Raw genomic sequence first — 72,089 nt, 5'->3', positions numbered from 1 at the left:
AGAAGCTCAATGTTAGGGGTGACTCGCAGCTTGTCGTCAGGAAGATCAAAAAAGATTATCAGAGCCCGTTGATGGAAGCTTACGTAGATGAAGTGAGGAGACTGGAGGAGCGCTTTGACGGTATATAGGCAGAGCATGTCCCCCAGATGGAGAACGACATCGCCGACTACCTATCAAAGCATGCTGCCCTCAAGCTACCTGTGGAACCAGGTACTTTTGTGCTTCGGTTAACTCAACCATCTGTCGAATCATCAACAGAACAGAACAAGCGGAGGAAGCTAGGCCCCGGCAAGTACTTCCCCGCCGAGCTCCATGGAGCCGCCGGAAAAGGAGTTGCCATGGACGTCGAGCCTGCCGTGGGACAACCGACTCCGGCTGGGCACCAGACCCTCGCCGCGGAGGCGACCGTTCCTATGACAGAAGAAATGACTTTGGTCCTTGCCGTCGAGCCACAAGCTCTAGCATGGGCGCATCACACCATACGATTCCTCCAAATTGGGGAGCTTCCTGAGGAGCAGGAAGAAGCGGAGAGAGTAGCCCGCCAGTCTGCTCTGTACCAATTCGTTGACAACGTCTTGTACAGAAAAAGACCGAATGGGGCGAAATTGAAGTGCATCTCCTGGAAGGAAGGACTGGAGCTGTTGGCGGAGATACATGGAGGCACATGCAACTCCCACATAGGGTCAAGGGCCCTTGCTGGCAAGGCTTTCTGTCAAGGTTTCTTCTGGCCCATCGCCCTCCAGGATGTGACGGCACTAGTAACGAAGTGTGAAGTGTGCCAGTTCCATTCAAAGAAACTTCATCGGCTAGCTCAAGCCTTGCAGACGATCCCTCTCTCCTGGCCACTCCCGGTCTGGGGGTCGACATATTGGGCCCTTTTCCCCGCACCGTCGGGGGCTTTGAGTACTTGTATGTTGCCATCGACAAGTTCACAAAGTGGCCGGAGGTGGAAGCAGTGAGGAAGGTGACCGCACAGTCGGCCGTCAAATTCTTCAAGGGACTAGTTTGCCGCTTTGGTGTGCCGAACAGAATCATCACCGACAATGGCATGCAGTTCACAAGCCACACCTTCATGCATTATATCGAGGACCTCGACAGCAAGGTCTGTTTTGCTTCCGCGGCGCTCCCACGGAGCAACGGCCAAGCGGAGAGGGCGAATGCGGAAGTTCTACGTGGCCTGAGGACGAAGACTTTTGACAGGTTGCACAAGAGCGGAAGGCGCTGGATTGATGAGTTGCCGATGGTTCTTTGGTCGATCAGAACAACGCGAAATCAAGCTACCAGCCAGACACCCTTTGCCCTGGTTTATGGGGCAGAAGCAGTTCTCCCCATGGAACTCATATACGGGTCACCTCGAGTGCTCGCTTATGATGAGCTTGAGCAAGAGCGATTGCGTCAAGGTGACGCAACGTTCCTCGAGGAAGAAAATTTTCGGGCGGCTGTGAGAGTGGCAGGCTACCAGCAAGACTTGCGCCGCTACCATAGCCGCAAGGTTCATGCCCGGAGCTTTGAGGAAGGCGACCTTGTTCTTCGGCGCGTTCAGTCGGCCAAGAATTCCAACAAGTTGACGCCAAAGTGGGAAGGCCCTTATCGGGTAACACGAGTCACCAGGCCTGGCGCAGTCCGCCTGGAGACCGAAGATGCCATTCCAGTGAGCAACTCTTGGAACATCGAGCATCTTCGCAAGTTTTACCCATAAGGCGCGGTTGCCGGGCCCCCTGGCAAGCCACCTTTTGTACAAGCCTTGCCGGCAAGGCATGTAACCCTCTGTACAAAGCCAGGCGCAGACCCTGAGCATAAATAAACGAAGCGCTAGCGCCCTAAGTTATAGCATGCATGCTAGATTAAGTCTCTCCCTCGGTTAGGGTTGATAGTGCTTAGCGGCGACTAACCCCTAGCATAGAGGTTGAGTTTGCATCCCTTCGTTCCTATCCTGCCTCTTTGGTTCGCAGGGTACATAAATGTTTCCGCCAAGCCGAGTGGAAGGAAGAGAACAAGCTGGTGCCCCAGACCCAGCAAGCCAAGCATGCGGGGGGCTGAAGACATGAAGATCCACCCACGACAAGCTAGGGTTGTCGGGGGCTCCAAATCCAGATAAGTTTTTCCATCCCCTGCTATTCATTTTCGTATGAAGCTTGGAACATATAGAACCTCGTTTTGTTCCAAGGCTGCCATGCTCCCCTCGTTCCTATCACCCAAGAACTTCTTGGTTTGGAATATGGTTGTAGCCGCGGCGGCAGGGAAGCAAGCGTGGGGCCCACCCCTACTTCATCCCTGCCTCCACCAAAGGCGTGAGTATGGACCAACGGAGTGGGGGAACGGCAAGGCCTGCTGCCAGGCAATGGTGTTTATATTGAAAATAACAAGGATTTGTTCCTTGGTATGGGCTTTGCTCACACACACACAAGACCCGGCAAGCACCCTTTTTCCATTAATATGTTCCATACAGGTAGAGTTCGTACGGAGTGTAAACATGAACAGGGAAGTTAAAAGTTTTAAATCTAACTAAGGCCCGTAGGCTTATGAACTAAAAAAAAGATAAGGTGCCCGTAATCCCTTTCTTGTCCCTCTCCTCAGGAAATGAAACAAGAAGGCAAAAGGGCAGAAGGAGCGCCTAGGCGAGTTACGAGCAGCAGAAGGTGCCAAGAGAACATGTCGGCGGTCGCCAAGGAGTGGGCTGGCGGTGGTGGCGCCGGAGGAAGACCTGGAAGATGAGGGAGCGGTCCGTCAATACGCTACGAAGGCGTTGGTGCCATCGTAATCCGATTTGACTGCCCGCCACCCGCCTTCTTCGCCTTCTCTGGCCTCCCAACGCCAGCCGCCCAAGGAGGCGACCGCGAGAAATTCAAGGAGCCGACGACATGGATGATGGGGTCGCCCGTGTCACCCAGGAGCGGCACACCTGACACCTAGTCAGACCCGTCATCCTACCACCCGCTACCCTTGTCGTCGCTGCCGCTGTCCTCCTCACCACTCCCGCTCGAGGAAGAATCTTCGTCATCAGAGGAGCTCTCCACGCAGCACCTTACGCGAGTACCGAAGTGCCCAAAGACATTGACGGAGAGGAGGCCACTCTCCTTTAATTTGAAACGGAGAGTGAGCCCCTCCGTCAGGCTGTGGATGCGAGCGAAGGTATTCCACCCATGGCGAAGTACATGACATGAGGGCCTGGGAACTCAACGTCGGCCCATGTGCTGCTGTTCCCACAGCCCCTCATGTGCAGCCTCAGCGCCTGCGGCGGGTCCAACTCCATCTCCCGAGCGAATGGGGTCGGGAGACAAAGACGACAGTGCGCCGGCCGGCACAGCCTGATAAACAACTCATAGGGGTTGTCCCCGACATGGCCCTCCACCGGGGGAGGGTCCGCTGGTGGAGGCGAGGTCGACGTGCCGCCCTGTCCTCCTCTTCCCCGAGCACCACGATGACCTCGACCTCGCCCCCTCCCCCTTCCTCTAACGGCTTGCTCTGCCGCCATGAGCTCTTGGGGAGGAGCGACACGTTGTATAGCAGAGACCCTCGCTGCCACCGAAGAAGCGTCACCATGCCCTCTCACCATGGCAGATTGGAGGAAGGAGCAGGGATGGGGAGAGGCGGATAACGAAGCACTAAGAGGCGTCGTTCCTCCCGCTCCCCTCCTTATAAAGGATGAGGTCGGGGATCGGCCGCCCCTTTCAGCCAATCCGGCTCATTAAGGTGACATGGGGCGAGGCTGTCGACCGCCCTCCCCACCCAATTGAAGGCGCCCGGGAATCGACCCACGCGCGCATGACTTCCCGTATCCCGCGCGCCGTCATTCGCTCTGCGTTGTGCATGCGGCGTATGTGGTGCGAGAAACGGGAATAATGGGACGCATGGAGCGACGGTTCCCATGTAAGGACAGTAAATGAGCGGCAGCTGGCGGTGTTCTGGGAACGGGGGTCCCCAGACTTGCCTGCCTGCGGCCTGCGGCGTGGCTCAAGTGGTGGCCCAGTATGGCCCATCTTCATCAACCAAAGCTCAAGACCCTCGCGAGGGGCCAAGCCTCGCGGGGCAGACGATGCAAGGCTTCCTCAGGAGCGGCCTCACTAGGCAGGCTCACGAGGAGGCGGAGAGATCAAGGCAGGGGTACCTGGCAAGGTGCTCATGACGCAAGCCATGATGATCGAGACCAGCCGGGCGCTGTCCTGTGCAGTGTCCTAGTTTCCTCTTTGGTGCAAAGGGGGCAAGCACAGGCACGGAGTACCAAGGCATCAGGCAAAGGTTACCATTTTGGTGCAACGATACCAAGACCAGCAGAGCGGCAGGATGGAGGTCACCATGGAGCCCAAGGCGGCGTCATCACCAGTGCCTTTGGCAGTGGAAGACCAACTTTAGTCAGGATAACTTGTACTAGATATTCCCCTTCAAAATGGCCGTTGTTGGCGCCCTTCCCACTCAATATTTGGTAAGAGGACCAGGGCCCCTATATATAGGGATAGCCACCAAAGAGAGGGATCATCTAACCCAGAGCCATCGAGAGCGGATCGAATCCTTCTCAGGCAAACCACCACCACAAGTACACCTTTCGCAAGGCTATTCTTTCCTTATACTGTTCATCATCAGCCTCTGAGGCAATCCACCACACCACACACTGGAGTAGGGTATTACACCACAACGGTGGCCCAAACCAGTATAAATCTTGTGTCACTTGTGTTGTTCATCGTTTAGCTTAGATTCTCACCGAGGCGTTGGGAAGTGGATCGGTATGGGGAAGATCTTCGCGCACACCCCAGTGTTCGAACCTTAAGGGTTTTGCCGGAACCCGATATCTGACATTTGGCGCGCCAGGTAGGGGTGCGCCGGAATCTTTCTTCCGATGTTCCTCGTTAGATCGTTCGTCGCATCCATGTCTGACGCTCGCCGAGCTCGCGCCGAGCGTCAGGCTGCTCTTGCCACCCACGTCGCCCAGACGGCTCCCGTTGGTGGGCCTCCCCGTCGTTCCCCGTCGCCTGCAGCCCATGCCGCCATTGGCCCGGCGGGGAACGAGCAGCAGGCGTCATCACTGCATCCCTCGGTGCGGCGGGAAGGCCGCACCGCCACCCCGTCCCTGACTCCAGCTGGTTTGTCGTCGCACGCCCGTCACGCTCCCACGGACGCGCACGCCGCGTTGCTCCTGGCACGTGAGCTCCTGCATTACCGTCCTGTCGATGACCTCTATGAGGAGTGGCTTGCTCACATCACCGAGCTCGTCAGCGCCGCAGGGGGCTCCCCTGCGCCGTCCCTCTCACTGCCTCGCCCTCCGTCCTGTGTGGGTGATGCAGCTCAGGAGGTGCCTCTGCCACCTCCTGCCCAAGAAGGCGCCCTGGCTCCAAGGCACACGGTCCCTGGACAAGACCCACCGCATCCAGCACCCGCGCGACAAGAAAGGAGTTGCAAATAAATCCCTCGTCCCCAAGAAGGTGCTCGTGTGCTTCCTGCACCAGCACGTCACGACCGCATCCCTGCGCCAGCACGTCAAGACCCCGCGTTGCCCCTCGCGGCGGCATGCGGGAATCCCCAGGAGCAAGCCCCGCGTCAGCAAAGAGCTACGTAGTGTCGCCTGGCCCGGCAAGTTCAAGCCGGATATGCCTCCTTGCTACAACGGCACTGCCGACCCCACGGAGTTCCTGCACCTCTATGAGCTAGGCATCGAAGTGGCCAACGGAGACGAAAAGGTCATGGCGAATTGGTTTCCCATTGCGCTCAAAGACGATGCCCGCACCTGGCTCCTGAACTTGCCTCCCGGCACGATCTCCTCCTGGGACGAGATGCGCACCCACTTCATTGCCAAGTTCCAGGGCACTCGTGACCGTCCTACGGTCATGGGTGACCTGCGTCGCATCAAGCAGCAGCCTGGAGAGACCCTGCAAAAGTACATCCAATGCTTCAAAAGCGCTCGCCTCAAGATTCCCAAGGTAACAGAGGAGGCCATCATCTCAGTGTTCTCTAATGGCGTCCGTGAAGTCAACATGAAGGAGGAACTGGAGATCCACGAAGATCTGTGCACGTCTTGGGAGCTGTTCAACCTGGCGACCAAGTGTGCAAGGGCTGAGGAGGGACGCCTCTCCCTTCTCGAGCTCCCAGCTGCTGACCCAGAAGAGAAGAAAGCCAAGGCCAAGGATGTGAAGCGCAAAGGAGCAGCTGTGCTCGCAGAAGAGCCAGATACGTAGCATGGCAGGGACCAGCCGGAGTCGTCCAAGGGCAGCCGGTACTGCGTGTACCACGACCTCCACACCCACAACACCAACGAATGCCAAGAGCTCAGGGCCGTGCGAGAAGGACGTGTCGGTCGACGCCCCAAGCGCAATGATCGGGGCTATGGCCGAGGCGGAGGAAAAGGTGGAGGACGATGGGACGACCGTGGCCCTCGCCAAGGGTGGCATGACCGGCCTCGCGAGGACCGCTGGCAGGACCAGCCTCTCGAGGGGGCTTGGAGGGATCAACCTTGTGAGGATAGCCCGCAAGGCAACGCATGCCTTCCTCCTCTGCCACAACCACCAAGAAGGACTGACGACCATCATCAAGATGAAGGGGCTGGGGGCTTCCAAGAGCCGCGTGCTATCGCTTGCAGCTTGGGCGGTGCCCGAGACCCAGCCTCTCAGCGCATCTTCAAGCAGTTTGCTCGCGAGCTGAATGCAGTCCTCCCCAAGCTCGAGGACACGCGCCCTCTCAGGTGGTCCATGTGTGCCATCACGTTCAGCTCAGCGGATCAGCTCAAGTGTGCAGCAACAGCCGGTGTCCTCCCAATGCTCTATTCCCCAGTCATCAGCAATGTTAAAGTTACCAGGACCCTCATTGATGGCGGCGCAGGACTCAACGTTCTGTCCGTCGATGTTCAACAATCTCCAAGTGCCGTATGACCAGCTTCAGGCGACCAAGCCTTTCTCAGGAGTCACAGATGGTTCCACCAGTCCGATAGGGCAGGTCTGCCTCCCTGTCACCTTTGGACAGTGCAAGAACTACCGTACCGAGCTCATCGACTTCGACGTTACCCACATTTACCTACCGTACAATGCCATCCTCGGGTATCCAGCCCTGGCCGAGTTCATGGCAGTGACTCACCATGGCTACAATGTCCTCAAGATGCTGGGAAGCGGCGGAGTGATCACAGTCCCCTGTGAAGAGAAGGATGCGGTGTGCTCTCTCGAGCGTGCCTTCCAAGCCGCATCAATCAAGGACCCGGACAGCAAGAGCGGGAACCTTCCTGAGGAAGCTCCCAAGAAGAAGAAGACATCACCCAAGTCAAGGCCTCAGGAGGCAGGCACCTCCGGAGGCACCGTGCGAGGGTCCGCGCCCGACCAAGGGACGCCACCCTCCGTCGCATAGGGAGGCGCGCCCGGTGCCCTCCTCGGGTGAGGCTCGGGGGCTCTCTCCTGGAGGGCCACTAACCTTGCCAAGATCACGAGGGAGGCGCTCGGGCACCACTTGGAGGCATGCTTCATGGCATGTTTCCCTCAGGAAGGCATGAGGCAAGGAGGGCCCAGCCCTTAGGAGTTCATCACCAATGTCACTCAGGAGCTACAGGAAACAAGAGTCATGCGCGATCATCGCTGCCTACCCGACGTAGCTCCCCATCCAGGCGAGGATGGCGGGCTGCGCGTTTGCATCAACTACCCAGGGCTCAATCGAGTCACGTCTCAGGAGAGCTTCTGGCCTTCACGCATCGGACGTTGGGAGGGTCCACCTCACAACTATGTTCGCATGCCTTTCGGCCTGCCGAACGCGGCTGCTGCTCACCAGCGCCTGATGAGGAGCATTCTGGAGGCTAAGGTGGCCAGGCACCACGAGTTCCTGGAGGAGATGGATATGGACCTTGCCGAGCCGCCCGGACCTCCAGAGCCTCCCGAGGCTCAGGGCTCCGAAGGCTCGTGAGGATTGGCTTCTTCACCACGCGTCGCCAGCTACTCCAACACTCGCTCTGCAACGATATGAGGTGACATCTTTCGAGTTTCATTTCAGCTGGGAGCGCCCACAGGGCTGCATCATTGCCAGGTTGCGTGGGTCTGACCCCACGGCATGTATCAGTTTTGCTTATGTCTTTAGCTTACCTTGTTGGGGGCGCCCCTCATGCTGCATCATCCCCAAGCCACTCAGGCCTGACCCAGTGGAATGTGTCTTCCCTGCATCTATCTAACTTGGTTTGCTTTTTCATGCTTAACCTGCCTGTGATAATCGCCTGCTCGATTGACACCTACCTTTGGAGCCGCTCACTCTGGCACGGCGCTTGTGCATGGGTCTGTCCCTACAACATCGACAAATCTGAGTGGTCGAGCTCTGGCCGCGACAGCCCCGCAAGGCGCTACCTCACCAGGCCTTTAGTGACCTCATCACTCCCTCGGAGCAACCATTGGTTGGCGGCAATCGTAATGGTTGTCCCTGTTTTCCTTGTGTTGGTTTATAGGGTCCCTCTAAGGAATAACGTGGGGGGAGGCCTTCGCGAGATCTCTCTCTCTCTCTCTCACCCGTGTGAACCGCTTGCATGTTAAAACGGGGGTGCCTGAGCATCACGATTCAGGGGCTCTTACTGACTCTCCAGCCCTCACCCCCTGGCCTTGTCCACGGTATCGCGACCTGGCATACCGGTGGCGGCTGAGCTTGCTCAAGGGCCGGGACCTGAGGACATAGAGCACGAAGGAGAGTGTAGAGAAGAGAAGAGAAGCTCACGAGGGCCTGACCCAGCAACATCCCAGCTGCCGACACGCAGGTCCGGCACCTCGCTAAGGAATGGCTCCAAGCTCTCGAGATAAGTCACGCTCCTGGAACAGCTAGTCGACGCAACACCAAAACCTCTCTTAATGCGGCTCTGTGATGGTGACGTTGCCTTCCTTTCTTGCCCAGTGGCGGCTGCTTGAGCGCTAAAGGGAACCTCCTAAGCATCGCGCCTCAGGGGCTCTTACTGGACCTAGGGCCGCTCACCTCCTGGCCTTGACCACGGCATCGCGATCTGGCATACCAGCGACAGCTGAAGCCTGCCTGGGGACCAGGACCTGTCAGTGTAGAGCACCAGGCCATCGTGAGGTTAGAAAGGGGGAACCGGGCCGAGACAGGACAAGCACCTTGCACCACTCCATTATAAGGATGATATTAACAAAGGACATCGCAGATGCTTTACATGCCCCCACGGGGTATTTCCTTGATTCCTCGTAGGGAACAAAAGGTGCAAATCCTAAGGAGCCCTAACTACAGGTGCCTCTGCAGACAACGCCATCATCAAAAGTGGGCCACGAGGGGCTGGCGCCAACCCCATCCAGATCAGCTGCACCGGCGACCTGATGCAGGAACTTTGCTCCGGGTGTGACGCGAGCTCGGAGGCTCATAGCTGTCGTCACTTGTCTCCGGAGTCACGAGAAGCTCGGGAGAGTCGCTGGACCCTCCGGCATCTCCACTGCTACCAGAGGAGCTGCTGAGGAAGCGGGTGGCAGGCCTAGCCCTTGCCACTTCGATGCCCCGGCCGCCTTCCCTGGGGAAGCACTCCAGCCGGCATCCTTCCGCGTCGAAGACCTTGAAGAGCATCAAGGAGGCGCCACCGTATTCGAAATGAATCACAAAGGCGCCCCCTGTTCGGCAGACCCGGGCGATCTCGCCCCAGCCTCGGGTCATGTAGACTTTTCCCTGAGCGACAACCTCAACCTCCACTCCGGTCGCAGGGGTACCGCAGTCGGCGTGCTGCAGCCAGAGCTCAAGAGGCCCCCTCGGTGGCATCTCGAATGAAAGAAAAGGAGGAAGGCGAATCCAGGAGCTTGGAGGCATGGCGGCATGAAGCACGAGCTCGCGAGAGGAGTCCGCGGCATGGACTCCAAGGGCGACGACGCGCACCGTCGTGATTCGTCGGCGTCGCCGGCGGCGCGGGCGGTGCCGCTCGGCGTCTTCTTCCCTAGGGCCCTCAGCCCAGGCGTCAAGGGCATCAGAAACCCAGGTGGTGGCCGCACGTACCAAGGCCTCCACGTCTCCTGCCGAGCGACCTCGTCACGGCAGCCGAGGACCGGCCGCTTCTTCGGCGGGAGCGGGTCGGGCCCCCCTCGGGGGGCCTTTCCTTTCTCCTTGGCTGAGAACTGGCGGGTCGGTGCCATTGGCGTCAAGATGGAGGAGGAGCGAGGAAGAAGGAGGGGAGCAGGAAGAGATGGACTGCGAGGGCTCACGCCATTCCATACTTATAGTCTAGAGGAGGCCAACCGTCGACCTCCACGATCCCAGGTAATCATGACTCATTTTTGCATGTAGGGACTTGTCAAGTCGGGCGGTTGCCAAGGCAGTGTGGGGAAGAGGAGACGCCCACGTCCAATCAACCACCATGCGGCGCCCAAGGCCGCAGGCTGTTGGGGCCCGCGGCGCTCCACACCTGCCCTTTCGCTTCTCTGCTAAGACAAGTCCGAGCGCGCCTCGGGCCCAGGGGCTACTGTTGGTGTTCTGGGAATGGGGGTCCCCAGACTTGCCTGCCTGCGGCCTGCGGCGTGGCTCAAGTGGTGGCAGTATGGCCCATCTTCATCAACCCAAGCTCAAGACCCTCGCGAGGGGCCAAGCCTCGTGGGGCGGACGGTGCAAGGCTTCCTCAGGAGCAGCCTCACCAGGCTGGCTCGCAAGGAGGCGGAGATATCAAGGTAGGGGTACCTCGCGAGGTGCTCGTGACGCAAGCTGTGACGATCGAGACTAGGGGGGCGCCAGGCGGGCGCCGGCCTGCGCAGTGTCCTTGTTTCCTCTTTGGTGCAAAGGGGGCAAGCACAGGCACGGAGTACCGAAGCATCAGGCAAATGTTACTATTTCGGTGCAACGAGACTAAGACTAGCAGAGCGGCAGGACGGAGGTCACCGTGGAGCCCAAGTCAGGAGTCATCACCAGTGCCTTTGGCAGCGGAAGACCAACTTTAGTCAGGATAATTTGTACTAGATGTTGCCCTTCAAAATGGCCGTTGTTGGCGCCCTTCCCGCTCAGTATTTGGGAAGAGGACCAGGGCCCCTATATATAAGGATAGCCACCAGAGAGAGGGATCATCTCACCCAGAGCCATCGAGAGCGGATCGAATCCTTCTCAGGCAAATCACCACTACAAGAACACCTCTCGCGAGGCTGTTCTTTCCTTGTACTGTTCATCATCAGCCCCTGAGGCAATCCACCACACCACACACTGGAGTAGGGTATTACACCACAACGGTGGCCCAAACCAGTAAAAATCTTGTGTCCCTTGTGTTGTTCATCGTTTAGCTTAGATTCTCAGCGAGGCGTTGGGACGTGGATCGGTAGGGGGAAGATCTTCGCACGCACCCCACTGTTCGAACCTTAAGGGTTTTGCTAGAACCGGATATCTGACAGCGGCCCTACGGTCTCAAAGGGACACGCAAGCTGCCTCTTTACTTTTCACCGCAAGATGACTGATACGTCTCCAATGTATCTACTTTTCTGAACACTTTTGCCCTTGTTTTGGACTCTAACTTGCATGATTTGAATGAAACTAACCCGAACTGACGCCGTTTTCAGCAGAACTGCCATGATGTTGTTTTATGTGTAGGAAAGAAAAGTTCTCGGAAGGTCCTGAAAATCCACGGAGGCACTTTTTGGAAAATATAAAAAATATTGGCGAAAGAATCAAGACCAGGGGGCCCACACCCTGTCCACGAGACAGGGGGGCGCGCCCCTCCCCCTGGGCGCGCCCCCCTATCTCATCGGCTCCCTGGACCTCCACCGACCTCAACTCCAACTCCATATATTCACGTTCGGGGAGAAAAAATCAGAGAGAAAGTTCCATAGCATTTTACGACACGAAGCCGCCGCCAAGCCCTAATCTCTCTCGGGAGGGCTGATCTGGAGTCCCTTCGGGGCTCCGGAGAGAGGGATTCGTCGCCGTCGTCATCATCAACCATCCTTCATTACCAATTTCATGATGCTCACTGCCGTGCGTGAGTAATTCCATTGTAGGCTTGCTGGATGGTGATGGGTTGGATGAGACTTACCGTGTAATCAAGTTAGTTTTCTTAGGGTTTGATCCCTAGTATGTTGCTATGAGTTTGCTATGCTTAGTGCTTGTCACTAGGGCCCGAGTGCCATGATTTCAGATCTAAACCTATTATGTTTTCATGAATATATTTGTGTTCTTGATCCTATCTTGCAAGTCTATATTCACCTATTATGTGTTATGATCCGACAACCCCGAAGTGACAATAATCGCGATACTTCTCAGTGATGACCGTAGTTTGACGAGTTCATGTATTCCCTATGTGCTAATGCTTTGTTCTGGTTCTCTATTAAAATGAGACCTTAATATCCCTTAGTCTCTGTTAGGACCCCGCTGCCACGGGAGGGTAGGACAAAAGATGTCATGCAAGTTCTTTTCCATAGGCACGTATGACTATTTACGGAATACATGCCTACATTACATTGATGAACTGGAGCCAGTTCTGTGTCACCCTATGTTATAGCTATTACATGAGGAATCGCATCCGGCATAATTATCCATCACTGATCCATTGCCTAAGAGCTTTTCACATATTGTTCTTCGCTTATTTACTTTTCCGTTGCTAATGTTACAACTACTACAAAAACCCAAAAACTATTATCTTTATTTTTTCCACCGTTACCTTTATTATCATACCACTTTTGCTACTAAATACTTTGCTGCAGATACTAAGTTATCCAGGTGTGGTTGAATTGACAACTCAACTGCTAATACTCAAGAATATTCTTTGGCTCCCCTTGTGTCGAATCAATAAATTTGGGTTGAATACTTTACCCTCGAAAGCTGTTGTGATCCCCTACACTTGTGGGTTATCAAGACTAATTTCTGGCGCCGTTGCCAGGGAGTATAGCTCTATTCTCTGAGTCACTTGGGATTTATATCTGTTCATCACTATGAAGAACTTGAAAGACGACAGAACCAAGATTTTTCCCTCAACTACGAGGGGAGGTAAGGAACTGCCATCTAGCTCTGCACTAGATTCTCCTTCTGTTTTGAGTAAGCTTGCGACACCTAAACCTGCTGTTGCTATGAATTCTCATATGTCTCATGTTATTGATGATGCCACTTCTGCTATGCATGATACTTATGATGAAACTACTTCTGTGCGGGATACTACTTTGCCATTAGGTGAATTTCTTGATGAACAACTTGCTAGAGTTAGGGGGAATGAAATTATTGAAGATGCTATTATTGATGATAGTGATGATGAAAATTCTCCCAATGATTATGAATTGCCTGTTCTTCCTGAGGGTTATGTTATGAATGAAGAAGCTGCTAGAGCTATCTTTGCTTGCAATGATAGATATGATCTCAAGAAATTATTAGCTAAATGGAAGCAGCAGTCTCTTAATGCTAGAATGAAACCTGACCCTGCTTTTGCTACTTCACCTATCTATGTTACTGATAAGGATTATGAATTCTCTATTGATTCTGAGATTATTACTTTAGTTGAATCTAATCCTATTTATGGCCTTGAATCTGAAACTATTGTGGCACATCTTACCAAGTTGAATGATATAGCCACCCTATTTACTCATGATGATAAATCTCGCTATTATTATATCCTTAAGATATTTCCGTTCTCGCTAAAGGGTGATGCTAAGACTTGGTATAATTCTCTTGCTCCTGGTTGTGTGCGTAGTCCCTAGGATATGATATATTACTTCTCTGCTAAATATTTCCCTGCTCATAAGAAACAAGCTGCCTTGCGGGAAATATATAATTTTGTGCAAATCGAAGAAGAGAGTCTCCCACAAGCTTGGCGGAGGCTTCTCTGGTTACTTAATGCTTTGCCTGATCATCCGCCCAAGAAAAATGAAATACTTGGTATCTTTTATAATGGACTAACCGATGCTTCCAAGGACTACTTGGATAGTTGTGCTGATTGTGTTTTCAGGGAAAGAACAGTTGACGAAGCTGAATTACTATTGAATAATATGTTGACTAATGAAAATAATTGGACTCTTCCTGAGCCAATTCCTGAGGCAATTCCTGAGGCAATTCCTAAACCAATTGAGCCAACTCCTGAGCCTATTCCTAAACCCACTCCTAAGAAGAGAGGTGTTTTATTTCTCAGTCCTGAAGATATGCAAGAGGCAAAGAAATCAATGAAAGGAAAAGGTATTAAAGCTGGAGATGTTAAGAATTTACCACCTATTGAAGAAATACATGGTCTTAATATACCGCCTGTTGAAGAACCACATTGTCTTGATAACCCGACACAGGTAGTAAAGGTAAATTCTCTCTATAGATATGATAAAGTTAAAATCCCCTCTACTAAATTTCATAGCCCGTGCTTAGATGAATTTGATGACTTTATGGCTAGACAAGAAAGTTTTAATGCTTATGTTGGTAGAGAGTTAAAGACTAATGCTTTCGAGATAGGACGCGTGAGCGATAATATGGCTAGAGTTAAAGGTGAACTCAAACTCATTAGCAAATATGCTTCTGTGGTTGCTACTCAAGCTAAGCAAGTACTTAAAGCTCAAAATGATTTTCTTGATGAATTAAATAATAAAAATGACGTTAGAGTGGCTACTAGAACTGGTAGAATGACTAAGGAACCTTTGTATCCTGAAGGCCACCCTAAGAGAATCGAGCAAGATTCTCAGAGAAACAATTTAGAGGGACCTAGTTGTTCTAAAAAGAAGAAAAAGAAAAATGATAGGACTTTGCATGCTTCTAGTGAACCTACTGTAGACACACCTGAGAATCCCAATGATATTTCTATTTCTGATGATGAAACACAATCAGGTGATGAACATGAACCTAGTGATAATGTTAATGATAATGTTCATGTTGATGCTCAATCTAGCAAAAACAATGAACTAGAGATTCAACCCGCTGTTGATATTGATAACCCACAATCAAAGAATCAACGTTATGATAAGAGAGATTTTGTTACTAGGAAGCACGGTAGAGAAAGAGAACCATGGGTTCAGAAACCCATGCCCTTTCCTCCTAAACCATCCAAGACAAAGGATGATGAAGATTTTGAGAGTTTTGCTGAAATGATTGGACCTATTTCCTTACGTATGCTCTTAACTGATATGTTCAAAGTAAATCCTTATGCTAAGTATATGAAGGATATCATTACAATTAAAAGAAAGATACCGGAAGCTGAAATTTCCACCATGCTTGCTAATTACACTTTTAAGGGTGGAATACCAAAGAAACTTGGAGATCCGGGGGTACCAACTATACCATGCTCCATTAAAAGAAATTATGTTAGAACTGCTTTATGTGATCTTGGAGCCGGTGTTAGTGTTATGCCTCTCTCTTTATATCGTAGACTTTAATTGAATAAGTTGACACCTACTGAGATATATTTGCAAATGGCTGATAAATCAACTGCTATACCTGTTGGTATTTGTGAGGATGTGCCTATTGTGGTTGCAAATGTCACTATCTTAACAGACTTTGTTATTCTTGATATTCCCGAGGACGATAGTATGTCGATTACCCTTGGTAGACCTTTTCTGAATACTGCAGGGGCTGTTATTGATTGCAACAAAGCAATGTCACTTTTCATGTTAATAGTAATGAGCATACGGTACACTTTCCGAGGAAACAATCTCAAGTTCATAGCATCAATTCTATTGGAAAAGTTCCAACTATCATTATTGGAGGCTTTGAATTTCCTCTCCCTACTGTCAAGAAAAAGTATGATATTCTTATTGTTGGGGATTTTCATATCCCCGTTGAGGTAACTTCGTGTTATTCGAAATTTCTCTGGTTCCGTGTTATTCGGAATGAGTTTGTTAACAAGACTTGATCAACCTTGTTAGTGGATTCATTTTGATGATCATGAGATGGATGAAACTAGAAGGAACAACCTTCTATACCCACTTTTTACTTTCTGTTATTTAGAATAAATAAAGCAAAAATAGTATAATCTGTCTGTTTTCTGAATTATCCGTGCATTACAAAAGTATCCCGAAAATAAAAGTGCTCCAATTGCCCTGCAAATTTAGTATGATTTTTCATGGAATATTTGAGGATTTTAGGCACTGAAAACACTGCACTACAGGCAAGCACCAGGCCACGAGAGTGGAGGGCGCGCCCACCCCACCTGGGCGCGCCCCCTATCTCGTGGGCCCCTGGTGGCCCCCTCCACTTATGAAAGCACCCACACACTTCATCTTCTACCCAAAAAAATCCCCATCCAGCTCAAGCACGAGTTCTAGCTCATTTTGCTGCGATTTTCGATCTCCTTGCTCAGAGCTCCATTCATAAAACTACTTTGGGAGATTGTTGCTTGGTATGTGACTCCTCCATTGGTCCAATTAGCTTTTGTTCTAGTGCTTTATTCATTGCAAATTTTTGCTGCATAGATGACCATGTTCTTGAGCTTGCATGTTCAATTTATGAGGTCCCAAGCAATTCTAATGCATGATATAGGCTCTAGGCACTTGTAGGTGTAGTTGCTACCAATCTTGTTTAGTTTTATTCACTTTTATTTTGAAGTTACTAAAATTTCAGAAATTTTCAGAAAATGGTAAGGAAATTTTTGAGGGGCTCTTCTAGCCAAGGCTCTCAGGAAAAACAAGCTAAAGAGAAGGAAAAAAGCCATGTATAATCTTCCTCGCTTAGCGGAAGTGCGGTCGTGTGAATGGCCATGTGAAGATTTCTTGAAAGAAGCTAGAATTCATGAAGATTTTTATTCTTTGATCGAGAATGCAGGCCTTACCGGTTTCATCAACGACCGGATCGATCAGTATCTCTTACTCACTAATACTTTTGTGCAAGAAATTTATTATTATCCAAAGAAGTCACCGCCTGCAGTATCATTTCATTTATATGATGAATTCAGAGAAATGTCTGTACGTAATTTTTGCGCGGTGTGTAGGATACCTTACGAGGGAGAATTAGAGGAACCCCATCGTAAAGATGTGGATGGCTTCATTAATACTATCGTTGTAGAGGAGCCAATGAAAGGCTCCGAGGCAAAAATCTGTAGCATACACTTTCCTGTTTTATGTTACTTTGCCATATTTGCTAGTAGAGGCTTGATTGGTCGTGCAAATAGTGGAAACTTTAGTGTTCCTGATATTATCATTCTTCAACATGCCTTGCTTGGAGACAATACTTTTAGTTTGGGTGTCGTTGTTGCTAAACGGCTAGCCCTGAATCGTACAAGAGGCCCCATATTTGGAGGTATCTATGCTGCACGTCTTGCTAGACATTTTCAGATACCCATTAGGCGCCATGAGAAAGAGGAGACAAAATTGCCTCCTCACATTTTAGATTACAAGAGCATGGTAGTGCTACGTCTTGAGCTTGCGTTGGTTTTCCTCGAAGAGGAGAGGGTGATGCAGTAAAGTGTAGCGTAAGTATTTCCCTCAGTTTTGAGAACCAAGGTATCAATCCAGTAGGAGGCTCCTCAAAAGTCCCACGCACCTGCACAAACAAACTGAGAGCTCGCAACCAACGCAATAAAGGGGTTGTCAATCCCTTCACGGCCAATTGCGAAAGTCAGATCTAATAACGATAGTATGATAAGATAAATATATCTTTGGTATTTTTAATATAGATGCAAAAAGTAAAGATGCAAATAAAGGTAGATTGAAAGCAAAATATGATAAGAGATAGACCCGGGGGCCATAGGTTTCACTAGTGGCTTCTCTCGAGATAGCATAAGTATTACGGTGGGTGAACAAATTACTGTCGAGCAATTGATAGAAAAGCACATAGTTATGAGATTATCTAGGCATGATCATGTATATAGGCATTACGTCCATAACAAGTAGACCGACTCCTGCCTGCATCTACTACTATTACTCCACACATCGACCGACTCCTGCCTGCATCTAGAGTATTAAGTTCATAAGAACAGAGTAACGCATTAAGTAAGATGACATGATGTAGAGGGATAAACACATGCAATATGATATAAACCCCATCTTGTTATCCTTGATGGCAACAATACAATATGTTCCTTGCAACCCTTTCTGTCACTGGGTAAGGACACCGCAAGATTGAACCCAAAGCTAAGCACTTCCCCCATGGCAAGAAAGACCAATCTAGTAGGTCAAACCAAACTGATAATTCGAAGAGACTTGCAAAGATAACTCAATCATACATAAAAGAATTCAGAGAAGATTCAAATATTATTCATAGATAAACTTGATCATAAACCCACAATTCATCGGGTCTTGACAAACACACCGCAAAAAGAGTTCACATCGAATAGATCTCCACAATAGAGGGGGGGAACATTGTATTGAGATCCTAAAAGAGAGAAGAAGCCATCTAGATAATAACTATGGACCCGTACGTCTGTGGTAAACTACTCACAACTCATCGGAGGGGCAAGGATGTTGATGTAGAGGCCCTCCAAGGTTGATTCCCCCTCCGGCAGAGTGCCGACGAAGGCTCCAAGATGGGATATCGCGGATACAGAAGGTTACGGCGGTGGAAATTGTGTTTCGTGGTGCTCCTGGATGTTTTCGGGGTACGTAGGTATATATAGGAGGAAGAAGTATGTCGGTGGCCGCCCGAGGGGCCCACGAGACAGGGGGCGCGCCCTACAGGGGGGCGCGGCCCCCTATCTCGTGGGGCTCTCGGAAGCTTCTTGACTTGCATTCCAAGCTCTCCGGATCACGTTTGTTCCAAAAATCACGTTCCCGAAGGTTTCATTCCGTTTGTACTCCGTTTGATATTCCTTTTCTTCGAAATACTGAAATAGGCAAAAAAAACAATATGGGATGGGCCTCCGGTTAGTAGGTTAGTCCCAAAAATGATATAAATGTGTAAAATAAAGCCCATAAACATCCAAAAGGGGTAATATAATAGCATGGAACAATCAAAAATTATAGATACGTTGGAGATATATCAGGTAGCACACAAGTTTATTGTTGACAATGAAGAGAAGATGCTTTTGTATAAACTTAGATTTAATTAGAAACACATTGAGATTATTATTTTGCATGCGCCTCTGTTGTTTGATTTGCTTGCAGAAAATTTTCTTGTCACGCTAGAAGCGGTGTACAATCATCGAGCCCAAGCTTTCACTCCAGAACCTGAACCTGAGCCGGAACCTGAACTAGACCCTTATCGTGCATCGTCTGTCCAGTGGGATCCGGAGATGACCAGCCAGTGGTATCCTGATTACATCTCCCAGTACACCGGGGAGAGTAGCGGCGGTCCTTGGTACTAGACCAACTTAGGCCAAAAGCCTAAGCTTGGGGGAGTACGTATTTCTCACCGACTTTACATTCATGTTCACACACTAGTCGTCGGTGCTCATACTCTTTCATTGTATTATCCATGCTAGTTTAAATTTATTTTTCTAGTTTTCTTCTTGTGTGTTTGATAAATCTTAAGAAAAACCAAAAAAATTAGTTAGTTTAATTTCCACGCTTGTAGTAGAATTAAAATGAAAACCCAGAAAGATTTCTTGTTCTTATACTTGTTGGGAGCTTTCCCGTGTAAAGAGTTTTATTTTCTTTTCTTTCCTTTGGGGGTCGAGAAGACCATATTGAAAATGTTTAGTGGCTCTCATATGCATGATTGTTTATTTAACTTAGAGCCCATATTACTTGTCTTCTCTCTTGAGTTGAATGCTTGCAGATTCTAGCTTAGTCCAATGCACGTCCACTATTATTATTATACACATCGTTCGGTCGTGCGAGTGAAAGGCAATAATGACGATATATGATGGACTTATTGAGATGAGAAAAGCTGGTATGAACTCGACCTCTCTTGTTTTTGTAAATATGATGAGTTCATCGTTTCTAAGTTAGCCTATTATGAGGTAAACATATTTGCAATGACATTTAGAGATTATAGTTGCCTATGCCATGCTTGATTAGCTATGAGTTATAATGGTTTACCTTGCGTGCCAACATGCTATTAGAATGATTATGATGTGATATGATGGGATGCTATCCTCCTTTGAATGAATTGAGTGACTCGACTTGGCACATGTTCACGCATGTAGTTGAAACAAATCAACATGGCCTTCATGATATTTATGTTCATGGTAGATTATATCCTACTCATGCTTGCACTCGGTGTAAATTAATTTTAATGCATGTTTATGACTGTTGTCGCTCACTTAGTTGGTCGCTTCCCAGTCTTTTGCTATCCTTCACCTGTACTAAGCGGGAATACTGCTTGTGCATCCAAACTCCATAAACCCCAAAGTTTTTCCATATGAGTCCACTATACCTTCCAATATGCGGTATTTACCTGCCGTTCCAAGTAAATTCTGTTTTGTATGCTCGAGCAGCTCATGTTTCAACTAGGGCTGCCTATATCATCCATGCTAGGTGGGTTATTCTCAAGAGAAGTGGACTCTGCTCCTCATTCACGAGAAAGGGCCGGTAACCGGGATGCCCAGTCCCATGATCCAAAAAGATCAAAGCAAATCAAAATAATTAAACAAAACTCCCCCAGAGCTGTTTTTAGTTGGAGGCACTCGTTGTTTCGAGCAAGCAATAGATTGATGCTTGTTGGTGGTTGGGGGAGTATAAACCTTTACCATTCTGTTTGGGAACTACCTATAATGCATGTAGTATGTAAGATACAGCCATCTCGTAGTTGTTGCGTTGACAGCAAAAGTATGCCGCTCAAAATGTTATCCAATCTCTATTTTAAAATCGAGCTCTGGCACCTCTACAAATCCCAGCTTCCCTCTGCGAAGGGCCTATCTATTTACTTTTATGTTTTTTCATCATCCTTCTTATTAAAAAGCACCCACTGGAGAGCACACTGTCATTTAAGTTCATTACTATTGGTTTATATTGGGTATGACTTGACTGGATCTCTTTTACCATGAATTACAATGTTTAGTCAGTCCTTGATCTTTAAAGGTGCTCTGCATTTATGTTTTGCGGTCTCAGAAAGGGCTAGCGAGATACAATTTTGTTATATCATGTTTATGATTGTTTTGAGAAAGTGTTGTCATCCGAGTTTTATTATTATGGCTCGCTAGCTGATTATGCTATTGATATGAGTAATTGTGAGACCTAAGTGTTATTGTGAGTATGGTTAGTTCATAATATTTGCTGAAACCTAAATGATGGCTTTGCATGTTTACAACAACAAGAGGAAACAGAGTTTGTAAAAGTTTTTCTTTATCACTTTCAGTTTATCAACTGAATTGCTTGAGGACAAGCAAAGGTTTAAGCTTGGGGGAGTTGATACGTCTCCAACGTATATACTTTTCCAAACACTTTTGCCCTTGTTTTGGACTCTAACTTGCATGATTTGAATGAAACTAACCCGGACTGACGCTGTTTTCAGCAGAACTGCCATGATGTTCTTTTATGTGTAGAAAAGAAAAGTTCTCGGAATGTCCTGAAAATCCACGGAGGCACTTTTTGGAAAATATAAAAAATATTGGCGAAAGAATCAAGACCAAGGGGCCCACACCATGTCCACGAGACAGGGGGCGCGCCCCTCCCCATGGGCGCCCCCCCCCCCTATCTCGTGGCCCCCCTGACCTCCACCGACCTCAACCCCAACTCCATATATTCACGTTCGGGGAGAAAAAAAATCAGAGAGAAAGTGTCATCGCGTTTTACGACACAGAGCCGCCGCCAAGCCCTAATCTCTCTCTGGAGGGCTGATCTGGATTCTGTTCGGGGCTCCGGAGAGGGTGATTCGTCGCCGTCATCATCATCAACCATCCTGCATTACCAATTTCATGATGCTCACCGCCGTGCGTGAGTAATTCCATGGCAGGCTTGCTGGACGGTGATCGGTTGGATGAGATTTACCATGTAATCAAGTCAGTTTTGTTAGGGTTTGATCCCTAGGATCCACTATGTTCTGAGATTGATGTTGCTATGACTTCGCTATGCTTAATGCTTGTCACTAGGGCTCGAGTGCCATGATTTCAGATCTGAACCTATTATGTTTTCATGAATATATGTGCGTTCTTGATCCTATCTTGCAAGTCTATAGTCACCTATTATATGTTATGATCCGACAACCCCGAAATGACAATAATCGGGATACTTCTTGATGATGACCATAGTTTGAGGATTTTATGTATTCACTATGTGCTAATGCTTTGTTCTGGTTCTCTATTAAAAGGAGACCCTAATATCCCTTGGTTTCCGTTAGGACCCTGCTGCCACGGGAGGGTAGGACAAAAGATGTCATGCAAGTTCTTTTCCATAAGCATGTATGACTATTTATGGAATACATGCCTACATTACATTGATGAACTGGAGCTAGTTTTGTGTCACCCTATGTTATAGCTATAACACGGTGAATCGCATCCGGCACAATTATCCATCACTGATCCATTGCCTACGAGCTTTTCACATATTGTTCTTCGCTTATTTACTTTTCTGTTGCTACTGTTACAACTACTACAAAAACCCAAAAACTATTATCTTTACTTTTGCCACCATTACCTTTATTATCATACCACTTTTGCTACTAAATACTTTGCTGCAGATACTAAGTTATCCAGGAGTGGTTGAATTGACAACTCAACTGCTAATACTCAAGAATATTCTTTGGCTCCCCTTGTGTCGAATCAATAAATTTTGGTTGAATACTTTACCCTCGAAAGTTGTTGCGATCCCCTACACTTGTGGGTTATCAATGACGCAAGCATGCTTCAATCGCGCACGCGCGTGACCCCCACATCACGCATTCAACGCATGTCATGGGGAAGCGTAGCAAACGGAAAGCTACCCCGGTAAAAACCGCCCCGCCTGCCCGCGCACCGTTCAGGGCCTGGCCCAACAACGTATCGCGCTTATGTGTGGCCCAGGCCTGGGGGCTCCTGTCGGTGTACCAAAATAGGGGCGCTCTTTTGTACCCCTTATTTGTGCACGGGCAGTAAGAGCTGCGCCCACGACCACAGTCAAGTGGGGTACAAGAAATCAAAGCTGCGGGACGGCCAAAGCAACGCGAAGATAGAGGCATGAAGAGCAAGAAGGCGAAGTGGTTTCCCCACGGCAAGACCCTTGCAGGGGCGGCTTCCATGGCCCCAGCAAGGACCTTGCCGGGGCAGCCTACCCCATGCCAGCATGGCGCGCCCCCCTTGGGCCCCAGTCTCTCCAGCATCGCCAACCGTGTTGGGACATAGGCTTGGGACGCGCCTCCATATGGTGGCATGCAGATCTTGGTGAAGACAAAGAACACTCAAATCAGAAGAGTAGAAGACAACGAACCTCGGCGAGATCCTCGCTGAGGAAGCCAACAAGACCCCCGGTAAGACCCTTGCTGGGGATGGATGCAATGCCGCGGCAACACCCTTGCCGGGGCCCTGACAAGGCCCTTGCCGAGGATGTCCACGAGGCCACAGCCAGGCCTGCACCCACCGAGCTTCTTCCACTGCTCCCATGTAGCTGCCAGCCCACCAGCTGGGCAGCCGCCTGCGTGTCGGCACGAGGCTTCTCGACCAACTCAGTGCACGCCTACGTGGTGGCATGCTAATCTTCGTGAAGGCCCTACCTCCGCGCCACCTCAGCATCCTGCCAGCCAACATGGAGCTAACCGCCTCGCTAGCCCAGGCGCGTGTCAAGGTAGGGGGAGGCGGCGGTAAAGTGGAGGGGACACGTCAGAGGTGCATTAAATGGGTCTTGTCCTGTAATAGCTAGCGATAGGCTCAACCACAGTAACCCGATGCCACCTCCTGTGTGCCATTGTGGTGATCCCCTTTCCTATAAAAGGAGGCCCGAGGCATCCAGTAGAAGGATTCATACTTTGGGAAAAGTTACGCTCATTGTAGCTAGTTCAAGAGCCTCAAGAACACAAATACACACATCAAAGCAGGACTAGGGTATTACCCATCCCAGTGGCCCGAACCTGGGTAAACGACCTGCGTGTTCGTACTGACTGTTGATCCTGCTCTCCTCACAACCATGCGCCCCGCAGCCGTAGTAGGGATTCTTGTGATCCCATAGGTGTCGTTTCCCACCGACAAAAAGCAACATGTCATTGGCATTCCCCCCTGGCTTGTTTCTATTAGGGGTTTATCTAATGAAGTTGAAATCCCCTAGAATTAACCATTTTTCATCATCTGGAATATTAAGATCAAACAACCACGAAGAAAAGTCCTCTCTCTCTCTTTCCCAGAACAAGTACCATACACATTAACAAGTGTCCAAACATCAGCTGATTGGGTAGAGGAAAAAGTGATCCCAACAGCAAAAGGGCTGACATGCCATGGAGAGCCAGTGAACACAAAACTATTCCAAATAGTAATAATGCCACCAGAGGCACCCATCGAGGGGGCAAAGACAAATTTATCAAAGCGCTTAGGGAAGAAAGTTTTAACAAAAGCTAAATCAAACGATTCACGCTTAGTTTCCTGGATACAAATAACCGCATAACCACTGGAATCGGTCACATTTCTTAGGGCCAAATGTTTTTTATCAGAGTTTATACCTCTGATATTCCAGGAAAGCACATTCCAAGATTTAATCATCTCCTAGAGAAGAAAAAAGATAAGTGCCTACAGATTTAAGATTGAAAAAAGATAAGTACTCCATAAACCTCTCTTCCTGTCTCTCTCGTTCCAGGTAGTGTGGCAGGAAGAGAAGAAGATGGGCGATGCGCCGGCACAACGCCACCACCATCCTTGTCAGGAGCTGACAGGCATAGCCTGACAAGACCGAGAGTGGAAAGGCTGCGAATAAGGAAGGCATACGGAGCGCCGCGATGGCCCCCCTGGTCACCGCTCCTTGGGCTGAAGGGGGAGCTCCAACACAGGCACCAACAGAGGAAGACGCCGGGGCACAGCCAGAAGCCCCCTAGGGAAGCGAAAGCACCTAGAGGACAAGCCCTTTGTTACACCTAGCTAGTTCTTGCATTAGAGTGTTGCATCATGTCTATTTCATTCAATAGAAACTTGAAATGGGGATGACAGAACCCCCAGCCCCCTCTGAAACCAACTAGGGTTTACTAAAAATAATTTCAACGAACCTGAAATGCCCTTCTAAAATGTCCATTATTTTTGTCTTGGTTTAGAACCTCTGCCAAAAGTGGTTCACATTTTTCTACAACACCTAAGGTCACTGGATTAATTCTTTATCTATTTGCATTTGGGCATTTAAATGCTATAAAATAATTCAAATGCCCAAATAATTGTGGATTTAAGTGAGGGCTGTTAGGAATAATCCAAACAGAGCCCACAATTATTTGCAGGATTTTTGGAAACATTTTAGTATTTTTAGTAAAGCCAAACAGTTACAGAAAAATAGAAAAGCAAACAAAAATAAAAGAGAGAGAGGATCTCACCTGGCCTCACCTGGCAGCCCACCACCAGGCCCACCTAGCCGGCCCAGCCCAACAACCGCTCGAGCGAGCTGCTTGACTTGGCCAGGCAGGCAGGAAGGTGCTCGACGCCGGCACTAGCGTGCAGCACGCAGCTGACCGTAGCCCTGCTTCCTCCACTCGCAGCTTTGCTGGTCTGGACGACCTCCACGTTGCGCCCCGACCCCTTGGACACGTCCATTCTCCCCCTGCCTCTCTCCCTCGCTCCCCTCCGCCATGGCCGACGCAGCTGCCACCGTCCCGCCGCCGTAACCATAGCCATCGTCGTCACCGTGTCGCTCCACCGTGTCCAGAAGCTCCGGCCACGCCACGGCCAAGCCACCCTGTCCACTAGCCTCACCACACCCCCAGGAGCTCAACGCACTAACCCGCACGCCTCGCCATGCCCCCTAGCGACGAGTCCGAGCTCACCCAAGATCCGGCCGCCGCCAAACCCGTCGCCGGCGACGTTTTCGGCGACCCCGAGCCCAACCACCTGCACCACCCGCCGCGGCTTGCTCCCAGCTAACCGTAGAGCCCAACGGCGCCCTGAACGGTGCCCTGTAGGTGAAACCAGCAACTGCACCGCCGCGTTTGGCCTCGCCGGCGGCTAAACGTCGGCGAGTTGACCCCGTTTGACCACGGGCGGGCCCAGTTTGACCCCCTTGGGGTCAATGATAGGTGGGACCCAGCCGGCTAACTAATCCAGGATTAGTACTAATTGAATTTAGTTAAACTAATTACACTGACACGCGGGACCCACTGTCAAGTTTGACCCGGTCCGTCCTGTTGACCACTGACGTCATCCTGACGTAATGCTGACGCAGTAAATTATTTACTGGAATTATTTTTACACAAAAAATTCCAGAAAATACCACAAACTTCAAAAAATCATAGAAATTAATCTGTAGCTCCAAATGCAAAGTGATATGAGGTGTTACAAGCTAGATCAATGTGGCATTGAGTCGGGGTCTTGACAGCGTTGGCATAAGAGCCGGACTGCCTGTAGGTTCTCCAAGCCAAACTGGTCGATGTTGAGTCTAGAAATGCTTTAGTTATATGTTGGGGAATTGATTGTGGGATGGAACGTAAGGCTCTTTTTACTCCTTTACCTCATGGCATTCTCATCTGAGTCAGTCTATTCTTCCACCGGGGGTTAAGGATTAGGATCTCTTCTCTCTATCAGGTTCACGTGTTACTAATCAGTAGTACCTTATAGGTTTGATGGTTACAAGCCTAGTTCAGTTCTACTACCCCATTATATTGCTAAGTTAGACCCAGAATCTTGATATGATGTTGTTGAGTGTCTATGCAATCCTTTGCAAAATGTCTCAAAATCTTTTTGAGCATTTACAGCCATTATGCTGTCCAATTTCTGCTGGAATTCTAATGCTTTTGCATTATATCGTGTTTCAGATGGCCTCCCGCACCCAGAATCAAGTTGTTCGTCTGACTCGATGCCTCGATGTACCTGGCCATACTGCTATGTTGGTTCGAGTAATGACCGAGGCTGGATACCGTTGGTATCTCGAGTACACCGTTGAGGAGCAGTGTAGAGACTTCAATCAAAGCCAATACCTGTACACCGTCAGGATATTTCCTTGCTATCCTGGATCCACTGAACCCCTCCATTGCTCATATGGGATTGGGGTTACCATCGAGATGTCTTTGCAAGACGCTGCATATTCGATGATGACTATTATACGGGCTAGAACCTCCTTGCTCCGAAACACTGACTTCCGCTATATGCCGATGTCACTTCCTGGGCCAGAAGGTTACTTCACAGCTATCTACACCGACTCTTCTCACGAGGATTCGCTGCTCCGCACTACCACACAGTTGCTTGAGGACAAGGACCGTGAAAATCGTGCGCTGCGATTGGAGCTTTACAACTCCCAGACCGTATGGATTGGCGTGCCACCTTGACCAGGTTTGCACCTGCTGTGCAGGCAGCGTATATGTATATGCAGGATCTCTACCCGTGCGGTCTACTCTGCCGGACCGTATGGATTGGCATGATGTAGGGGGCATCACTCCTCCTCGTGGACCTCTTCTGCCGCCGTTTGATGGTCCCAGGCCACACCCGAGTCCTTATGGACCGCAGGATCCACAGGATCATCTGTTTCCAGATGATCACCTTCAGCTCCCAGGTCATGAGCGTAACTTCTATGAGGATTACTATGGAAATGTCTGAGCTGATAGTAGCACCACTAGTAATGTAACAATTATATCGTCCACCATCCTGCATGACTCGTGGGATATGACTTAGTGTGTACCACTTTCCGGAGGTGTAGAAAAATAATGTATAGGAGCTTGGGATGCCTCCGATGAGATGTAATCTTCCTTTCACCGTAGTAGTACTCCGTTTGGTCTTGTACTAAACCTTGTATGGTGTGTATGATGATGGAATAAATGTAGCAGTTTATGTATTTACCAGGTCATACGGATGATCATCTTGCATTCCGAGTTATCCATTACATTCTACATTTCTATGTCAGAATCTTATCATTCTGGACTAAACCATTGTCTTGTTTCCCTAGGATGGTCAACACCCGCAACAACCCTGCTCCCCCGGAGCAGGCCGAAGGTAGTAGAGCTAGGATGCAAACCTGCCTCACCCTCCTTCTCTGGCCGAGGTTATGCTGGAGGCTGAGAGAAACAAACGGGAGACCAACCGTTTGTTGGAGCGCATCGAACAGAACACAAAACAGCATCAGAGGAATAACTTGGTGTCGCTCAGCGACTTCATCAAGTTACACCCACCCACCTTCCACCACTCCATCGAGCCTCTCGACGCTGATGACTGGCTTTGCAGCATTACTCAGAAGATACGTTCTACACTCGTAGCTGAGGCTGATAAGGTCACTTTTGCTGCATATCATCTCGAAGGCCCCGTGATGTAGGGCGGAACCCTAGGTGGACGATCTTTCACATTTGGAGGGATCCTACAGGGAATCACGAAGAACACGCGGAAGAACTCGAGGGAAGAAACACGGGGGGAACAAGAGAAAACGCTAAACCGACATAGCATCAATCACACGAGTGCTAGATCACCGACAACATAGAGTAACATATGATCCACAATCAACAAAGGTAAGGATACAAAGGAACCGTTCTTCTCCGTACAGAGGCCTTGATGGTCTTCCCTAGAAAGGGGTCTTGAATCCGCTTGGGGGATCTTCTCCGAAGAGGTCCTGAGCTCCAAGGAGAAGTAGCCAAGTGGATGAGCAAGGCTCTCACACAAAATATGAGCTAAACCAATGCTAAACCTAATACGAAGCTAGGAGACGAGTATATATAGTGCTAAGCCACGAAGGGGTAAGTGGGAGAGGATACATGGGGTGAAAACCCCTCGCACTGCACGCAGGCAGGCTGGTAGTACCGATCATGGGGCCGGTAGTACCGCAGAGAGCTCATGAGGGGCGGTAGTTTCGGCCGAGGAAGGCGGTACTACCGCTGGGAGGTCGGGCGCTGGCTTCTGGAGGTGGACGTCGAAGGATCCAGCGGTTGTACCGGATGTCGGGGCGGTTGTTCCGGTCTTTGGGTAGAAACCAGTAGAACCGGTGTTGTACCGGCCTTGCACCGCTTGATCACAGAATGGTGGCCGGTTGTTGGGCGGTGGCTGGCTGGTTGTTCCGCTCAGGCGGTGGTTGGGCGGTTGTACTGGTCCTTCCAGGCTGGGTGGAATGCCTCCTTGATCTTGATGTCCATCTTGCACCACTCCTTCTCCTTGGCTACTTACATGGTACCTCGGATTGGATGGCACGTGCTCGGGCTCTTGTCATGGGTCCTCTTGGAGCAAGTGTGGTCGAGGTAGAGTCCATGGGGATGATGGAAGGATGCTCCACATCATCTCCCCTCCCTTGGGAAAGATCCGACCTCGGATCAAAATCTTCATCACCATGGAAAGGGTTGTCATGGATGGACTTGTAGTTGGACGAAGTTGAAGACATGGCGCAATCCAAGTAGTCCAGGGTGTCGCCGGAGTGAGAGACATGCAAAAAGAGCAAACACAAGCAACACTCGAAAATACAATGGTTAGCGCACACAAAGTGTCCATCATGTAAGAATGAGTCTGTGCGGCAAGATTGGTCGTGACAAAGCGCATGAAGCTTATCAAGTTGATCTAGAATGAGATGCAAAGCATTCATGGGAGGAAAAGCAATCATTGTGTGCACAAATGTGTTATGAATATGAGCAATGCAACCAGGATGCAAAATGATGTCATAATGGGATGGTTTATCAAATGCATGAACGTGGCAATGGATGCTCAACATGTGGATATTATCATGCAATTGATGGTCGACAATATGGTCATGATGTAGGAATATGCCATCAAGGTAGATCACAACAAATTTGCTAAGGAAATGCACAAGCTCATATATCATGGATGACATGGGAATACAAGATGCAACAAGGCAATCATAATGTGAGTCAATCCATGCATGCGGTGTAAACTTGTGGTAAGTATGATATGTCCCTCGAGCATGACATGTGGGAGCACAATCAACAAATATGTAGGGTGTGAGTGCAATGTGCCAAAGGAGTGTTGATGTACCAATGCTCGATGTCGTGGCATGAGTGGAAATCCAAAGGTACATCCAAGAAGTCTGAGCGCTCCTCAATGTAAAGGTCCATAGAGCCAATTTCCAATGTCGCTCCTCCGTTCGTGAGATGTATCATGTAGACAACAAGAAGGAAACAACAATGAAAGAATGACCCATCCAATATGCGTATTTGAGGATGGCTCAAAAGGAAGGAGTTCACCTCAAGAAAGTTCCCAAAGATGTTGGAGTCGTACATCATGTATGCCTGCACATAACCAATATGTCGCATAACGGCACCGCCTTGTGAATCCTCCAAAATGAAAGAACATGATAAACACTCGGAAAAACAAACGAGGTTAGCGGAAATGCAAAACCTATCATTCAAGTGGTAAGATACCCAACAAGTGTATGCATCATGCTCATCATAAGAGAGGACAAGGGAGTATTTCATAGTATGGAGGCATATCATGCAAGAACAACCAAATGCAATAGGCTCAATCAAACACGCATGCATCACAAGTAATATGTCAAAGTCTCCAAGATCAATAAGCATAGTATGGTTGCACTCAATACAAGTGGATATGAGAGAGGCAACTAATGGACACAAGACACAATGATCAAGATATATCATGTGAGAGGCATGAGCATATATGTCATCAACCCAAGAAAGCAAGTGATAGTGGAACATGGGTGATGCAACCAAGCAAGCAATCATAGCAATCAAGTCAAGCAAGCTAGTAGTATGAAGATGCAACATACTAGAAGGAATCATGGCAAGCATGTCATGTGTGCAAATAGTGGGCATGAATAATTCACATGGCATAGCACAAGCATGAAAGCAAGATATGAGAAAATTATTGTCAATGTATTGGCGAGAGACCATATGTAAATAGCAATGGGGCATCATGACTCTCCCAACACAACAAGCATAAATAGCATGGGGCACATGATAAACATGGCAAAAGCAACAATGATCTCCACCAAGCATGCAAATACACATAGGAGTATCATAATGGTGAATCATGGGTAGATGCAAGCAAGGGTCACCATTGCATGGCAAAGACATAGAAGCAAGGATAACATTCAAAGTGAACACGGGAAAATGAGCATAAGGTGACAAGTGGTAAATAGCCCATAGCCGTGTGAGAGACAAGTAAAAGAGATGCGCGTAGTCCTTGCGCGAAGGGAATGGTGGTAAGGATAGTCCACGGGATCCCAAGTTATAGTTGCTCTCAAGAGCTCATTTCATCAACTCATGGGATTGTGAGGTTGACAAGTGTTCATAAGTACCTACACAAAACAAAGACAAAGAGAAAATTGTGTGTGCATGGTATATGTACACATCATCCATCATGATGCGCACGTGCTTGTGTCGGTTAGCACAAAATATCCAATGCTCAAATAAATGAGATGCGCGATATAGAAACATGTCATCCATCATGAGAGGTTTGTTATGATGTATGTCATAATGGAGACTCAAAGGATGTAATGCATCATGAGAAATATCTAGAGCATTATTATTCATGGAATGCATATGGTGTACACTATCATGGGAATCATGCAAAATCTGGAATGCATCAAAATCTCCTAATATGTATGAGGAAACTATGGGGGTCTCCTCATGAGCATTAATTGAAACATCACATGGAGAACATTGACAACATCCAAAACAATGCATATTCGGTTCAATGTGATCATGGTGTGGCATAGTAGATGAATTGCGCAAATCATGTAAAGGAAGCATGGCAATATCATCACATGAAAAACAAAAGCCAATGACCATCATCTCGTCATCTATGCCATAAGTGCAAATGGGATTGATTTTAATGGGGCATGCATAGTTACTATGTTGAGATTGTAATGATGCTATATGGGAGATCTCACTCATAGCATATGACAAGTTCAATGGATTGTCAAACATGAAGTGACCAATAGAATTTTCACATGATATCCTATGGAGCATAGCATCACAACTAGGCAACTCAACAGGCTCATCATCATATTCATCATAAATAGGTAAGTCAAGGCATGAAGAAGTCTCACTAGCATGAAGCATGGCAATAGGTGTGTCAACATCATGGGAGCAATCGATGTCAAGAGAGTCCACTAGTGGGACAAGAGAAGAACCATCACCTATGTTACCTTTGGAGTGTCGCTCATGTGTTGTAGGTGAGGTGCTGAAGATCGTCTTGTTGTCATCTTCGTCTTGATGGAACCATGTGGGGGGTGCATCATCGTCCACCATGGCCATTGTCGTCTCCATTGCATGGATGGACTCGTCGAGGGTAGGCATGTCTTCATGTAGGAGACCTTGCACCAAAGAGGAAAACACACTAGGAGTAGACGTTAAGTCGTTAGAAATCATAGTGGCCTCACATGCCGTGTCAACTACCTCACTCTCTAAGTGTTGTGGCTCACCCACTCCCTCAAGGATGCTCTCACTCATATGGTTGGTGGAGTCACTCAAATGGTGCTCAACCTCACATAGGATGTGTGTCATGCTCTCATGTGTGGGGCTAGTGGTGGTCACACTCATCCTCTCATAGGAAATGCTCTCAATGTCACGTATGGTGGAGTCACTCATGTCACTCATGTGGTGGTGGCTCTCCTCACATGGCACTTGGGGCATCTCAACATATGTGGGTGTCGGAGAGATGTAGGTGCAAATGTCTCCATGCGCGGTCGCGTAGCTTGACTCGGAGTATGAGTCCAATGTGGGCGTCGTCTTCATGTGGTTGAAGAGGTTCACGCTCATAGCCGTGGTCGAAGGGGATGGCCCTTGCTCGACCGTCTTGTCGCTGTCTTGTTGTTGGAGGCCCATATGATGTGGCACCTCATAGCTCGTCTCCATGATCGAAGGGAGTTTCCCATGCTCGGCCGTCTTCCTTGAGGGGCTTCCGAAGATGGAAGTGTCGCCCTCGCTTGTAGGTGGTCGCCTTGGACTTGATGAAGTCGATGTAGGCGTACTCGTGGGAAGTAGGCGAAGATGCCATACGTCCAAAGGCGAAGATGCCTTGATAGCACTTGGCGAAGATGCCGAAGTGGTTATTGTAGCCGTAGCGTCGTCTTGGTGGTGGTCGTCTCGCGGTCTTCTTTTGTGCTTATGAAGCTTGGACTTGGCGTGAAGTAGGGCTTGTTGGAACTTGTCCATTTGTGCTTGTGGAGCATCTTCATGATGACGATGTCGTTGCCGTGCTTGAGCTCGTAGGCTTTCGTCGTCGTCGTGCACATGATGCTTAGAGGTGACTTGCCCTTCATGACGATGTGGATCACGAACGTGATGGTGGTCGCCATGTATATGTGGACGAGGACGATTTGCACTTGCATCGCTTTCGCGCTCCGAAGACTTGTGTCTTGAATATCGCCGCCTTGAAGATGACGAAGGGGAAGAAGACTTGATCAAGGCTCTAATATCCTCCATCCTTGCATCTTGCTCCTCTTTATGTGCGGAAAGCTTCTTGTCGATGTTGTCCCTTCTCCTTGCTTCGGAGTGACGAATGTCGATGGAGATGTTCTCGATGCGCTCTCGCAATCTTGATTGTGTGCCTTGCACTTGTCGTTGTAGATCGAAGATAGACGCTTTGGTGATGTAGTTGTTCACGCCGTCGTTGTTGTCGTAGACCGGAGATGAAATGCCTTGCCTATCCATCACAAGACTCGAGCAAATATGAGTGGGAGAAAGAGAAGAACTTATACCAATGTACCTTGACCGATGTTGACAATGAATCAAGTTCACTCAAATGCGGAGAATGAAATAGCACTATTGGTACCAATCCTTGTCGGTTCTCACACCTACACAAGTAAAGCTTATGGAGGAGCTCGGTGAGGATAGTGGCACAAAAATTTTATGCAAAATGTTAGCAAGAGTCAATAATGTTGAAAGAGATTCACAAATTCGCAAGTGAAACAAGTAGACCAATAGCAATATGTGGCACACGGAAACACACACACGGATAGATAAATGGGGTCATGCAACCAAGGAATGAGCACAAAATGTGGACTCCACGGAAAACGCTCGTGTTGCACAACTCAAGAGAGACGCTAGCACGATTGCTCAATAGGCGGATACGACACTTGTGCACAACCTATAAGATGCAAAATGGATAAACTTCTATCCCAAGTATGCTCTGTATGTATGGTTCCCGGTGTTTCTCTCAAGATGATACAAGATGATCGGATATGACAATCTTATATGTAATGTGGTATGATGCTATGGCACTTTCTTACAAGCTTCTTTGCTCTCTTTCTTTTGCTTAAAAGCTTTATTTCTTTTTCTTTTTTTTCTATGGCCACTTTTGCACAATGCACAAACCAAGATAGCAATTGTGTATATGCGGGAACAAACTTGTGACACAAGATATGATACCAATATATGTACCACGATGATATGGTATGTATGCTATGGGAAGTATGATCACTAATGTGCACAAGTCACGTTGCCGGCAATACTCAAATGGCTAGTCTCGATAGGCAAGTAACGCAAAATGGGCTAGAGGTTATCAATGCAATGGCAAGGGTAATATACAATGGAGGGATACCACGATACCAAGATGATATGGAGGTTACCGTCCGTGGCGATGATGAGTGGCGGTGTTCTTGATGTAGATACCAAGATGATGGAGTCTCGTCCCTAAGTAGCCGAAACACCTTAGGAAACGGAAAAACCGCGAACTCAAAATCTCAAACGTCAAATGTCAAAATGGTGGTAGCAGAAAGCGGTGGTGGCTTGCCCTTGGCAATGCGGGAGTGGTGGTGATGGGATATACATGGTGTCGGAGTTGAAGCAATGGTCCCTAAGTAGCCGAAACACCTTAGGAGACACAAGCCACAACTCAAACAAAATTGGGTTAGGTTTGGGTGGTCGGTGGAAATGTATGGTGGGCACGTCTATGCGGAAATGGTGGTGGTGGTTGATGAAGAAGTAATCGTCCCTAAGTAGCCGAAACACCTTAGGAGACTCGATTCACTACTCAAGTAACCACTAATGATATAGGGAACAAATTGGGTTAGGTTGCGGTGATCGGTGGTGGCTACGCGGATGATATGGTGGAGGGCCTAGGCAAACTTTCCAAATTTTGGCAAAATTTGATGGAGTCTAATGGTGTTGGAACCTATCTAGATGGGTGGGGGATGTCAATAGCTTCATAACGAGCTAAAGAACGCGAAAATCGGACTCCGGATGTGGAAGTTATGGGCAAAACGGTGAAACTCTGAACGCTAAAACTGGCATGGGCGGTAGTACCGCTCGGACAAGCGGTAGTGCCGCTTGTGGTACTCAGCGGTAGTACCGCTCGGAGGGGCGGTAGTAGAGCTCGTGTCGGGATTTTTCGCAGATTCACTCGGGACGCGATTTTGGGGCGGAAATTGATGTTTTCGGGGGAAAAATTGGAGAGATTTCGTGGATGGGAAGTGGGGAAACTTGGGGAAAAGTTAGATCCACTTGAAACCAAGCAAATCCAAGGATCAAAATCGACAAAACATCATCAAACCAACAAATCACAAAAAAAATTGGGGCTATTTTTGGTGGGGATTTTCGGATTTAGGATGAAAACAACAAAATCAAGCTAGAAAACACGAGGTAGGGGCTCCAAAAACGTGATCAACATGGCTCATGATACCAAGATGATGTAGGGCGGAATCCTAGGTGGACGATCTTTCACGTTTGGAGGGATCCTACGGGGAATCACAAAGAACACGCGGAAGAACTCGAGGGAAGAAACACGGGGAGAACAAGAGAAAACGCTAAACCGACATAGCATCAATCACACGAGTGCTAGATCACCGACAACATAGAGTAACATATGATTCACAATCAAAAAGGTAAGGATACAAAGGAACCGTTCTTCTCCGTACGGAGGCCTTGATGGTCTTCCCTATAAAGAGGTCCTAAATCCGCTTGGGGGATCTTCTCCGAAGAGGTCCTGAGCTCCGAGGAGAAGTAGCCAAGTGGATGAGCAAGGCTCTCACACAAAATATGAGCTAAACCAATGCTAAACCTAATACGAAGCTAGGAGACGAGTATATATAGCGCTAAGCCACGAAGGGGTAAGTGGGAGAGGATACATGTGGTGAAAACCCCTCGCACTGCGCGTAGGCAGGCCGGTAGTACCGGTCATGGGGCCGGTAGTACCGCAGAGAGATCATGAGGGGTGGTAGTTCTGGCCGAGGAAGGCGGTACAACCGCTGGGAGGTCGGGTGCTAGCTTCTGGAGGTGGACGTCGAAGGATCCAGCGGTTGTACCGGATGTCGGGGCGGTTGTTCCGGTCTTTGGGCAGAAATTGGTAGAACCGGTGCTGTACCGGCCTTGCACCGCTTGATCACAGAATGGTGGCTGGTTGTTGGGCGGTGGCTGGCCGGTTGTTCCGCTCAGGCGGTGGTTGGGCGGTTGTACCGGTCCTTCCAGGATGGGTGGAATGCCTCCTTGATCTTGATGTTCATCTTGCACCACTCCTTCTCCTTGGCTGCTTACATGGTACCTCGGATTGGATGGCACGTGCTCGGGCTCTTGTCATGGGTCCACTTGGAGCAAGTGTGGTCGAAGTAGAGTCCATGGGGATGATGGAAGGATGCTCCACATCACCCCGCCAGTCTCTGGTGGGAGAATTATGAAGCCATGTGCCCAGCTGGCCATGTCACTACTTGGGTAGAATTTAGTGAGGCTTTCCGCGAACATCACATTCCGGAGGGTCTTATGGACCGTAAGCGTGAGGAGTTCTGCAGTTTCACCCAAGGTAGACTCTCTGTGGATGCATACAGCAGGGAGTTCGGTAACCTAGCACGATATGCAACTGAGGAACTTTCCACCGATGCCAAGAAGCAGGCAAGGTTCCGCAAGGGACTTAGCCCTGAGCTTTGCCGAGATCTCCGTCTGCATGAGTACACTTCCTTCCAGAAGCTTGTGAACAAAGCCATCAGTGCTGAGATGGGTCAGACGGATTTCAAAGCAACACGCAAGCATGGCCGTAATATGGGTTCCTCATCCAGTGCTGGTCCACAGAAGCGTCGGGTGTGGGTGCCTAACACTGTCCTGCCACCCAGGTTCACATCGAGGCCATCCTATCAGGCGCCCCATCCAGCTCAGCGGTATGCACCAGCCAAGCCCTATGGTTGGCCAACCAACAATGCTCCTCCACGCACAAGCTCCGTGACGTGCTTCAAGTGTGGGGAACCGGGCCACTACATGCGCGAGTGTCCCTAGACCAACCCCAACCAGTCTTGAAAGGCTGTTGGCTGTGGCAAGCCAACAGGGAAGGTGTACTACGCCAAGCCGGCCACTGCTGCACGTGGCCATGTGAATTGTGTCTTAGCTGAAGAGGCTCAAGAGGATCCCAACGTTATTCTCGGTACGCTCCTTGTTAATTGCCACCCGGCATCTATTCTTTTTGATACTGGAGCATCTCATTTATTCATATCCAAAAACTATGCTCGTTTGCGTCACACCGCATTCTGTGACATGCCTTCCACCATGGAAACTTCTACTCCTGGTTCTAGATGGCAAACCCCTAGAATAAGCCATGGGAATGAAATCCAAGTTGACAGACTTGTTTTCCTTGCATCATTGATAGCTCTCAAATCTTTGGATATTAATATCATCTTGGGTATGGACTGGATGTCAGCCCATCATGCCAAGATTGATTGCTTCTCTAGGACTGTTCAACTTACACATCCTTTGGGAAAGATAGTCAATGTCTTGACCCGAGTAGCTAAGCGACAGCTATACTCTCTTAATGCTAGTCCTTTGCCAGACCTCGTAGACGTTCCGGTAGTCCGCGACTTTCCGGATGTCTTTCCAGAAGAGTTGCCAGGTGTTCCACCTGAAAGAGATGTCGAGTTCGTGATAGATATCATTCCAGGAATTGTCCCAATTTCTAGAAGACCCTATAAGATGGCACCACTAGAACTAGCCAAGCTTAAGAAACAACTCGAGATAGGGCAAGATGTGTGTGATTTCAAGATGTGTGTGACCAATATAACCTTGGAAAGTTAGGGCAAGCACCTTGATGGGTGAATAAGATAGGGCATCTTCCTATGACTCCTCCACTAGGGAGATACATTGACTTAGGTCTCCCTCTAGCTCAGAATCACTGTTAGGATCATATTCTGAGCATGAATCTGTAGGTGGAGAACGTTTGCATTGCATTGGATCCAGACTTGATTTCATTCCGTTAATGCCAAGTTTGACAGCCATGGCATTGTTCTGCTTTACTCTTTTCATGTGTGGAAGCACATAATCATTATGATGTTGTTCAATATGTGAGATCCATGAAAAAAAAGTAGTCAGATTATCTATCGAATGCATTGCGGATTCAACTTGAAGTGTGTCTCCCTATAAACCCCTGTATATGCAAAGTTCACCCCCAACCGTGCTGACTAGACCACATACATAAATACAAACCTCTTATGTCTCTATAATAGGCAGACACACATCTCAAAACTGAAGTAGGAACATTAGAATCATATCAAATTCGAATTTGACCAAATAAACTAAGGAATTATGAGTGGCATAATGTTTAGCTTCAATGGTGGAGTGTTGGTAGTGCGACACTGCCGGCGTCCTGGACTTGGGGGTACCCAGTCCTGCCTACCTGCGGCCCACCACGTGACTCCATCGACGGCCTGGTACGGCCCAGCTTCAACACCAACATCGCAAGACCCTCACGAGGGGCCAAGCCTCGCGAGACGGACAACGCCAAGACCCCCGAAGGAGGTGGCCTCATCAGGAGGGCTCCTGAGGGGTGGAGAGTTCTATGCAAGTATCTCATGAGGCTCAGCTGGCGTGAGTCATGACAACCAAGGCCAGGCGGGCGCCAGTGGGTGCAGAGCACAGGTTTCCTCTTTGGTGCAAGGGAGGCAAGCCACAGGCACAGAGTCTAGAGGAGTCAGCCAAAGTTTCCATTCTGGTGAAACAAGACCAAGACCACTAGGACGGCAGGACGGAGGTCATCATCAAGCCCACCGCAGCGTCACGACCAGAGGCTTTTCGCAGGCGGAGACTACTTTTGTCAGGATAGACTGTACTACTTGTCCCCTTTAAAATCCCGCCATTGTGGGATCCCTTCCCGCTCATATTTGGGAAGAGGACCAAGGCCACTATATATATGACTTAGCCACCACCATAGAAGAGAACTGAAATCGGAACAAGTAGAACACCACACTAGCTCAAGAACACCTCACCCCCTGAGGCTTGTTCATCCATTATACTAGTTCATCCATAGCTCCTCGAGGCAATCCACCACACCACAGTGGATTAGGGTATTACACCACAACGGTGGCCCGAACCAGTATAAATCTCTGTGTCTTTGTGTCCCTTTGAGCTCGACGCGCTAGGCTCGAAGGATCGCGAGTAGGAAGGCTAGGCAGGTTGAGATCTCCGCACGCACCCTAGAGTTCGAACCTCTCAAGGGTTTCCGGATCCCTAAATCCGACAGACACAAAGCAAGTAGGCAGATTGTGTTCCATGTAAATGATCATAGTCTATGTAAAAGGTGGAAATTACACTTTCTTTCTATACAATTCAGTGTTCGTTGCCCACACATGACGGAAGAGATCACACAGAGAAGTACTACTCACTTATGTCTGCGGTTCCAGTATTTTGAAACAGGGTGATCCACCCTAAAAGAATATTGACAACAAATATGACAAGGCAAGCATAGATGTGGTGCATCAATCGTTACTTGTGAGCTTACTAGAACAAGTATGCAGAATTGTAACTACAGTAACAGACCATCCAAAATCTGAATCAAGAAGTTGGTCTAGCACTTATTTTTTGCAACTAATCGACGTGAATAATTGGATATCATATCGAGTAAGAAAGACAAGTAAAATTGTCAATAAACCTGGCCTGCAGTAGTAATCTGGGTCAATGTCACTATGACCAACAATTCAAAATTACTAGTGTCTGTTCCTAGGGCCGGTATTTTGAAACCCTATGAACTTTACAGGTACTAAAGATTATTAAAATACATATGAACCATTAAGTGTAGGTAGCACTTAGTACACAACATACCGTAATGACAGTCCTGCCTAGTGAGTAATGAATCAATTAGAAAATGGGTGATGAGGAGTGGCTGCTGAGTGTTGAGGACTTCTCTCGGGATAAATCGGATTGGCTTAGTGGCTACTGCATGCCTGAGCCCTAAAAGGACAGGGAAGGTAGGCACGGCGATGCGCCCGGGCAGCGGTGATGCTGTTGGGCGAGCGGCTCCTGACCTCTTGTTAGTCTGGCATCTACTCCTAGAGTCATGTCGTCCAGGGACGGCAAGTCGCCAGCGAGGTAGGCGGCCGGGGGCGAGTAGAGGTTGGAAGCGCAGAAGAACAGAGGGGAATCAGGGCCTGGGCCGACCAAAAATCCCAGGGTGGGCCGCGACCCACCGTTGGCAACCTATAGATACAGACCCGAACGACGTACATGCATTTTCGAAACTAAATTAGGAACATTTAGGTGACTAATTAGATGACTATGTTTTAATAATATCAGATTCGTATTTGAACAACTAAGCTTCTTTAGCTTGATTGGTGGAGCAGTGGTATTATGACACGAAGCACATATGTTGATCGTATAGTGATCATGAAAGGGGAAACCCTAAGCATTTTTTTGAGCAAAAGAGGGTTTCCCCTCTGATTTCTATTAAAGAAACCACCACAGAACCAACATGATGATTTAAACCCTAAGCATGATTAATTAAACCCTATTATGACTGTGACATGGAAGATTTAAAGCTGCAAACCACAGAAATGCTATTTACCATCCATTGTTTGCTTCGAACTAAGAACTAAATTCTAAGAGTTGAAATGAAAGTATAGTAACCAAGTTACAATCTATTTTCCGGTTGAGATAAAAAGTCGAGCAGATATGAAGTACTACCTCTCTTGCGGCGCCGTGTAGGCATCAGGGGTGCGATGGCTGTCGGTGGCGTTGAAGCAGATCTGTGACGGTAGACGGGTGCATCGGGGGATAAGTCCCGTTGCGGGGGACGAGAAGTTCGTGTTAGCGGCCCCGGCAAAGAGGACGACGGTGCCGACGAAGCAAGAGGACGCGATGCAAGGCTCCTAGTCCATCGTCGTGGATGAGAAACGTCCATCTATAGCAGTGGACGATGCGGTCTTGGTAGGCGCACTGACATGGTGGAGGTCGGTGGCGATGGATGGGGTGGAGGACGGCGGCGGTGGATGGGGTGGCGGATGGTGGAGGCTGGTGTGGGGATGGTGTTCTAGCGCGGATGGTGTATGAATGTGAAAATGGAGGCAGAGGTACGGGAACCATGTTTTTGGGATGTGCCTGTCTGAAATATAGGAAAGTTATGAACTTAGCCCTCGTTTAAAATTTAGACATTTCATCGGTTGGTGATTGCACGGTAATCTCGCATCTCCCCAACATTTGCCCAGAGCGATTTTGGGAGAGGAGAGGCTGTTTTAGCGCCCATGGTGTATGAACGGGGCTGACAGGTATGGCGGTTGTGTCACGTCCAAGTGAAGTTAATAATCTTCCCCTATTGAAAATATTTGCCTACATCAACTTCGTCCGAGTCGAGTTTGTTTTGCCGCCCAACATGTGCAAATGGAGAAATGGAGGGAGAGACACACATCTTTCGGACGATCTTGACTCAAATGTGTTTAGCCGCCCATGTTTGGCGCCCACCATGTCGGAATGGGCTCAAAGTTGGTCGTGTCATGTCTAGTTGAAGTTACTAACCTACACCTATTGAGAGCACTGGAAATCGGGCCGATGGATTGTCCGTGTAAGGGGTAGACAGTAATTTCCATCTCCCAAACACTGGCTTTGGGCAGCCGACGTGGGAGCGGACATTTTGCTGCTTCTTTCGAATTTTAGGACAATAAGCATCCACGTTTATAGTGGCAACAAAATTTGAATCCATTTTGTATTCCTATACGAATCTTTAAAAATCATTCTATGCTTTTTTGTATATCTTCAAAAGCACGACACAGATGTATTCCACTATTATATATGAATATGATTTACAAATGCCGATACTCGAATTCAGAAGCTCAAGTCCAGTTTAAGGTGAATTCGAATATTTGAAACCACTTTATGTCCAACTCAAGTGTCACATGCAGCATAATGTGTACTCGCCATTAAGATATGTACACAAGCGATATCTCAAGATTCAAAATATCGAGTCAATCAACCAATAATGTACAAAACTAACAAATATATAAACACTTATAGAGGATATTGCTCAATAATATCAACTAACATACATAAGCCAGGCCGCTGTACTTTTTTTACTAGAAGAGCATCCTTTTTTAGTGAAACTAGTACAACATCTTGGCCCTTTCAGATGCGTGCCACTTAAGAACCATTTATACTACTATTATTGTTGAATGCACATTCAGCCCAATTGGCATATTTGTAGGTTTGGCACAACAATCAAAATGAAATGTTTCACAGTCTTATCAATTAATACAAATTGTGCTAAAAAATACAACCCAAAAAACAAAAAAACAATTACTACATGATCTCTAAAACAAATGGTTTGATCGATTACATGAACAAACATAACAAAGGTTATTCAACGATGGAAAGAACATTTCACCTATGATTTGCCAAGTGGGAATTTAATTTCCTTTTTTCCTTCAGGACATTAACAATGCTGACAGTATCAGCTTGCTTTGTTTTGAAATCCACCAAATATTTAATGGTTGTCTTGAGTATTGCTTGTGATTTTGTTGTTTGCTTCCTCAAGATGTTAACTTCATCTCTAATTGCCGAATCAGAATCTCTTTCTGCCAATAGTTTAGCTTGAAGAGCATCAACAATTGGAAATTCATGATGCACGATTGGGCAGCTGCCACTGATGTGGGATGATACAACGTCCATGGGGACGTCACTCTTTGATCTTGGGCTAACCTGTTTTGCCATTAAAGTTCCGACTGGATTCCAAAAAGTTGAAGTTAGCAAAACGTCACAACTAGGAGTTATAACAGCAAACCACTTAAATAAATAAGGAAATAAAGAGTTTCAATTGGATCCTGAAAAGTAGTTATTAACATCATTGGAACTGGTTACAGTAGGAGAGCAGTTAAACAAACAATTTTGCAAAAGGTACCTGTTGTGGCATCGGAGTTTCTCTTGGATCCTGAAATTTTGAGTAGCCAGTAACGTGATTAGAGCAACCGGTTGCAGTAGCAAAGCAGTTCAACAAACAAGTTATGCAAAAGGAATCTGTTGTGGCATTGGAGTTTCTCTTGGATCCGGAAAAGTTGAGTAGTCAGTAAATTTATTAGATCAACAAGTTACAACAGCAAACCTGTTACACAAATATATTTTTGAAAATACACCTGTTGTCCAATTGGACTTCCAATTGGATCCTGAAAACTTGAAGTTGGTAAGATGATTACAGCAACAAGTTACAGCAGCAAACTAGGTAAAAAAAGAAGTTTCTGAAAACATACTTGTTGTGCCAATAGAGTTTCAATTGGATCCTGCAAACTTGAATGTTAGCAATCATAAGTAAAGTGTTGCAAGAGCCATAAGAAACTAACATGAAACTAGTAAAACTAACCAGTTTTGGCAACGTATTTAATTATACATGAACTAGTAAAACTACCAAGTTCTTGGCAGCGTATTAAAGTAACAAATCGGTACCGTTTACCAGCAACACATAAATCTACAAATGTCTTTGATGTAAGCAAAATGATTCCAAGAAACATATATATAAGCTAAAAAGATGGTGCCCCTCATATAAACGTCACGGTTGTCTATCTATGAACATGCAAACATTACTTGTGCTACAAGTGATAACAGGAAACCATTTAAACAAGCGGGTTATGAAAATGTAAATTACACGCGAATTCTAATGCACCCTAGAAGTACATATGACAAGCTATCTACATGCTTAACTAGCTATTTAAGTTCAGGCAAACAGGTAGTTCTTAACAGTAAGTATCAAATACAAATATAGGTGCAGTCTATAATAGGATTAACAGTCTATGACATTATGTAATAAGTAGTAACTAAATTAATCCAAACAATGTAATTGAACAATTTTGAAATAAGTGCCTAACTAAAATTCCGAGAAGCAAGTGACTGAACTTACGCTAGATCTTTTTACAGGCACACTACAACTTCTTTTTCGCTTACAAGGTTCTACGAAGGAGTCCGTGTCATCAATTTCTTGGATACGCAGTCCCAATACTTCTTTCTTCCCACACTACATTGGTAAGTCGAATGGTTAATCTGATAAGATGGTGCGTCCTTGATATGTTATATGAGGATGGGTTGTTAGACTAGTTATAGACACACACATCACACTTGCTTTTACTATATATTTCATGTGATTACATTTGGCATATCGAGATCTAAGCAATCTACAATAGGATGAAAAGACTGGCATCATTCACATTATTGGCGAACTCAGTTCATAGAAACAAGCAATTCAACCATTCTGTGGGTAAATCAAAAGCGTCACTGGAATATTTTTCACTACCCTAATCTAACATGCAAAGAGGGCAGACGCCACCGTAGCGGCTGGGATGGGTGGCCGCCTCGGGTGGCTAGAAAGTGTGTACCTAGTTTGAGTTATCCAGGTTGTCCCAGGCTAGTTTTCTTCGTCCCAACACACAAGCAGCCAATGTAAAAAAATGAAGAAAAACATTTCAATTTGTATGGGCCAATAACGTAAGTGCAAGGCAGGCCTTATAGCAGGCTCGCGGCCCAATCGAGCGCCTCCCTATCGATCGAGAGCAGGAAAAAATCCCAATTTGTTTGCTCCAGCCTCTTGTCTGGTTCGCTCCTAACCTAGCCGCCGCTGGACAGACCGACACAGCAATTCCTCGCGCCCTCGTTGTATGCCGGTAGTTGGGCTTCAAGCGAATGGAAGGAGAAGAAGATGAACATTCAACCCTGGGTGTCGTGGAATTAGCACGTCAGATGTCCTTAGTGTGAGGACTTAGTCGTGAGGCCAACGCATCTATGTGGTAGCTTGAGAGGGGTTGAGCGGAATCGAGAGACGCAACACGCAAGACAAAGATTTAGATAGCTTCGGGCCCTGGGAAACATCATCCGGTAACAACCCTACATGCCGTTTGTGGCTAGGTCTCAATATCATCATGAGGGAGTCGCCGTAAACCGGCTCTCCCAGTTATGTCTAACCCTAAGATTGTTTCTTCTTACTTGTCCCTCTTTGGGGAGCCCTGCCCCTCCTTATATATGTTGAAGGGGCGGGTTACATGTGGAGTCCAACTCAAACTTTAACTATTTTGACTTCTCTTTATGGGCTTCACGACGTCTCGGGCTTCATAACCCTTGGCAACCCAGTTATCACTGTTTGCCGGTTTAAGATGGTCTGCCAGTTTAAGATGGTCTGTCGGTTTAAGATTGTCTGCTGGTTTATGATTGTCTGACGGGTTATCATCTGACTTAACTCTAGCCAGGTTATCATCTGACTTAACACCTGCCGGTTTACCACCTACCAGTTTACCGTCTGTCTTAGCAATCTGTCTTAACTCTTTGTCTTAACTGTCGCCCGGTTTACCATCCGCCGGTTTACCAAGTCCCAGACGGGTTATGACTCCGGCCGGGTCATACCGCGGGGTATATCCCCGACATTAGCCCCAGTTTAATTTGGATTTATCCATGTTAAACTGATCCTGAGCATCTTTAAATCGTTGTCATTTCCTTCTAGAAAATCTGGGTCAATAGGCCAGCTTCATAATCAATTTGCTGACATTGGTTTATCACAGAGAAATATTGTGAAGAATAACTTCTTTGACTCATCTCCCAATGCTTAACAAAAATATTGGTCTTTGAAATACTCATCTAATCTTCAGCCAGTTTAAGAATGTAGAACTTGCCGGTTTAAGAATGTAGAACTTGTCGGTTTATAAATATTGATGGCACCGGATCATAACTGTTTGTTAACATCAGCTTTTGAAAATATACCTCTTATATGCCTATCACTTGTAGCCCTCAAATCTTAAGAAGGGAACGTAGTAACCACTTAAGACTTGCTTCAATATGAATGTCACAAGCTTGAAGAAATCCAGGTTGTTCATCTCAATCACTAGTCAGAATTGAGTATTCCACATATGTAGCCCCCAAGTGCCGGGTTGTCATGCTTGCAGCAACCTGGGACTTGTAATTTCCTGATGCTCATAAAAACTTCAACCAGTGTATCCCCCAAGTGCAGGGTCATTATGCAAATAATGAGCAGGGACTTTGAAAATATGATCATGTAGACTTTAACAGCAACGTGTAGGCCCCAAGGACCGGCTCAGTAAGATAATATTGAGCTGGGACTTTATACATACTTCAATGAAAATAACATCATATGATGTAACCCCCATCATGGGGCTTGAATCCACGTCCACAAGGTTAAGAGCCTTGTGCTTTACCAGCTGAACAGTGGACCCTTCAATATAATGGATAAAAAGCTTTGTACCTTGAATAGTTGACAGGAGCAACTGGTAGCCCCCAAGGGCCAGCTCATTACGATGTGATGAGTCGGGTCTTCAATAAGGTGAACAAACAATGACTTTGCATTAGCCCCCAAGTGTCATGGTGCATGCTTGAAGCGACATGAGACTTGTGTATTTGATGTAATCCCAACTTGAATAATGTAGCCCCCAAGTGTCGGGTTGTAAGCCTGCAACGACTCGGGACTATTCCTTCCATTGTAGAATAAGTTATATCCATTGCGCTGAAGCGACTTTGAAAACCTCAATCATAATATTGGTTATTGATAACCATAATAAAAATCCAGCCGTGTTGGCTATTAAATATTTTAATAATATAATCTGGTTTGATAACCCGATTCCTGCCATATAAACTGGTATATCCGTGGACATATGATACATGCTATGATGATGTAATGATGACGCAATATATAATGCAATATATGATGATGTATGTGTATGATCAAGAGGGTTTAAGTTATGGTTTGGATACGACCAGAACCCCCAAGTAGTCATAATTGTGGCATTACGCCGATCAAGAGGTGTAGCTATGGTTCGAATACGACCAAGCCCCCAAGTGATTTTCCTGGTGCCCTTATGCCTATCAAGAGGTGTAGCTATGGTTTGAACCCATAGCCCCCAAGTGATTTCCCTGGTGGCCCTTATGCCTATCAAGAGGTGTAGCTATGGTTCGGACACGACCAAGCCCCCAAATGATTTCCTTGGTGGCCCTTATGCCTATCAAGAGGTGTGACTATGGTTTGGACACGACCAAGACCCCAAATGATTTCCTTGGTGGCCCTTATGCCTATCAAGAGGTGTGACTATGGTTCGAACATAGCCCCCAAGTGATACTGTGAGTTGTGCTCAAGGGATACCCATGTTTGAGCTGTGATGTGCAGTAGACTCTCTTTGGCCCCTTATGATAATATTGGGTTGATAGCCGGATTACCGAAGTAACCAGAGTTGTGCTCTTATGATAATATTGGCTTGATAGCCCGATTAACGGGTAATTCGTAGCTTAGCTCAATAAGCCGGAAGCCCCCAAATGATATATTTCTGAGCTGTACTCGCCGGGTGCCTATGTTTGAGTTGTGTTGTGCAACAAACTCTCTTTGGACCGTTTTGACTTTTCTGAGAACTCGAACTTTGCGACAGATATTTGTTCTTGATCCAGATTTTAAACCTGAAGCATCATCGTGAGCCAGAATATTTTTGACGGCCTTTAAATTTTCATCAATATAATCATAGCTTCCGGGATCGGGTTATCTTTTTCCTTCAACATCCTGGGGCACTTGAATTTGCTGAAACTGACAAGACTTGCTGAGTCATATCATCGTAGCCCCCGAGTCTTAAGATGACTCAAAGAGTTGTCTTGAGATTCTCCGTACTTTACCATAGTAGAAGGTATATATCATTGGTTTGATAACGCAATGTGAATACACAGAAGGTTGAGGTGACTGTGGCGGGTTATGGATGATCCCATATGAACCGTGTTAGCAACTCGGCCAATGGTTCCTTCCAACTGGCTGTTTGAAGTTAACCAAACTGTAATGGCGGTGACTTGTGCGCATGTCCATCGAGCCCTCCAGCGCAGACGGTGGCTGAATGATAATTTGCCTCCAACTTGTTGGTAGAAAAACTGGGCTACCTAAGCAGTGACTTGCTCATACTCAATAAATAGCTCATGCAACCAGGTGCGGCCCGTTGTGTTTGATGTAGACCAGGCCGCGAGAGATGGACGACAAAGACGACCACACCATCAGAGGCATCTCGGACAAATGCGTCGACCATGGCATTGTAAGCCGGCACGGACGAGCGAGTTAATTCGCAGGGACGGTCCCGGTGAATTGAAGTAGTCCGGGCCTCAAAGGCGGCGGCTTGTGCGCATCCATTTACCAGGTAATGAGGCACGGACGAATACCGGGGGCAATATTGCCAGTACGTCCTCCGTATCCGTGGTATAAACCACATTTGTAGTGAATAATTGTCCTATGTCCAAAAAATACAATAGGGCGGAGTAGTTGTTTGTTGAAGGAAACCAATATGTACTTAACAAAATATGTAAGATAAATATCACCTGATTTTTAAGCGACAGATGATCATTATATGGCGTCCGTAGATAACCAAGAACTTTTGTGTTTGATCCTTTCAGGGGCCTTGCCAGAGTTCGCTGTAGTTTGTATAATCTTCACTCCAAGAAATTGGGGCATATTTATCCTCTGGAACGCCTCATATATCTTCTGATATGATCAAATTTTTTTGGATAACTAGCTCTCTGAGTGACGAGACTTGGACGGAACTGAACACCAGGAGCAGAGCTTTATGTCATCTAAAAACTGCAAATGTTGCTATCAGACCCGCCAGAGTTGTTGTCACTCCGGACTCTTCCACTGATCTCTGTTTAATATCACTGTACCCTCCGGGGGTGGCGTCTAGCGGACTACGTTTATCCCTATTTGCCCAGTGTTCTTGCCCCTGGAACTGAAGCATGGCCGTTTTACTGGCTTCTAATGTCGGTTTCTTATTCATGGACACAATCCAGCAATGGTCTTCCTCTTGCAGCCAATCTTGTCTGAAATTTCCGAAATAACTTCACTAGGCAGTCTCCATCCTTTTCCTTAGAGCATATCTCTGTGGCCCGGCAACATGGGCTGTTTTTGGAGCGTAGCAGGGCGAGCTGCTGCGAAACAAGCCAGCCGCGACGGGGGCGGCTCAAGGCGGGTGGCAAAGAGGGTTCAAAGCGCGGCGCAGCAGAGTTGGCGCAAGGCCGGGGTATTTTTGGCGCACCGACGAAACCGGTAAGGCGGCAACTTAAAGCGGCAGTTGGTCCGGTGATCCTGTACGGAGGCGCGGTGGCTCGGAGGTGACTTAATGCGTCGCGGACCGGTGAGGTGAAGTAACGGCGATGAAGTCTGGCGGATCTGTGGTTTGGAGATGTAGAGGTCCGGGATGGTTTGATGTTGGTTTGAAGTGGAGTCTGTCAGCAGCTCAAGGCGCAGCAACGGTCGGGGTAGCTCGGAGGTGCAGGCCCGCGGTAGAGGCGGATTATGCTGCAACGGCAGGTTACTGTCTTATTCGCTTCAAGACGGCAGCGACGGCAGTCGCCGGAAGTGGCACTCGATGACGGCTTCTGCGGCAGAAACATGCGGGTCCTGGCACTCGCAAGTGACTCTCTGTGGAGCAAAGGGACTCGTCCAGGGACGGCAGCGGCGGGTCAAAGCGGTCACGAAAATGGCAAAAACAGGTGAAGGTGACGCCAGTTTGAATCTCTCACCGGCGAGGGTGAGGGCGCGTCGAATGGCGGAGGCAGAGATGGTGTCCGAGGCAGGGCCTGAGCGGCGGCTCACAGGCACGGCGGTGTAGTTCGGGTCGTGGCCACAGCAACGGCACAGGGCGGAGGTGAAGCGGCAACGGCGACTTAAGCCCGTCAGTGAGGGCAGCTCGAAGCAGTAGACGCGGGACCGGGGCGTTCAAGTGGCTCGAGGTGACGGTGACTTGTCACAAACCGAGGATTCTAGAGACCGGTCGCTCATGCGGCAGCGCCGGACACGGACGCGACGATGCCGGAAGCCGGCCGTGGATGCGGAGATGAACTTGTTCTTTGGAGCGAGCACATGAAGGACTTTAAGAAGCCTGTACGTATCTTGACTTGGTACTCTCATGTTTGACTAATTTGGTGAGGTACGAGAGTGATTTGACAGAGCCCGGCAGCTCACAAAGTAGCACGAAGTGTGTGCCCCGGCGATGGAGGTGAGGCAGCAGCTTGACTTCGCTGCAAGACGTAGGTAGGCGGCCCGGCGAGACGACAGTGAGCAGCAGTAACGACTCGGCGGCGCGTCAAAGCGACGGCTCAGAACGGCCACCCGAAGACAGAGGCGCAGGGCCGGGTGTGGCTGAGACGACATGGTGGCTGTTAAGCGCAGCTACGGCCACGGCACAGATGGGGCAGCTCTCCCGTGGCAGATCACATCGTCTGCCGAGCCCTGGTCGAACTCGGAGGAGCCAGGTGCGCATGCACAGCGACTGGTGGCGGGTCGGAGCAGACCCGACAGCAGCCGACGCATGCAGACCCAGTAGTGGTGGCAAGCTAGCGGCGTGGCATGGTGGCTCAAGGCGGCACAAAGGACGCGTGGCGGCTCAAGGCGGTGACAGTCGTGACGAGGGGCCGGCCCAAGGCACAGCAGGGGCGATTCGTGAACAATTCATGGTGGCAGATGACTCGCCGGCCATAGCGAGGTCACTAGAAGCGACGTCGATTTGCCGCGGAGATAACCCGGCGACTTGACATAGCAGAGAGCATTGCTGGCATGCGGCAGAAGGGGCGGTTCGAGGCCAGCAATTCAGCGAGACACGGCACCGGTGGGTCAGTGGCGTGGCGCCGAAGATGCAGCGAACCACAGTTGCGGCAGGTCACTCAAGGCGATTGATGCAGGCCGACAAAAACGGAGGGGAGCTGTTGACTTTGTGGAAACAGGTTCACAGCGGCAGCTTCGAAGATTATTACCTTTACACATGTACTTGCCTTGTACTTGATACTCATAGCAGTACTAATAGTTTTGATCCGGCATGGGGCATGGCACAGACGGCGGGTCAACAGGGCGCCGACGCATCGACGGCTTTGCAGCAGAAAACAGGCGGGCTGTGGCACTCGGCGGCGACTCTCAACAGAGCGAGGCCGTGGCCATGGCGGCCGAATCATGGGCGTGGATGGCCCGGGGCGGGTCAAGGCGCGAGCTTGTACTGACAGAGTCCAGTTTAAATAAGACCATGGGGGAGGCGACTTGAGGTCGGAGTGACGAGGCCCGGGCGGCTTTGGTATTGATGCGGTGGCTACGGCCGTGTCAAGGAGGCGAGGCGCAGGTGGGTTGGCGAGGACGGGCAGCTCAGCAGAGGAATGACGCGAGGCCATGGCAGATGTGGACTGGCGATGGCGAAGGCGCGGCGGTTCAACAAGGCGAGTCAATACACGCGACCAGCGGGTCCCTCTACTTTCCAGGTCGTAGCCATATCTATTTTGCTGGCTGAGGCTGGCCGGCAACTTGCTTAGGCCGGTTTGTTTAATCACCGACATACTGAAATCTCCTGCTAACACTTTTTGTGTTCCATGCATCAAAACAATTGATCAATTCCAATTCCCTCCAGCACTGTTGTTTTGTTTAACAAGGAAATCGACCAAGACCCTGGCGATTTTATAAAGTAGATGTTGTCTTTGGCCAGCACGTCGGCCGATGTAGCAAATATCAATTCGTCTTAGGATTCGGCGAATCACCGGGTCATGTTTATCTATTGCGTCGTAACCCTAAATTTCCTCTGGACTCAAAAACTTGCACTACCAGCTTCAAAAATTAACCATGATTTTTGATCGCCATTATTGAATCTGACAACTCTTGCTCAAAGTTGTCCCTTGTCGGTTTATCCCGCGGGATTGTTCTGTCCTGACTTTTCCTCATCCGACCAAATCACGAGCTTCCCGATCCCTGAAAGAGATCCTTCCAAGAACTTCAACACCACCGTGTGCGAGCCCCATGGTGGGCGCCAACTGTCATGGAATTAACACGTCAGATGTCCTTAGTGTGAGGACTTAGTCGTGAGGCCAACGCATCTATGTGGTAGCTTGAGAGGGGTTGAGCGGAATCGAGAGACGCAACACACAAGACAAAGATTTAGACAGCTTCGGGCCCCGGGAAACATCATCCGGTAACAAACCTACATGCTGTTTGTGGCTAGGTCTCATTATCATCATGAGGGAGTCCCCGTAAACCGGCTCTCCCAGTTATGTCTATCCCTAAGATTGTTTCTTCTTGCTTGTCCCTCTTTGGGGAGCCATGCCCCTCCTTATATATGTTGAAGGGGCGGGTTACATGTTGAGTCCAACTCGGACTTTAACTATTCTGACTTGTCTTTATGGGCTTCATGACGTCTTGGGCTTCATAACCCTTGGCAACCCAGTTATCACTATCTGCCGGTTTAAGATGGTCTGCCGGTTTAAGATAGTCTGCCGGTTTAAGATTGTCTATCGGGTTATCATCTGGCTTAACTCCTGCCGGGTTATCATCTGACTTAACACCTGCCGGTTTACCACCTGCCGGTTTACCGTCTGTCTTAGCCATCTGTCTTAACTCTTTGTCTTAACTGTCCACCGGTTTACCATCCGCTGGTTTACCAAGTCCCAACCGGGTTATGACTCCGGCCGGGTCATATCGCAGGGTATATCCCCGACACTGGGTGTAGCCTGCATAGGAGGCATCCGCGGCAACACAAGCATGGCATCAAACTTGCACAAATGGACAGTCGCAGCTTGCAAGAGCTGCATGCGCAACGAGCAGGTACATCACATCCTTGATTATATCTAATTCAACGGTTTAATTTCTGGCCAATAGTTAAACCTGGCAGTGTTGTAAAACTGCTTGTATGTAGGGAATCTATGAGAAAATGAAACCAATTTCTGCTTATTTTATAACTCCCCGAATCAATACTAAACTGACTGAACCTGATGTATCTAATCAAGTTTCTGGTGCAAACATACAAGCTCATGTTGTTCTTGAGCCTGAAGTGTCCAATGAATAGACTACTGATGAAGGATTTGATGCAAACATTTTACATGCTCCTGGTGATGAACATATAGTGTCTAATGAGGGATCTAATGCAAGCATTTTGCAAGCTCCCATTGAAGGATTTAGTGTCTAATAATGATATTCTATGTTGACAGAGATGTAGAGATTAGCAGGGATTGATCATAGGAAAATTATAGTACATTTTCATGGCTTGAGGAAATATCGAGGCCATCTACCAGAAACTCCCCGTATCATGACAACGTAGCATAAATAATTTTCTAATCTATTGTTTGAAACTATTGGCATATTTCTGCGGCATATATATATTGACATGCAGTTTGCGCACTGGTTATTGGTGCAATTACACTTTGATATTTTCAGCCAGAGAACGAGTAATTCAAGTAGGTACAGACCATGTTAGTAGTCCTTGTACACCATGTTGCGTCTTGTGTTTTTTGGTGCTTACATGATATAGTGTGTTATTATCTGGAACTACTTTGGATCATAAGTTGGTTTTCGAAGTGCATGTAGCTTCACATTTCTCAAGTTATGCTGATTTTCGGAGTGCAACTGCCTTCATATTTTTTAAGTTAAATTTTCACCCGTGGTAACTTGAATTTGTGGATCTGCCATCGCACACAAATCATACACGCAGGCCAGTACGAATTAAATGAAATGCAGGGACTTACCTAGCTCGTTGTACAGGCTCACTGCAGCTTTGCTTGCACTTGGGATGTTCCATGTACAAGTCCATGTTACCGGTTCATTAGATGTGCAAGCCTTGTCCTCCTTGCATCCCCCTCTGCATTTTTGACACGGCGAATGGTTGATCAAATAAGAGGAATCGACCTTGCTGTTGTACCGGAGGACAGGTACTTACAATGCTATACAGGTGTGCAAGATGTGTACCAGATCCCGTAGCGCTGTCATGCTTCGCTAAAAAATGGTTTTGCTTGTTTCAGATGATATCTACGGAAGAAATAAGAGTTAAAGTCAGAGTTGCATAGGCATGTAAGCTAAGAGAACAGTGAAAGGATATCCAAACATCATCAGAACAATGCACAAGGGAGTGTGCTATGTCTTGAGCTTGCGTTGGTTTTCCTCGAAGAGGAGAGGGTGATGCAGCAAACTGTAGTGTAAGTATTTCCCTTAGTTTTGAGAACCAAGGTATCAATCCAGTAGGAGGCTCCTCAAAAGTCCCACGCACCTACACAAACAAACTGAGCACTTGCAACCAACGCAATAAAGGGGTTGTCAATCCCTTCACGGCCACTTGCGAAAGTGAGATCTAATAAAGATAGTAAGATAAGATAAATATTTTTTTGGTATTTTATAAGATAGATGCAAAAAGTAAAGATGCAAATAAAGGTATATGGAAAGAAAATATGATAAGAGATAGACCCGGGGGGCATAGGTTTCACTAGAGGCTTCTCTCAAGATAGCATAAGTATTACGGTGGGTGAACAAATTACTGTCGAGCAATTGATAGAAAAGCACATAGTTATGAGATTATCTAGGCATGATCATGTATATAGGCATCACGTCCATAACAAGTAGACCGACTCCTGCCTACATCTACTACTATTACTCCACACATCGACCGACTCCTGCCTGCATCTAGAGTATTAAGTTCATAAGAACAGAGTAATGCATTAAGCAAGATGACATGATGTAGAGGGATAAACACATGCAATATGATATAAACCCCATCTTGTTATCCTCGATGGCAACAATACAATATGTGTCTTGCAACCCTTTCTGTCACTAGGTAAGAACGCCACAAGATTGAACCCAAAGCTAAGCACTTTTCCCATGGCAAGAAAGACCAATCTAGTAGGCCAAACCAAACTGATAATTCGAAGAGACTTGCAAAGATAACTCAATCATACATAAAAGAATTCAGAGAAGATTCAAATATTATTCATAGATAAACTTGATCATAGACCCACAATTCATCGGATCTCGACAAACACACCGCAAAAAGAGTTTACATCAAATAGATCTCCACAAGAGAGGGGGAGAACATTGTATTGAGATCCAAAAAGAGAGAAGAACCCATCTAGCTAATAACTATGGACCCGTAGGTCTGTGGTAAACTACTCACAACTCATCGGAGGGGCAAGGATGTTGATGTAGAAGCCCTCCGTGGTTGATTCTCCCTCCGGCAGAGTGTCGGCGAAGGCTCCAAGATGAGATCTCACGGATACAGAAGGTTACGGTGGTGGAAATTGTGTTTCGTGGTGCTCCTGGATGTTTTCGGGGTACATAGGTATATATAGGAGGAAGAAGTACGTCGGTGGACGCCCGAGGGACCCACGAGACAGGGGGCGCGCCCTACAGGGGGGCGCGGCCCCCTTTCTCGTGGGGCCCTCGGGAGCTTCTTGACTTGCACTCCAAGCTCTCCGGATCAGATTTGTTCCAAAAATCACGCTCCCGAAGGTTTCATTCTGTTTGGACTCCTTTTGATATTCCTTTTCTTCGAAATACTGAAATAGGCAAAAAACAGTAATATGGGCTGGGCCTCCGGTTAGTAGGTTAGTCCCAAAAATGATATAAATGTGTAAAATAAAGCCCATAAACATCCAAAAGGGGTAATATAATAGCATGGAACAATCAAAAATTATTGATACGTTGGAGACGTATCAAGCATCCCCAAGCTTAATTCCTGCTCGTCCTCGAGTAGGTAAATGATAAAAAGAGAATTTTTGATGTGGAATGCTACCTAGCATAATTCATAATGTAATTTTCTTTATTGTGGCATGAATGTTCAGATCCAAATGAATACAAAATAAAAGTTCATATCGACATAAGAAATAGTAACACTTCAAGCATACTAATCAAAGTAATCATGTCTTCTCAAAATATCATGGCAAAAGAAAGTTCATACCGACAAAATCATATAGTTAGGCTATGCTTCATTTTCATCACACAAAGATGTTCCCAACTTCTATACTCCCGATGACAAGCCAAGCAATTGTTTCATACTTAAATAATCTCAAACTTTTTCAATCTTCACGCAAAACATGAGTGTGAGCCATGGATATAGCACTATGGGTGGAATAGAATATGATGATGGGGATTGTGTGGAGAAGACAAAAAAGAGAAAGTCTCACATTGACGAGGATAATCAATGGGCTATTGAGATGCCCATGAATTGATGTCAACATGAGGAGTAGGTATTGCCATGCAATGGATGCACTAGAGCTATGAATGCTCAACAAAAGAAAACTAGTGGGTGAGCATCCAACTTGCTTGCTCATGAAGACCTAGGGCATTTGTGGAAGCCCATCGTAGGAATATACAAGCCAAGTTCTATAATGAAAAATTCCCACTAGTATGAAAAAGACAACTTATGAGACTCACTATATTAAAAACATGGTGCTACTTTGAAGCAAAATATATGAGACTCACTACATGAAGAACAAGGTGCTACTTCGAAGCACAAGTGTGAAAAAAGAGATAGTAACATTGCCCTTTTTTTCTTTTTCTTTTTTTTCTTTCTTTTTCCTTTTTTTTTGGACCTTTCTTTTTTTTTTCTTTTTGGCCTTTCTTCTTTTTTTTTCTTTTTTTTCTTTGGGCAATGTTCTAATAATGATGATCATCACACTTCTATTGATTACAACATAAGAATTACAACTCGAAACTAGAACAAGATATGACTCTAAATGAATGCCTCCGGCGGTGTACCGGGATGGTGCAATGAATCAAGAGTGACATGTATGAAAATTAATGCTTGGTGGCTTTGGCACAAATACGATGTCAACTACATGATCATGCAATGGCAATATGACAAAAGTAAAGTATGTCATGAAAATGATGAACGGAACGGTGGAAAGTTGCATGGCAATATATCTCGGAATGTCTATGGAAATGCCATAATAGGTAGGTATGGGGGCTGTTTTGAGGAAGATATAAGGAGGTTTATGTGTGATAGAGCATATCGTATCACGGGGTTTGGATGCACCGGCGAAGTTTGCACCAACTCTCAAGGTGAGAAAGGGCAATGCACGGTACCGAAGAGGCTAGTAAAGGTGGAGAGGTAGAAGTGCGTATAATCCAAGGACTCAACATTAGTCAAAAGAACTAATATACTTATTGCAAAAATTTAGAAGTCATCAAAAACCAAGTACTACGCGCATGCTCCTAGGGATAGATTGGTAGGAAAAGACCATCGCTCGTCCCCGACCGCCACTCATAAGGATGCACAAGCCAAGTACACTTCATGTTTCAAATTTGTTACATAACTTTAACCATACATGCATGCTACGGGATTTGCTAACTTCAATACAAGCATTCTTTGAATTCATAATAACCCAACTAGCATGACTTTAATATCACTACCTCAATATCTCAAAACAATTATCAAGTATCAAGTTGATCATGGCATCCAATTCACTTTTCTATGATAGTTTTTATTATACCCAACTTGGATGCTCATCATTCTAGGACCAACTTTATGATCATAGAAAATACCATGCTGTTCGAAAAGACTCTCAAAAAGATATAAGTGAAGCATGAGATACTAGCAATTTCTTCAAAATTAAGACACCACCGTGCTCTAAAAGTTATAAGTGAAGCACTAGAGCAAAAACTATCAAGCTCAAAAGATATAAGTGAAGCACATAGAGTATTCTAGCAAATTCTAATCAAATAGGATTCTCCCAAAAGATGTGTACAACAAGGATGATTGTGGTAAACTAAAAAGCAAAGACTAATATAATACACGACGGTCCAAGCAAAACACATATCATGTAGCGAATAAAAATATAGCTCCAAGTAAAGTTACCAATGAACGAAGACGAAAGAGGGGATGCCTTCCTGGGGCATCCCCAAGCTTAGGCTTTTGGCTATTATTGAATATATTGGGGTTCCATGGGCATCCCCAAGCTTAGTCTCTTGCCACCCTTTATTCCATAGTCCATAAAAGCTTTACCCAAAACTTGAAAACTTCACAACACAAAACTCAACAGTAAATCGTATAAGCTCCGTTAGTGAAAGAAAACAAAACCACCACATAAGGTACTGCAATGAACTCGTTATTTATTTAATTTGGTGTTAAACCTACTGTATTCCAACTTATTTATGGTTCATAGACTGAATTACTAGCCATAGATGCATTGAAATAAGCAAACAACACATGAAAAACAGAATCTGTCAAAAACAAAATAGTCTGTAGCAATATGTAACTAACGCAAACTTCTGGACCTCTAAAAATCCTACCAAAATAGGAAGTCCCGGACAATTTGTCTATTTAAAAGAAACAAAAAGAATCAAAGCAAAATCACGTTCCTGTGATTTAACAAAATTCTATTTGTGCGTGCAAAGTTTATGTTTTTCAGCCGAATCAAATCAACTATCATCGTAGGTTATCCTATATGTTCTACTTGGCACAAACACTAATTAAAAGAAAAAACACATCTAAACAGAAGGTAGATGCAAGATTTATTACTAAACAGGAGAAAAAACAAAAACATAAAGAAAATTGGGTTGCCTCCCAACTAGCGCTATCGTTTAACGCCCCTAGCTAGGCATAAAAGCGAAGATAGATCTAATGAGTGCCATCTTTGGCACTAAATTCATAAGTAGCACGCATGATAGATTCATAAGGTAATTTGACTTTCTATCTTGGAAAGTGCTCCATGCCTTTCTTTAAAGGAAATTGGAATCTAATGTTCCCTTCCTTCATATCAATAATCGCACCAATTGTTCTAAGGAAAGGTCTACCAAGAATAATAGGGCAAGAAAGATTGCAATCTATCTCAAGAACGATAAAATCTACGGGCACCAAATTTCTATTTGCAACAATAAGAACATCATTGATCCTTCCCATAGGCTTTTTAATGGTGGAATCCGCAAAGTGCAAATTTAAAGAGCAATCATCAAGATCATGGAAACCTAGAATATCACAAAAAGTATTCAAAATCGTGGAAACACTAGCACCCAAATCACGAAAAGCAAAACACTCATAATATTTAATTCTAATCTTTATAGTAGGTTCCCACTCATCATTAAGTTTTCTAGGTATAGAAACTTCCAAATTAAGTTTTTCATCATATGATTGTATCAAGGCATCAATAATATGTTTGGTAAAAGCTTTATTTTGACTATAAGCATGAGGAGAATTAACAACGGATTGCAACAAGGAAATACAACCTTCTAAAGAGCAATTATCATAATCAAATTCCTTGAAATCCGAGATAGTAGGTTCCATATTATTAGAAGTTGAGGATTCTCCAATCTCTCTTTTACCAAATTTAACATGAAGATTTAAAGATTCCGAATTTTTGCGACGCCTTCTAGGCAAAGTTGATTCATCATCACTCCCATAATCATCAAAATTCATATTGCAAAACATAGATCTAATCGGAGACACATCAATAACTTTAAGATCCTCATCATTATTTTCGCGGATACTAGAAGAACATGCATTAATAAAGCTTTCTTTTTCAGCACGTAATCTAGCGATTCTTTTTTTGCACTCGTGAATGGAAATTCTCATTACTTTGAGAGACTCATTAATATCATGCTTAGGAGAAGAAGATCCAAGTTTAAGAGAATTAACATCAAGCTAAAGTCTATCAACGTTCCTAGCCAAATCATCAATTTTGAGCAATTTTTCTTCAAGCAATGCATTAAAATTCTTTTGAGAAATCATAAATTCTTTCACACTATTCTCAAAATCAGAGGGCATCTTATTAAAATTACCATAAGAATTATTGTAGGAATTTCCATAATTATTAGAGGGATTACTAGGGAATGGTCTAGCATTAAAATTTCCTCTATAAGCGTTGTTTCCAAAACTATTCCTACCAACAAAATTTACATCCATAGATTCATTATTATTCTCATTCAAGGAAGACAAAGGCATATCATTGGGATAAAGATGAGTATTTTTAGTAGCAAACATCTTCATAAGTTCATCCATCTTTCCACTCAAAACATTGATTTCTTCTATAGCATGCACTTTTTTACTAGAAGATCTTTCGGTGTGCCATTGAGAATAATTAGCCATAATATTATCAAGAAGTTTTGTAGCATCTCCTAATGTGATTTCCATAAATGTGCCTCCCGTGGCCGAATATAAGAGATTTCTAGAAGCAAAGTTCAAACCGGCATAAAAGTTTTGTATGATCATCCATAAATTCAAACCATGAGTAGGGCAATTGCGAAGCATCAATTTCATTCTTTCCCAAGATTGGGCAACATGCTCATGATCAAGTTGTTTAAAATTCATAATATCGTTCGTAAGAGTGATGATCTTAGAGGGAGGAAAATACTTAGATATAAAAGCATCTTTGCACTTGTTCCAAGAATCAATACTATTTTTAGGCAAAGACGAAAACCAAACTTTAGCACGATCTCTAAGAGAAAACGGAAATAACTTCAATTTGACAATATTGTTATTCGTATCTTTCTTCTTTTGCATATCACAAAATCAACAAAATTGTTTAGATGAGTAGCGGCATCTTCACTAGGAAGGCCGGCGAATTGATCTTTCATAACAAGATTTAGCAAAGCGGTATTGATTTCACAAGACTCAACATCATTAACATGGGCAATCGGAGTACTAAGGAAATCATTATTATTGGTATTCGAGAAATCACACAATTTGGTATTATCTTGTGCCATGGCAACAAGTAATGCAACACACAAGCAAACAGAAAAACGGCAAGCGAAAGAGAGAGGAGGAGATTGGGAAAGAGAGGGCGAATAAAACGGCAAGGGTGAAGTGGGGGGGGGGAGGAAAACGAGAGGCAAATGGTAAATAATGTAAATGCGAGGGAGATGGGTTTGTGATGGGTACTTGGTATGTCTTTACTTGAGCGAAGACCTCCCTGGCAACGGCGCCAGAAATCCTTCTTGCTACGTCTTGAGCTTGCGTTGGTTTTCCTCGAAGAGGAGAGGGTGATGCAGCAAAGTGTAGCATAAGTATTTCCCTCAGTTTTGAGAACCAAGGTATCAATCCAGTAGGAGGCTCCTTAAAAGTCCCACGCACCTACACAAACAAACTTAGAACTCGCAACCAACGCAATAAAGGGGTTGTCAATCCCTTCACGACCACTTGCAAAAGTAAGATCTAATAAAGATAGTAAGATAAGATAAATATATTTTTGGTATTTTATGAGATAGATGCAAAAAGTAAATATGAAAATAAAGGTAGATGGAAAGCAAATATGATAAGAGATAGACCCAGGGGTCATAGGTTTCACTAGAGGCTTCTCTGAAGATAGCATAAGTATTACAGTGGGTGAACAAATTACTGTCGAGCAATTGATAGAAAAGCGCATAGTTATGAGATTATCTAGGCATGATCATGTATATAGGCATCACGTCCATAACAAGTAGACCGACTCCTGCCTGCATCTACTACTATTACTCCACACATCGATCGACTCCCGCCTGCAACTAGAGTACTAAGTTCATAAGAACAGAGTAATGCATTAAGCAAGATGACATGATGTAGAGGGATAAACACATGCAATATGATATAAACCCCATCGTGTTATCCTCGATGGCAACAATACAATACGTGTCTTGCAACCCTTTCTATCACTGGGTAAGAACACCGCAAGATTGAACCCAAAGCTAAGCACTTCTCCCATGGCAAGAAAGACCAATCTAGTAGGCCAAACCAAACTGATAATTCGAAGAGACTTGCAAAGATAACTCAATCATAAATAAAAGAATTCAGAGAAGATTCAAATATTATTCATAGATAAACTTGATCATAAACCCACAATTCATCGGATCTCGAAAAACACACCGCAAAAAGAGTTTACATCGAATAGATCACCATAAGAGAGGGGGAGAACATTGTATTGAGATCCAAAAAGAGAGAAGAAGCCATCTAGCTAATAACTATGGACCCATAGTAATGTGGTAAATTACTCACAATTCATCGGAGGGGCAAGGATGTTGATGTAGAAGCCCTCCGTGGTTGATTCCCCCTCCGGTAGAGTGCAGGTGAAGGCTCCAAGATGAGATCTCGCAGATACAGAAGGTTACGGCGGTGGAAATTGTGTTTCGTGGTGCTCGTGGATGTTTTCGGGGTACATAGGTATATATAGGAGGAAGAAGTACGTCGGTGGATGCCCGAGGGGCCCACGAGACAGGGGGCGTGCCCTACAGGGGGGCTATCTCGTGGGGCCCTCGGGAGCTTCTTGACTTGCACTTCAAGCTCTCCGGATCAGATTTGTTCCAAAAATCACGCTCCCGAAGGTTTCATTCCGTTTGGACTCCGTTTGATATTCCTTTTCTTAGAAATATTGAAATAGGCAAAAAACAGCAATATGGGCTGGGCCTCCTGTTAGTAGGTTAGTCCCAAAAATGATATAAATGTATAAAATAAAGCCCATAAACATCCAAAAGGGGTAATATAATAGCATGGAACAATCAAAAATTATAGATACATTGGAGACGTATCAGAGTGATATGTTGATATCTAGTTTGGGCCGGCATTTGGGCATGCTCACCTAGCCAGAGTACGGGTCACTTCAGAGCCTTTGAGGGTGATGCACTGGTGTTGGCTAGCCGCGCATGGATGCAGATCTTGAGTGGCAGCAGAGTGTTATGATGTGGTGGACGAGACTGTTGGTGAAGCCCCAATGGCCTCGGGGGTGGAGGTGCGACGATGTGCTTGGAGAAGTGGCCCTAGTGAGGTGGGAGATGGCGTCGGTGAAGCACACCTGATGCAGTGGATGTCGGTATCTATGAGGCATGTTGGTTGCGGCGGACGATGTAGTTGGTGGACCACCCGGTGCGGTGGACAAGGGCGTAGATGAGGTAGCTCCAGTGCGGTGGTGAAGCGTGACCGTCGTCTTCGTCATCATCGTCTGGCATAGAGGTGGGAAAGAGACGAGATGATGGGTGGTTCGAGTTTTGCTTGGTTTGGCGGCGAATTAGGGATTTGAGTGCTCTTAGCGCGGAAGGGGACGGTGGAGAAGGGATATTTTTTAGGGCTGGAATTGGGGCCACTAGATATTTCAATCCGAAACGTGGAAGAGCGAACTTATTTGGTCGTCGTTCTTTTTTGGGGGGCGGGGGCTGGCTGGGTGCTTGCGTCCGTACGACAGACGCGACCACCACGACACGACCCTGGTTTGCCTGGTGCGCCTACATTTGAGAATGCAAACGAATCTTCTTCCATTTGCAAACAAATCTGTATGTATTACCATGCTCGTGTTTTCCTTGCAAATAATTTGTCATTCGAAATAAGATACTATAAATTAATTAATTAGGAGTTATTTCAATTAGAGTGTGTGTCACATAGCGATCTCCTATTCTAACGTGGATTTCGCATTTCATGGTATCCACGCTACTTTTTAATACAAATTCATATGTATATGATGAACAACCTGGTAGTGCAAAAACTTTGGATGGATTCAAACATATGACCTACAAAATAGCACAAGAATCGAGTCAATGTCAACTTTTCCAAACCTAGTATGGTACGAATTCGAAATAATTACGGAAGCCATATGCATGGTCCTTAATTCAAATCTTACAATGTACACTAAATTGAAACGTAGATAATAAGTCTCGTACTATCTACATCAAATGTTGTTTTTAGCCCCCCCCCCCTCGGCTCACACGCTACATACTTCCTGTACCGATCAATCTTCCTCTGCTAACCACCTTAGGAAGCTATCGGGTTCTGACACACATTCATTCTTTCTCTCCATGTTTCAATCTCTAACTCTCTCAACTACACAACCCCCTTTTTCCACTTTGTTACCAAATGTATCTACCTCACATACCCGCCATTGCACTCCATGCCAAGCTATCTCGCTCCCTCCAACCCTCTCTCGCTAGATACATGCATTGCCTACGTAGACGACCCCTCTTGTGTGCACGCACGCATGTTCTCTATCTAGGTCACTCTCTCGAGACTGTCTCACTCTTTCTTCCTCACGGCAGGACACACTCGCTCAATCTCGCTATCTTTATCTAAGTCTCGATTAACCTCACTTTCTTCCATGCACAAATGATATATCTCCCTGTCTGGGCCTCAATCGACACACTCTATTCTCTCTCACGAAGATTGTCTATCTAGGTCAGTCCATCCAAGCCACTCCCACTCTTTCAACCTCATGGCATGCCACACTCGCTCAATCTCTCTCTCTCACTCTCTCTCTCTCTCTCGCTCTCTCTCTCTCTATGTATGTATGTCTTGATTGACCTCGCTCTTTCTCGGACACAAATGATATATCTCCATGTTTGAGCCAAATTCGACATATTCATATTGTATAATTTCTCACGCACACTGTCTATCTTGGTCACTCTCTCCAACCCATCTCACTCTTTTGATCGCATGACGACCCACACTCGCTCAATATCTCTCCCTTTATATATGTAATCGATTGACCTTGCTTCCTCCCACACACAAAATATATCTACATGTCTGTGACTGGATCATCTCTCAAGCTCTATCTTATAGCCATCACCCTTCCCAAAAGCTCAATCAAACAATATCTCTCCAGAGCATATATATCTTTTCAATGAATGTCGAACCACACTCATGTTGTCTCTCTATCTATCCGTGTCTCGGTTGACCTCGCTTTCTCATGCCGTATCTTCCACACATTGAAGATTACCTCTCCATCCCTCGCAGAGCCGGAGCTATTTACATTGCGAGGGGGACTCCAACCTTGGATTAGTTTATGAAAGCATTTATTCCAGTGGGTTTAGATTATATTTTCGTAGCATTCGGCCCACAACTACTCCAAACACCATTGCACCCCCCAATTGATTTCCCTCTGCCTCGGTCATCGCTCTCTTGCACGTCCTTTCTCACCTTCAACGTCACACCATGGTACGTTTGCAAAAAAATCTCTATTGTTCTCTTTAATTATTACAAATAAGCTACAAAACTACACACCAATAGTCCACCTGTAATGGAAAAAATTTCGACACAGAAAGTAAAATGCTGCAAACTACACACCGAGGGGCCCACCTGTCATGGAACAAATTTGGACCCATATAATTTAAAAATTAAAAAGGACGAGGATCGAACATTCGACCAGGGCCTTCAAGCCGCATGTCAATAGGCAACATAGTGAACAACAGAGATTTGTTGTACCCCCCTTTGTTAATATAATGTTTTTATATTACCATAGCCTATTTAATGGATAACATGTTTTATTATTATTTTTAGTACATTAGTGGGACCGGCTTGTTAGCACGTACTATTCGCCTTCACTTATTGGTGGGTTCCATGTTTTCTCTCTCACTCGATCCCCCCTTCTACGCTTAGACGCATGGGCAAACATGAAGAACTCACGGGCGATGCTCCCGTTGACCATATCTAGACGCATTCACAAGTTACGGCACCAGTTTCACATACTAGTAGTACTAGTCAATGTGTAGGTGCAATGCATGTTAATTTGGAAGTATATTAAGTGCATGCGGATATTAATTAGGATATTTTTTGCGTGTTATTATATGATTAGCAATATTTTTTACATGAAATTAACTGCATGCTAAACGTGTTGAGTGCTCGACATTGAAGTAGTCTAGGTTGTTGGATTGACATGATTTGATGACCGAGATTATCGGATCTGCCCCTTTGGTATAGATGGTATAGACATAGATTATACATGTAACAAGTTTAGGAACAAAAGTGACCATGACGGACTAGTTATATTGTACTGTATATTTATCTACTACTCCGTAATAATTAAATGAGTTGATAAATAGAGGTATCACCTAGTGCTCGAACAAGGGGACTGGTCGCGCCCTACAAGTATTTGGAATTCACTTCCCTAAGAAAATATTTGGAATGGATGTGCTATTTAATATGAAATGTTTGCGATGAGAAGGAATACATGTGGCTTAATGACATTTTATATTTAACTTGATACGGCTCTAGCAGAACATTCCATTGATCAAACCATAGATTTCATCCAGTCTGACTCCGACTTTAGATTCATACGACGATCAATCTAAAATAAACGGAAATGATAAACATTTGGATTTTAAGCATGGCAATCCAAACGTTTTTCATGGAAAATTTAGATTATGCAGCGGCGGCAGGGGCGTCTTGCAGTGGGAAGCGGCTCCTCTGTCGTGCTCTATGTGTCATGGGGAGACTGACCGATGGCTACGGCGATGACGGCGTCTTGCGCCATTGTTGGTGTACTCCTGGATGTTGTCCCTACCTTCAAGGACGGCCAGAATGTTCTGGACTTTGGTCTCGAGGAGCGAGTCAACTAGCGGGAGGAGGCGACTGGCATTGGTACAAGGAAGCGGTCGACGACGGCCATCCATGCCACTGAGGGGGGCACTGGCACCCGTGCGGGGACATCCACTGGCCACGGCACGGCAGAGACATTCGTGTGCACGGGGACCGGCATGTGCGCGCACATTAGTGCATGCGCAGGCGCATGCGCTGGCAGGTGCATGGGTGTGTGAAAGTTGGTGTGGACCTCGTGGAACCCCATGGCGTCAAGCTCGGCGACAATGTGCGGATCCCAGCCCATCAATGCCATGGGGATGGATGCTAGCGCAGTCGGGGCGGCGAGAGCGGGGATAGGCGCGGCATCTTCCTACAAGGACAATTCAAGCTTGTCCCAAAGCACGGTTTCTTCCTCAGGAAACTGGAAGACAAAGGGCAGACCATCGTGATGCAGCATGGTGTACGGTTAGGTCAGGCTGGTTGGAGGTAGACGCCAGGAGAATCGGAGAGGAAGAGAGAAGATTGTAGCGACACTAGGTAGTGCGGGGGTGATTTTAAATTGCGGCGCCGTCGCCATTAAAAGTGGGGGTACTTGAGACGAAGGTGGGCGGAGGAGCCTTGTCAAAGGGCTAGCCTCCCGGTGAGCCCACGCAGCAGCCTGCTCACACGCCTCCCGATCAGCCGGCACAGCGGTCTGCTTGCACGCCTCCCATCCACACACACGCTTGCTCGGGTGGCACCTCCAGATGAGAAGCTGGACTCATGGCGGAATGTAAATGCCCATGGTTTGAATAGCGAAAGTGTTCGCCTTAACATGATAGGTCTTTGTTCCAAAATACCTTGGCTCTTCAGTTGTGCAACTTCTCATAAGCAGCTTGTCTCAAATTGAAAAAAAAATACGACACCATATTTGTGCCATATCACGAGACCATGCTCAGTGTCATGAATTTCCGGTCACTTTTGGATTTTCTAACATTTAAAATCCAGGATTCGAAACAATATCATAAACTGCATCATGCAATAAATTTTCAAGCGATACATCTTTACAGTTGTAGATGTTAATATTTCTTAAGAAAGGATTTGATCAAACATTTTGTGTAGTTAGACTTCAGACAAGTTATATATGCATAGTAAAAGGATAATCCCTCTGTACCAGTGCTTTGCCTGATATATTAACTCAAGTACTAGGCACGAACAAACGGGGCTCAGTTTTGTGCTCATCCTGGTGTAGTACTCCTATTAGTACTAGGCAATGGAGTTGACGCGTGACCTTGGGTACCGGCGACTGAGGTAATTGAACCGTGCTCGGCACGGTAGGTAACGTTGTCTAGTTACTAAAGCATCCCTCCATTGTTCATCGATAGTCATTATGGACCGGGCCATGAGGGGAATTTCGAAGGGCTGGAATTCTGGCCGCCGGATATTTCAACTCGAAATCCGGAGGCTCGGCTGGTTGGGTTGGCTAATGTAAGTACCACGCAGGCCACCAGAAGGACACGGGCCTGGGTATTTTTAAAGCATCAACACGAGCCTGGGTCTGCTGGTACGCCGTTGGGTGCTACTCCTACCATTCGAGAATTTAAAAGGAATCTTTCAAATTGCCGAATGAATCTATATGTATTACAATGACCGTATTTTCCTTGCAAATAGTTATCTCAACGTGGTAATGGATTTATGACGAGTTCTTCAACTAGAGTGAGTTTGTGATATAGTGATCTCAACATGGATTTCACATTTTATGCTATCCCTAGTAAGTATTTCATTGCAAATTCAAATTTAAAAGATGGGTATGGTGGTGAGAAAACTTTGTATGCATCAAGCATATGAGGACACACACACACTCACGAACACAACAACAATCCAGTAAGTATACTGCATCTATTTTTCCAAACCATGCATGTATGACACGAATTCAAAAATACACCCTCTGTTCCTAAATATTTATCTTTTAGAAATTTCAACGAGTGACTACATACAAAGCCAAATGAGTGAATCTACACTATAAAATATGTCTATATACATCCGTATGTGGCAGCCCATTTGAAATCTCTAAAAAGACTAATATTTAGGAACGACGGGAGTAAAATGTAAGACATGCATGGTCTTCAATTCAATATTTAAAATGAACAGGAAACTAAAACATGAATATTAAGTCTAGTACTACATACATGCAAATGTTGTGTTTAGGCGGAGCTATATAGATTGTCGGGGGTTAATCCCTCGACCTTAAATAAAATTGTGAAGCTCTATTCAGGATTGTTTAGATTATATTTTTTGAACATTATATTTGTCCCCACCCTCCCAAATACTGATTAGTTGTGCACCCCCCCTCCCGGGAGAATATCATGTGCCCCCACACCTTAGATGCTATATGCTGATACAAGTTGCTTGGAGCTTGTAGATTTGAGATATAGCAGCTCACAGGATGTCTTAACATTTTTACTAAAAACCTTAATGAGTTTGAGAATTGCACACAATTTGTACAAAAACTACTCAGATGCCCTTGGATCCCATATCCAACGACCTCGAAGCTCGTATCACCGTAGCATCTAAGATGAAGGATGACCTCGTATTCTCATGTATGTAAGAATATCATGTGCCACCACACCTTAGATGCTTTGGTCCTACAAGCTCTTCAGAGCCGTTGATCTGTGATCCAACAACTCCTTGGTGGTTCTAATGTTCTTTTGCAGAAAAGCCGCTAAAGAGTTCAGCCACTACTTACAAGCACAAAGACTGCTCAAATGCCATTGGATCTCAGATCAAAGGACCTCGAAGCTCGTATCACCGTAGCATCCAAGCCGCGAGAACACCTAATGTTTTCTTGCACGTGAGGATATGAGGTGCTCCCGCACCGTAGATTCTATGGTGATACGAGTTCCCGGAGATCTAACAGCTCACAGTAGGAGGTTTGAATATTTTCGCAATATACGATTGAGAGAGTTTGGGAATTGCACAAAAAGTACAAGTACTACGCATGTGGCATCTGATCATAGATCATACGACCTAGATGCTCATATCACCGTAGAGGCTAATTAAGCAATGGGGAGCACCTAATATGAGCAACTGGGAGCCGTTGGATCCAAGATGCAGCGACACACATGAGGCCTCCATGATTTATTTGCAAAAAACATTGGAGAGTTTGGAAATTGCGCATAATTACAAAGACTACTCCCAAGCCATTGGATCTCAGTTCCAACGACGTAAAAACTCGTATCACCGTAGCATCTAAGCTATGGGGTGGATGTGATATTTTATGCCACTGTCATTTTTGTTCCAAAACTTGCAATATAAGTGTAACTCGTGTTGTTACTTGTCTAACAACGCAAAGTGTTTGTGCAAAAAAAACATCCTACACTGAAATATTGGAACAACACACGGGGGTCCCACTTGTAATTGATTAAATTTGGACCTAAAACTACCAAATCTGAAAGACGAGATTTGAACTGGCAACCTGGACTACAAAGTGTAAGTCGATAGCCTGAAACAACAATGGTTGTTGGCTTTGTCCCATAAGTTGATTTTATATAGTATTACGTTGAATAGAGTAGAGGGAGTGGCTCGTCAACATGTACTTGATCATTGACTCACTTACTGGTGGGTCCCATGTCTATGATCTCTCTCTCTCCTCTCCATCTTCTCCTTTAGATGCATGGGCACACACAAAGAGTGGCACAAGCTTGCCATGGTGTTATTATAGCTGAAAAGGCTTGGAAAACAGAAGAATTACCTAGAACAAGACACATTGTGGCTGGTCGAGACAGAGCTCACCACACCCATCCTCCGTTCCACATTAGCATGATGAAGCTGTGTGGCTAGTGGGGTGTTTCCGACCGACCGGCTGGGTCTCAAGGTCGAACCATTGGTAGTACGTCTGATACAGTATATTTTTACACGCACATTTTTCCTCCGTGCCGAGACGTGGCACACCCTACCGCGCGGTTTCGGTGTCCTCCCGGGTGGTGCATGCATATTTTCGTCCTTGCCGACACGTGAGACACCCTACTGCGCGTTTTCTGGGTCCTTCTCGGTCATAGCGCCGAAGCAAGTAAATGAGTCGTCAAATCACGAAAGACCACCTTTCCCGTCGAGTACATGAGTGAAGCATGTTAGCTAGCTAGTTGGGCTAGTGCGATCGATTAGCTAGGCCGCTGCCACATTTGTTTGTTCACCCCTTTTTTATCTCCATGCCGACAGGTAAATTTCAATATCCAGCACGGCGTTTCTTTGGGGTTTGGGTGCGGCAGGCATGACAGGATTTTTTTTTATTGACGGGAGCAGGCGCAGCAGCTATTAGTCATGATGACTCAACCTGTAAAACCCACTGCTCCCTGATATGAAAAGTCGTCGAATGGTGTTTTATCATGGTGAAAATCAAAAGATTCACCCCGCTCCTCGGCTGGCTCCCTCCACCTTCCCGTAGATTACATTGCATTTCAGCCGTTTCGCCCCCATTGCTTCCTCTCCCCATTGCTTCCACCTGGTTCCATGGCGGCGCACCAGATCACGGATTCTGAGGTGAGGTGCATGACACAGGAGCTCCAGGCCAAGGATGCGGAGCTCAGGGCAAAGGACATGGAGCTCTATGAGCTCAAGGAGGAGAGGAGTGGCATGCTACTCCTTTATGTGTGGGAGTTCATGGAGCTTCAAAAGCGGCAGGCGTCCACCACAAAGATGCTCGAGACGTCAGCAATGTTGCTACAGAAAGCGGGAGATACGATAGGCGGTCAGCCGAGCCGGCTGGAGCGCAAGCGGGCTGATCATGACAAGGTCCAAGATCGCCTCAGCCACTTGGTGGACCATGTTTCCACGCACATGTTGTGGCTGCATGATGCCTACCGTCGTGCCAGCGCGACCATGCCGGGCGTCGGGCTAAACCCGTTCGACCACCCCGTCGACTTCAACGAGCTCCGACTTCCTGACCTTGTCTCCTCCGTCACCTATATCTCCGAGGAGCTGAGCCGTCTCCGCGCGATGGTGGGGGCCGAGCTGGACAAGGAGGGGTTGCGGTCCGCTGTCGCCGCTGCTGGTCGAATCCTCTCAGGGCTCCGTCATCGGAATCGATTCATGCCATTGGACGTCGTCTTTGATGAGCTAGCTCCCGTCGATCGGGAGCGGGATCTACGAGCGGTGACACCCTGCATCACCAGTGTCGTGCACCTCGAGAAGCAGAGGGACTTCGGTGGTCTTTAGGCATCCTCTGCATGGGCATGTCCATGTCTCGGCGCAAGATGACCGTTGGATCAAACTCAAACGGTGCAGATCAGTCACTGTAGCACAAAGCGTGTGGGTGTGTTTTGTTGCATTCTCATCTCAATATAGTTGTTCCCTGTTCGTGCATGCTCATCTCAGCACCCCTCTTCATGCATGTTCCTAGTGTATTTGTGTTAACCTACTAGTGTGGACTCATGCACCCTTGATGCACTCTGCCAAACACCCAGAAGTGGGTCGAGAAGGGAACTTTTGCTCCAATCCCATGCACCCTTCATACACCCTGCCTAACACTGATTCGTGCTTCATATGGTTCATGTTCCATGGAGTACTGTGGCACCATACTCTCCATGCACTATAGACCTAGTTCAGTTAACATTGATCTCACCGTTCATTCTCGACCGGACACTCAAAAAAGGGGTACTATGTTACATTATTGTTCATATAGTTGACATGCGCACAACATCATTTGTTGTCATCATATCTTACTACACTAGCAAGAAGATTATGTACTACTGACATATAAACCACTTCACATGCCTAGTAGTAGGAGCATCGTGTAAGTTCAAGTCGCTGTCGTGTTTCGCAGTCCTCCATCGTAAGAGTGGAAACACTTGTTGTAATCATTTTTTTTCTTCAGAAATAGTGGACACGCTCTACCGTGCGGATCCTCCTCGACGGTCGTCGGGAACCTTGCTACTCACATTGGCCGACATGTGGGACAACTAGTATCGCGGTCCACTAGCCATGCACTAAATTACTCCATACAACAGTGCCCAACTCCACGGTAGACTACCCTGAGCGAAGCACCGTAGTAATGCCCAATGAGCCATCAAATCACAAAAACCCCACCTTTCTAGTAGTAAGTTGGACAGATGAAGCAACCATCATTTCACTCTTCTCCCTCAGCTTCCTCTCTTGAAGAAAACCCCAACTCGCTTCTCCCTCATCTTGTTCCTCATTTCTTCAAGAAAATCCTGACATGCTTCTACCATTATTCTTCTCTCCCAAAGAAGGAAA

This window comes from Triticum dicoccoides, chromosome 4B, assembly GCF_002162155.2.
Source record: "Triticum dicoccoides isolate Atlit2015 ecotype Zavitan chromosome 4B, WEW_v2.0, whole genome shotgun sequence".
NCBI lineage: Eukaryota > Viridiplantae > Streptophyta > Magnoliopsida > Poales > Poaceae > Triticum > Triticum dicoccoides.
Note: the sequence above shows the minus strand (reverse complement) of the source record.